This window comes from Diabrotica virgifera, chromosome 4, assembly GCF_917563875.1.
Source record: "Diabrotica virgifera virgifera chromosome 4, PGI_DIABVI_V3a".
Classification (NCBI taxonomy): domain Eukaryota; kingdom Metazoa; phylum Arthropoda; class Insecta; order Coleoptera; family Chrysomelidae; genus Diabrotica; species Diabrotica virgifera.
Genome location: NC_065446.1, coordinates 31,035,430 through 31,099,069, shown reverse-complemented (window position 1 = coordinate 31,099,069; position 63,640 = coordinate 31,035,430). Strand labels below are relative to the sequence as shown.

Below are 63,640 nucleotides of genomic sequence, written 5' to 3'. Positions count from 1 at the left end.
TGGTAGAAGTAGAAATCAAGGCTGCATTTTCTATGTCTGTACGTACGTAAGTTGCTATACCGTAGGCTCTGTCGTAGGTAGCACCCAGTAGATCATAGCCGGGGATTTTTCCTCTTGAACTCAATTGAAATTCGTTTTCTTTATGCGTTTCTTGTAATGCGACCAGATCAATATCGTTATCTTTTAATAGTTGGTGTAGAATTTGACATTTGGCTCTACTTATACCTTCTATATTTAATTGGCAAACTCTTACATTGGGTCCAATTTCTTTTGTAAATTCTTCTTTGGAAACTCCATTCAATAACTGTGTCATCTTTAATAATTATTCTAAAATAACCGTGATATCTGCCAGGAGATCTTTAGGAAAGATTGTCTGGATTCATATTTATTCATATACAGGGTGTCCAGAAACTCTACCGACAAACGAAGACAGGAGATTCTTTAGATAATTTTAAGATAATTTAACCCAATTCACCTAGTCCGAAAATCCTTCCTAAGGGAGCTAGAGCTCTTTGAAGATGGCGTCATGTTATTAGTTTTTCTTAAATAACTCCAGAACGCTTCTATTTAAAAAACAAAAATTGGCATGCTTATTTACTTTCCAGAAATGAATCGATTCCATCCATTGTGAATTTCTAGTACCGGTCATAGGCGTCCGTTTTGGGTAGGGCAACAGTTATTTTATCGCATAACTTTTTTGTATTTAACTTTTAAGCACTTCTGACACTGGATTATTAAATCGTGAGGTATTCTAGTACTAAAAGGTACTCTTGCTTTAAGTCGGTAGGACACACCGTTTTCTAAAAAAATCGATTTGAATGTTTTTCGTTTTGGGAATTTGAAAAAAACTGAAAAATATTTAAAAAAAAAAACGATGTATTTTACTAAATTAAAGCAAGAGTTTAGTACTCGATTACCTCATAATTTAATAATCTAGTGTCAAAAATGCTTAAAAATTAAGGACAAAAAAGTTACGCTATAAAATAATTGTTGACCTACCCATAACGGACGCCTATGACCGGTACTAGAAATTCGCAATTAATGAAATCGATTTATCTCTGGAATATAAATAAATGTACCAGTTTTCGTCTTTCTAAATAGGTTTTTTTTGAAATTTTTCTTTGACATTTAAAGAACGAAAAATTTTCAAATCGATTTTTCTAGAAAACGGTGCGTCCTACCGGCTTAAAACAAGAGTACCTTTTAGTACTAGAATACCTCACAATTTAATAATCCAGTGTCAGAAATGCTTAGAAGTTAAATACAAAAAAGTTATGCGATAAAATAACCGTTGCCCTACCCAAAACGGACGCCTATGACCGGTACTAGAAATTTACAATGGATGAAATCGATTCATTTCTGGAAAGTAAATAAGCATACCAATTTTCGTTTTTCTAAATAAAAGCGTTCTGGAGTTATTTAAGAAAAACTAATTACATGACGCCATCTTCAAAGAGCTCTAGCTCCCTTAGGAAGCATTTTCGGACTAGGTGAATTGGGTTAAATTATCTTAAACTTATCTAAAAAATCTCCTTTCTTCATTTGTCGGTAGAGTTTCTGGACACCCTGTATAAGAAAGATTCATACCGATAACGATATTCGATAACACTCGTAAAATACCGGTCCCGTCCGTTACTCGCTGAGATACGATCGGTAGAAAGTAATCAAGTGTACTGGTTGTAGATACAATAGTCGTTACTCGCTCTGATACGATTGGTACGAAGTAATCAGAGTAATCAAAGTAATCAAAGTAGATACAATAGTCATTACTCGCTCTGATACGATAGGGCTTTTCGTTCACAGTCATTTGTTTCGAGCTTCTGTCATATGTTGTATAATCCGTGTATATTAATATTAAACACAGATTATACAACATATGACAGAAGCTCGAAACAAATGACAATCGATGAAAAGCCCTATTGGTACGAAGTAATCAGAGTAATCAAAGTAACGATTTGCCTCTCTGTACAGTAATCGTTACTTTCGGTATTCGTAAGTAACGAGTAGTTTGTAACGAATAGATACTTTTTCAACATCTCTACCTGAGAGACCGAATCCTAAACGAAGAAATACGCCGTAAAACAAAAACAACAGGCGCTGTCGAAAAAATCGCGTCGCTAAAGTAGAATTGGGCAGGACACGTCGCCAGATTGTCAGACAACCGATGGACAAAACGTATTGTCGAGTGAAGGCCACGATAAGAAGCACTACGGAGCAGAGGACGCCCACCTACCAGATGGACCGATAATCTGAAGCATGTTATCGGTAACTGGATGCAAGCCGCACAAAACAGGACAGATGGAAAGAGCTGAGGGAGACCTATGTCCAGCAGTGGACGCGTACGGGTTGATGATGATGATTTTGTATTATATTGTTAGTTGTGATTTTCTGTCGAACATCCAGTACAGTTTATGTAGGTTGACTCCAAATTGTTTTCTTTTAGTAAAGATATGCTTTCGCCAAGTCAGTTTAATATCCAAATGTATACCTAGATATATGTTGTGGAGTCTGCTTGTGTCAGTTCACTACTAGTTGGTCTTTACAACAAAAACCGCCGTGGAGTTTTTCCTCTGCAAACATATCAGACGTTATATGAGTATCTCTAGTTGCTATAAAGCATATCCAGAGCCAACGCACTGTAATAGGGCTAACACGAAGCTTCATGACAAAAAACTGAAATAGGTACAGTAGGAAAAATGAAAGAATGCCCATAAACGATCACATCCAATCACTTATTTTGTATTTGCTGTCTTTTTCTATAACAAACTTTTGTAATTTATAGAAAAAGACAGCAAATACAAAATAAGTGATTGATGTGATCGTTCATAGTTATTCTTTCATTTTTCCGACTGTATTTACCATTTTCAACTACATAGAGTACAATCCGACAAGCGAGAGCTGGCGAGTGACCTCGTATTGTGTATTTATCGTTGTGTATTTTCGCGCAAGGTCACCCGCCAGCTCTCGCTTGTCGGATTGTACCTAACCCCTAATGGACAGCCTAAGTCTGATGTCACAAATGTCACAAAATTGGGAGGAGCTTATATTGACTCCATAGAATTTTGTTTGTAACTTTAAATGGTCATAAGGAATTTTTCATTTATGTGCTTTGTGTGGCAAAATAAGACTTCATTTAGGTATTTCGTTAAAGAAACGTGTTAATTAAGAGATTTTTATTCGTTTTTGCTCAGGTGGTTTTTATTCCTTAGTGGTTGAAACAGTACATCACTGGGTTAAAAATAAACATAACCTCAAAACTGTTTATGTTCTAATCATTGCATTAAATTAACTCACCTGGGCAAAAACGAATAAAAATCTCTTAATTGACACGTTTCTTTAACTAAATACCTAAATGAAAAGTTTTATTTTGTCACACAAACCACGTAAACAATAAATTAAAAATTCCTGATGAGTGTTTAACATTAAAAACAAAACTGTTTGGAGTCAAATATAAGCTCCTTCTAATTTTGTGACGTCAAGACTTAGGATGTCCATTGATAGTGTGTTTTTTCATCTTCTTCAGAAAAATTACGGCTCCTCAAAAAATGTTCCAGTAATTTTGTAGGGCACTACAATTAATAAAATTAATTTTTTTCCATTGTGAAATTCAACTGCCATAAAAATACTTAAACTTACCATATACTATCACCAATCAGCTGTGTATGCAACTACATTCTTAAGTTTTCTGATTTGATTACAATCGGTTCAATACAATTTCTAATGCACTTTTTGATTCAATAAATTATAAAGAATTATGCAAGAGAATTTAGCAAGTATTACTTCACTTCTTACCTATTTTTAAGTTACATTTTTCGTATTTTTACGAATTTGATTCGCTTCGTTTCAGTCATTATATTTACATTCGGTAAAAAAAACAAAGATCTTTAAACATTCACATTTTATTTCATGAGAGAAAAAACTGAAGCTCGGGAATATTTACTTGTTTTTTGCGTACGAGCCGCCCCTATAAATGAAATTATCTTTTGAAATATACTCAAATAATTACGAACATTTCATATATTTTTAAATTTTGATTAACCCGGGAGCAGGCGCGCTCACTTCTGTCACGTAAGCAGTCGCGCGTAGAGAAAAAATCTAACAATACGAATTTAAAACAAATTTTTATTTTATAATTTTACTTGTTATGTTAAAAATATGTATTTCTAACAATTTTAAAGCTAATTGGTTCTCGCTAAAGCCATAAATTCCACAAAAAAAAATTAAAAAATTCCCACGCATTACTACAATCTTCCTCGAGGCACTTACGAGTGGAAAGTTATGTTGCAAAGTTTTTCATCAAGTTATCACGGAAAAGGATAAAATGTTAAAAAACGATTATTTCTAACGGCGCGACTGATTCCGGGTTAAATAAGATTACAGAGCTATGTGACAGGATGCATTATTATTCAATATACAGAGTCGGTATTTTCTTATCGATGGTATGCGCCTTTAATAAGAGCAACAAAGAGACATGTATTTATTACACATTTAAAACGGGTTAGAAGATGTGGGACGGCCGAACGTGGCGGAACTAGGAATGGTTACCAAAAAATTTCGGGTTGTAGGTAATGGCTTTGTCAGACAGTGTTGCCAAAGTTGGAAATTATCAAAAGAAAATATTAAAATAGAAAAAATAATATATTTAACTTTTTGTAAACAGATATAATAAACAAATTATTTAAAAAAAAAAAACTTAAGTAAAAAAATATTGTTTTCGCCAATTTTAAAAAATGTGAAAACGTTGAATTATATTTCAACGTTTATTTTTTTATTAGTTTTTTCTTTTAAATAATTTGGTTAGTACCTACACTATTTGTTAACAAAAATTAATATAATATGTTTTCTACTTTAATTATGCAAGTTTTTCTGTCCCAGAGACTTTGTAAACACAACTTTTCCGTCATAAGATCAGACAGAAGGACAAATGAGGTGTAAGAGTGAAAGCTCTTAACCCAAGGATGTTATTAAAGTGAGAAACTTGATCGCACTTCCGGTTTGAGCGTTAAAATTGGAAGTACTATTTTAAAGTCGCCGAAATAGTACAAGCGACATATTATTCGACGCGCCGTAGCAAGATGCTTCCGGTATTATTCAAGTCGGTCCGGCCGACAAAAAAATAGAATGACAAATGATGTGTCGAATGAGAGCTTATAACCCAAAGATGGCATTAGAAGTAAGAAATTTGACCTCGGACTTCCGTTTATAGAGTTACAACCGGGAGTACGGTTTTAATGACGTCGAATTAATACAAGCAATGTATTATTTAACACGCTTTAGCAAGACGAAAACAAATGTATTGTACTATTTCGGTGATTTTAAAACAGTACTTCCGGTTGCAACTGATACCATCTTTGGGTTGTAAGATCTAATTTGATACCTTGTCTTCGTATTGCTAAAGCGCATCGAATAATATGTCGCTTGTACTATTTCGGCGGCTTTAAAACACTACTTCCAGTTTCAACTCTGCAACCGGAAGTCTGAAGTCCAATTTCTCAGCTTTAATAACATCCTTAATTCGACACCTCATACTTACTACGTGGCGTTACAACCTTTCGTGGGTTTTAGCCCACTCGACAGCATGCCTTCACTCTTCTCTGTCTTAGAAAATCTCTGTCCAGTTCTCCACGCCCGTAGCTTTCAGGTCTCCTGCTATATTATCTCGCTACCGGAGTTGAGTGTTTTAATAAAGTAGGAGTTATATTCGATAGACAGACTTGCACAAAGCCGGAAAAATATAATGGTTTTCGTCTTGCTAAAGCGCGTCCAATAATAAGTCGTTTATAATATTTATTGGGCGACTTTAAAATAGTACTTCAAGTTTCAACTCTAAAACTGGAAGTGCAAGGTCAAATTTCTCACCTTAATAAGATCGTTGGGTAATGAGCTTTCATTCGACAGCTCATTTGTCCTGTCTTATCTAATGACGGAAAAGTTGTGTTTACAAAGTCTCTGAGAGAAACAGACATGCGTAATTATCCAACAAAGTAGAAAAAAAAAATAATACAGTGATGAGCGCGCTAATAACCGGCAAAATAACGCAAAAGATGGAAAACTTAATACGTTGTGAAATAAAAAGAGATGAAACTAGTAGATGTGTAAAATTATCGATAGGAACCTATAAGTTTACATTACATCAGGTACCTACATAGTTTCCCTCCTTTAGACGTCTGTGACAGAAAACATTTAGAATTTTATAAAATTCTCCTGACACGGTTAGATTTGTTATACTCCTCAGATATGTCTAAAGGTGCGAAACTACGTAATGTTATGTAAATTTATAGGTTCCTATCGATAATTTTACATCTCTATTAGTTTCATCTCTTTTTATTTCACAACGTATTATGCTTTCCATCTTTTGCGTTATTTTGCCGGTTCTTGATAGCGCACTCATTACTGTACCTATATTATTTTTTGTGAACAAATAAGTACATCTACTAAACAAATTATTTAAAAGAAAAATATAAGTAAAAAAATAAACGTTGAATTATAATTCAACGTTTTCACATTTTTTTAAAATGGGTGAAAACAATATTTTGTTATTTTTAAATAATTTGTTTATTATATCTGTTTACAAAAAGTTAACTATATTATTTTTTCTACTTTAATATTTTCTTTTGATAATTTCCAAATTCGGTAACGCTGTCTGACAAAGCCATACCTACAACGCGAAATTTTTTGGTGACCCTTCCTACTTCGGCCGCTCAATATCTTCTAACCCGTTTTAAATGTATAATAAATGCATGTCTCTTTGTTGCTCTTATTAAATGCGCATACCATTGATAAGAAAATACCGACTCTGTATATTCGGAGCACCTTATGAACCTAGCACTAACTGATATAGACGAGGGATTACTTATAAAATGTAAAAGGGCTGAACAACATAAGATACGTTGATGACACTGTCATTTTTGCAGATTCGTGAATGAAAGAAGGAACTCGAAGGCGCAAGACGCTAGGGACCTTATAATATAGGGTGCGGCAAAAGTCAGTTCCCCGATTTGCACAATCGAAAAATATCGGAAAATGAAAATGCAAAACGTATAATTAGGTCGTAAATTTGGGTTACAAAGGTGCATATAAAAATCTAGCTTTATGTTCGAACTGGTGTCCATCTTCCTCGATACAACATTCACAACAGCTCGCAACGCTACGGCATGTTCGGTTGAGGATTGCCTTGTTCTGACGGATGTGTTCAAATTCTTCCTCAATAATTGTCTTCAACTGTGGGAGAGTTTGCGGTCGCCTAGCATACACACTATTCTTCAGTAGACCCCATAAAAAGAAATCGCAAAAGAAAAATGCGTTCTTATTTCGTGTACTTGCCGCCCGCCTGCATGTTTAACTCGTTACTAACAACGCACCGACACTCACAACGAACAGCAACACGCGAGAGGCAGATGAACGAGACTCAAGGTTAACCCTACAAACAGTAGGGAATACCTGTTATGCGAGGCCGATTGTTAGCATGTACTTACAGCGCTTATGCACGAAACTACATAGCGGGAACTGACTTTTGCCGCACCCTGTATATTATATAGCTTAATTCTGGAAACCACCTAAAACAATCTAAATCTGTTTTTGCCATAGTATTCCTTTTAATGAGATTCGTTGTAAGCCTTACTTTTACGGCTTCGCTATTTTAACTTGTATCTGCTACTGTATCAACGATCACAATTACATGAAGCTTGTTATGATCAAATATCTTCAAAATTGTTCGATATTTTATATACAGGGTGCTTTAATAATTTCTATAAACTTGCGTTTTTAAAAAGATGAAACAACTCACGCAAAAAACAATAAAATATCCTTCAAAGCCTTGTTAGCCTCAAAAATAATTATTTTTAATTCTTTTAATCGTCTTACGGCAGAGTAACAATTAAATGACTTACTCGAAAAATTGATACAAAACCGGAAAACGATTTTGGAATCTAGAGTCTGGTAGGATGAGCGTACGCTCTTAATGTTTTTAATATTCCGCGGATTACTCTATAAGAATCCACTCAGACCATCATCCACAAATTTAGTATTGCGAACGTGGTATCGTTTTATTTTTCACACAAAACACATGTTTTAAATCCTAAGCAGACATTACCATATAAATATCAAATATATTAATAAGAATTGGTTCTTCATATAAACTTACGTGCATAGAAATCGGCCCACTTAAAAATTTGGTCATTTTTGATGTCTCATATTTCTTAAACCTGTTGGCCGATTTAAGTGATTTTTTGAACATGCTATAGCCTGATTCTTTAACAATACCACTGTAATAATATTGTTGCTAAAGAGGTAAATTTTCATTGTATACCGGGTGTACCAATCAAACTGTGTTTTTTTTCTCAAAGTTCGCATCACCCTGTAGAATACTCTAGCATTTATAAAATACTGAAATTAAAACCCAACTATAGCCTCAGGTTTTCTTAACATTCTGTTTTTTGATTCATTCTTTTATGTTGGATAATAAAAAGTTAGATACTTTAACAACTAGCCATGTTCTTCATCAGTACAGGGTGTTTCTAAATAAGTGCGACAAACTTTAAGGGGTAATTATGCAAGAAAAAATAATGACCGTTTGCTTTATAAACATATGTCCGCAAATGCTTCGTTTCCGAGATACGGGATGTTGATTTTTTTCTTATAAACTGACGATTTATTTATTGCTTTAAAACCGGTTGATATATGTAAATGAAAATTGGTGGGTTCTAGGACGTAGTTATTGCACATTTTTTGACATACAATTAAGAATTTTATATTCACCATTACGTGCATACGGGTAATATGATCGGTCATATTACACGTATGCGCGCTAATGGTGAATATGAAATTCTTAATTGTATGTCAAAAAATGTGCAATAACTACGTCTTAAAACCCACCAAATTTCATTGGCATATCTCAACCGGTTTTAAAGCAATAAATAAATCGTCAGTTTATAAGAAAAAAATCAACATCCCGTATCTCGGAAACGAAGCATTTGCGGACATATGTTTATAAAGCAAACGGTCATTATTTTTTCTTGCATAATTACCCCTTAAAGTTTGTCGCACTTATTTAGAAACATCCTGTACTGATGAAGAACATGGCTAGTTGTTAAAGTATCTAACTTTTTTATTATCCAACATAAAAGAATGAATCAAAAAACAGAATGTTAAGAAAACCTGAGGCTATAGTTGGGTTTTGATTTCAGTATTTTATAAATGCTAGAATATTCCACAGGGTTAAATTCTATCGGTTTTGATTATTTGCATTGCTAAAAATTATTTTTTTTATTGTCAAACAAAGCAATAAACAAATAATGTTTCCCGTGCCCAACGCAAGCGTTTTATTGCATGCTACGTAGAAATTGCCTGTTGTAGATGCACCTACTCGTTCGATTTTAAATGAGAGATGCATTGAAAACATCACTCAAGCACTATGTGTTTATAGCTTTGTTTAATAATAAAAAAATTAATTTTTAGCAATGCAAATAATCAAAACCGATAGAATTTGACTTGAACTTTCAAATGCGGTAAGCAGAATTGCTATTTTATTTTTTAATCAAAAGTTATTCGGGTTCAAAAATTGCAATATTTCGATTTTTTGAAAGTTCAACCGCGTTTATCTAGAAAACTATGCATCCTACGAAAAAACTTGTAAGAACATTTTGTGCTTATAATGACCCAAAGAATACAAAAAAATGTTTTAAAAATATTATGTAATTTCTCAAGTTCTTTGTTTATAACAATTTTATCGACATCCGGATCAACTGTTACCCAAAAAATTCGTGTTCTACGGGTCAAAATACATAAAAAAACTTGGGTAAGTCCATCTGAAAAAAGAAGGCCGTTATACCCCCCTGGCGACAGGACTATATTGATTACACATAAAATTGGCGGCAGAAGAATTGATGATATACACTTCGCGTCAGAGAAAACGAGCGGCCCACAAAATTGGTTATTTTTGATGTCTCGAAATTCCTAAACCTGTTGTCCGATTTATGAAGTGATTTTTTAATATGTTATAGCCTAATTCTTTAAAATATCGCTGTCATAATATTGTTGCTAAACAAGTAAATTTTCATTGTATACCGGGTGGACCAATTTTTCAAAGTACGCAACACCCCGTGGAATATTCTAGCAATCATAAAATACTGAAATTAAAACCCAACTATAGCCTCAGGTTATCTTAACAGTATGTTTTTTGATACATTCGCTTATGTTGGATAATAAAAAAAGTTAGGTACTTTAACAACTAGCCATGTTCTTCATCAGTACAGGGTGTTTCTAAATAAGTGCGACAAACTTTAAGGGGTAATTCTGCAAGAAAAAATGACCGTTTGCTTTATAAACATATGTCCGCAAATGTTTCGGTTCCGAGATACGGGATGTTGAATTTTTTCTTACTAACTGACGATTTATGTATTGCTCTAAAACCGGTTGAGATATGCAAATGCAATTTGGTGGGTTTTAAGACGTAGTTATTGCGCATTTTTTGACATAGGTACAATTAAGAGTTTTATATTCACCATTGGCGTGCATACGGGCAATACGACCTATGATTAGCTTTGATTTACGGATTAATAATTAATCTGTCATAATTATTATGATTTGTGGTTTATTTTTCAATCCCAACAGGCAAATCATATATAAAGAACCAATCTATTAGTAATATTTTAAAGGTATGATCGGATTCTAATTAACACATATTTATTTAGAATATTTATAAAATATCACTGAAACGTGTCAACGCAGTTTTTATTTTCTAATCTACGATAAAGAGGAATGATTATAGTCTTATGTTCCAAAATAATAAAAAATGACATCGATTTTTTATCATCATTATCGAGATCTGAAGAAAATTTCAACATTTCAAATAATGGTCATAAATAATTTATATAAAAGATATCAGTAACACATATTTGTTCAGTCTAATTTAACGAAACTAAAGTTTATAAGTACAGAAATTCTTTTTTTACATAAATACCGTACTGAAAACGACGTTTTCTAAAATTTCAACGAAAATTGTTTTCGTTTATAAATTCTTAAAGTCCGTTCATTCGTGCGTTGCCGCCCCTGCAATACTTGGAACCGATCTACCGATAGATCCCCATGTAGTTTTGTCTCCTGAATCCAAATCTGAAAACGGCATTTCGATATCTCACACCATCTTCGAGATAACCGACCTCAAAGTCAACTTGCATCTCGGGACAGCAATTTAGGGTCTTTTAGCAATTTTAGATAGCGAGATAATTCTACAATGGAGACACTGCTAAAAACGCATTAAATCGACTGTGCGTAAAAAATGCAAATGAAAATAAGGCGCTCAGAGAAACAGTGGCCTAACCCACAAACCACAATTTTACGAAAACGCTTTTATTAAATTAAAGTTATGCCTTATTTAAGTATTTTCAGATGCAAAGTGGGTCAACTTTTGGTATATTTTGGTAGATGTACATTATAGATTGAATGATATTTATCTATACAATATTTTTCTGGAACTGTTTTTACTATAAAATTAAAATAAACTAATCATAATAATAAAGTTTTATGTTCATAATAGGTAAGTTATCAGACTGCCCTTTAGAAAAACCCTCTTCGGTTATTTAAAACAAATTGTCTTAACAAAAACACTCACAATATTATGAAATATATAGTTCACAGCAAATATCTAAAAGAGTTATACAACTGAGATACACCATAAAATGACTACAACCAGTAAACGAATATCAAACGTAATGAATTAATAGCGCGGAACATTTTTAACTTTATGACGTCACGATCAATGAGGGCGCGTTTTGGATAGGCTTCTATAATTTGAATTTTCTGTCGATTTTAATCGTTTTTAGGGGCCAAATGAAAGACAGAAATAACTTTTTTTCTTTGATATATAATTTAAATTGTGTTCTGTTGTGATTTATAGCATTTTTTTTTCGAATTTAAAATTGTATGCAACTTCCCTATTGTAAATACATAAGGTAATAGTAATATTTTAATAAAAAACTACAGTTTTTATATGTAAACTGATCAAATGTGTTAAGCTGCATGTAAACCATATCAAACAACTTTAGTTCCGTCAAAATATTTGATGTAGAAACCAATACCTTTTTCTATAAATATCGTTGACCATTCAAGTGAAAATATTATTGCTGGAAAATAAAAAATCGTCGATGCTGTAATAATAGTCACATTATTGTCATATCCAATGGCGTTTGGAGCTGCTGGTACAACAATAGAGGTAATAATTGCCCTTACATTACTGGAAGACCGTTCACTAAGTAATTTCGATGTAAATGGAGCTAATGCTTGGTTGCACCAACAGATCTTAAGCTTAAGACGTGCGTTAAGCTCAGCTTACGAAACATACGCGTTGCACCATCGAGTCTAATCAATTTTTAGCTTGCCACAATGGCAGCTAATCTGGAAAGCTCAACGTAGGTGGCGCTTGTGTAGTTGGAGGTCACGTCAACTTACGTCAACCGTTCAAATTAATTTATTTCTAAGTAAATAACCATATTTGTTTCGCTGTGTGAATTTAATTTGAGAAAATAAAATGTCTCAATGTTGTGCTGTGCCTTTTTGCTCATCGAGAACATCAGGCCACCGGTTTCCCCAAGATATTCTGATGAGAAAAAGTGGATTGTGGCAGTAAGAAGGGATAAATATGTACCGACAATAAGTGCGTTCGCGGATACCGTGGACACCTCCTCCTAACCTCACCTAATATAAATAATACCGTTAATAGATAAATTTACAAGGTATATTTACTTTTAATTAATATTAATAACTAATTATTAAATTATACTAGATAAATATACCTTGTATATTTATTTGTCAACGGTATTATTTATATTATTTTAAAGTGTGCATGCGTTGTCGTGGACAAATTGTCGCCGACAGGTATTTATCTGCGAACGCAACTAATAAATACACGTATTTGCAATAAAGATTTTGTTGAAACAGATTACATACTGCCCCTGGATTCCACTGTAAAAAATCTAATATTTCACTGTAAAACTCAGATCAACTTAAATATTTTTATTTTGGTCAGAGCTATACAAACAAAACATTAAGACAATGATTAATATAGTTTAACTTTCGACAAGGGCTTCCTTTTTTCCAGTAACTCTCGTATTCCTTCTCCTTAATTCGTTTTTCAACGCACAAGCAGACCAAGATCCGTATTTTTTGCCATAATTTATTATTTATAGGGCTTTTCATTCACAGTCATTTGTTTCGAGCTTCTGTCATATGTTGTATAATCCGTGTATATTAATATTATACACAGATTATACAACATATGACAGAAGCTCGAAACAAATGCCAATCGATGAAAATCCCTATTAAATCGTAAACAAAAACACCATATACAAATTTCACGAATTGTCAAAAGGTTGACCCCCAACTACACTAGCGCCGCCAAGCGGGAGCAAATGCGTACATAACTGCCATTGATTGCCACGTGGATTGCATCTTAAACTTCGTCTCAGTTAAGACGTGCTTAGATAAGAATCGAAAATTATGGTGCAACGTAAGTGACACTTAATGCGGCCCTATCTATAAGCTGAGCTGGGCTAAGCTGATTTGTTGGTGCAACCAGGCATAAATATCGTACGCCTTGTCAAGAAATGTAACTATTATATCAGAACACCAAAGACATTTAATCTTAGCACTTTGGAAAGTCATTGAATAACTATGAGAAACGACCGAAATTGTTGTTACTGTTAAACATCTTCAAATTAAATTTGTATTTGCATTTTCTGCTTTAAAGTTGTGTTCTGCTCAGCCCAAAAATTTCAGTTGTGAGCTGGTTGGTTGAATGACAAAAAAATGGTGTTCGATTGAAACGTGTAAGTATTTAAAGAAGACAATTTTGATGTCAAAATATGATGATTTATCTTAAACCACATTAAAAATGATTCTTGATTAACAATTTTTAATTATACCGTTATATTTATCTGTTATGCTGTTCTGTGCAAGGACCCTGATTTCAAATTGCATGGTAACATGCAAACAATACGTGGTTAATAGTTTGTATTAATCGAACACCTCCTTATTCACCAGATCTGGCCCCATAAGGCTATCACGTTTTTCCTCAATTAATAAAAAGTTTAAAAAGTCGTAAATTTTATTCTAACGAAGAGGTGATAGATGTGGAGACGTAGTGTACAGAGCAGTATTTTTTTAAAGGTAAAAAGGTGTTGCAGGTTTGTTGAAATAAATGTATCCAATTAAGAGGAAACAGTAGCGATCAACAGGTAGCGAAAACGCGTTCCAAGATTGCGGCTGTAATTTTGAATATTTTTTCGAGATATTTGGCACACGTATTCGTAATATAATAAAGAATGGCGGTACAGAGCCCAATTTGAAAAATATATTAATATGTGGAAATTACTCTGTAATTAAATACAATATTAAAAAAACGAGCCTGTACCGCCATTAAGAAGAACAAAAAAATACACTTTCTTCAAATAAACTTTTTTATCCGATGCCTAGATTTTGTGTCATTTTGTAACTACATACTAAAATTTTTTATTTCATTAATAGTTCCAAAATGACACAAAATCTAGGCATCGGATAAAAAAGTTTATTTGAAGAAAGTGTATTTTTTTGTTCTTCTTAATGGCGGTACAGGCTCGTTTTTTTAATATTGTATTTAATTACGGAGTAATTTCCACATATTAATATATTTTTTAAATTGGGCTCTGTGGACCGATTCTATAAGATCAACGCGAAACAATTACGTTCGTTATCCGACGGTTTGCTATTCTGTAAGCTCATTCGGGAAGAACCGGAGAAGCAGATCATGAAGCCGATTACAAAGCGAAAGCGATAACTTTTGGCTTGCGTTTCGTTTCGCTTTCGATAGTGATTGGTCGATCATTTTCACGTGGTACACAAGCGCAAGCGCTAAGCGGGTTGTTCGTTTTGATTCCATAAGAATTCTGTGTTTTTGTTGATAATGAATTCGTGATGCTCTTACACCATATCTTCCGTAAGTTCCTGTAGCTCATCAAAAAGGAATCGAACTAGTTCTTTACTTAAGCGAAAAATATCAATAAACCTTATATCTGTTAAACCAAATTGGTCACGTCTATCTCGAAGGAGCCCGCTTTCCTCTCGCGTTAACCGTAGATGGTTTCTTCGCGAGTTTTCCATAATATAGAACAAATTGCACCGGCAACATTTTTATTAAAATATAATAAAAATATAGTTATTCAAGGAAATAATTCAATCAAACTTGTGATTATAAGCCAATAAGGTTATATAAATACGTCATGTAACTGCTAGTTACTCTTCTTCTTTCTTTACTTCTTCTTTTTTTTACTCCCTGCACGTATATTTGCAATGTTGCCGTAATTATTTATTCATAAGTCGTTTAAACTCGTATATTATCGTATGCCGCTATGATAACGAAGCGAAAGCGAAAACTAACCTTATAGAATATTAACATAAATCAACTTCGCTATCGTTTAGCTTAGCTTTCGCGATAATAACGAAAATTATAGAATTCGTCTACTGTACCGCCATTCTTTATTATATTACGAATACGTGTGCCAAATATCTCGAAAAAATATTCAAAATTACAGCCGCAACCTTGGAACGCGTTTTGGCTACCTGTTGATCGCTACTGTATCACCTTAAGACAAGAGTATGTTGAATAATAAAATATTGTAATTTTTAAATTGTCTTGGCTTCTAGTTTTACCCGTGCTGTAGAGTATAGAAAGGGATAATTCTTACCGCGCCCTTGCAGTACGCCTCTGGTAATAGCAAGAGAATTATTTTTCACTATAATTTGTGTTTAAACGACTTAAACTCAGGGCGCATCTGTAAAAATATTAGTACATTTGGACGTTGAGAGGTGACTTTTTTGCAGAAATTGCTTGGAAATAACTCATGTAATAATAATTGAGTTATCCTCCCAGTCAAAAAGGTCCGAAACATTGTTTAAATAATCAAATTGTCAAAAAATGAAGGAAAAATTCGATTTTTTTCTTCGTTTATTGATTATAACTTTAAAAGTATTCATTTCCGAAAAAAGTTGCACTGGCATAAAAGTTGAGTAATTAAATTTCCTACAATATAGCATTGGTTAAAATTTTTTTAAATTATCACCTTTGTTGCAAAATAGCAATAATTGCGAAAAAAACACAAAAAAAACAAGTATTCGCATTTTACGTTTTTCAACCATTTATGCTACAATTAGGACCTTCATATTTCACCCAGAAAAACTTTATGATATAATAAAACAATACTGTAAATTTTATTAAGATTGGTTTAACAGATTTTACAATCCAGTTTTCGCAAAAAAATGCATTTTTTCAAAATGTTGCAGGACTGAAAATAGAGCAGACAGCAAGCTATTTTTTTTACATATAGAAGAATACTGTACCTTTCATTTGCATTTTGCAAAATTAAAATCGGTTAACTACCACGGCGTCAGAATTTTTTTTAAATAAACATTAATTTTTGGTGCTACGCGCAGGACAGCGGATACGTTTGCTCTGATTGGGCATTCCAATGACTTTTGATAATGATTGATGAATTTTAATTTTTAGTACATTTCGATATAAATAAATAAATTTGTTTATTGCAAAATAAAAACACATACTCTGTCCTTTGAAATAATACTTTTTTTAGCAAAAAGTTTCTTTGTTCATATATTTTAACTTAAGAGAATAAAAATTTATTATTTTTAAACATATGCATAAAATAAACATTATTATTTAAACAATATTTCACAAACAATTATCAAATTAGTTTGATTTTTGTGGAATTATAATATTAAAATACAACAAAATATAGAGTAAGAAAATAATATATTAGATAAACATTGGTAGCCGCAATATTCGATAATTTTTGACAGGTCATTGGAATGCCCAATCAGAGCAAACGTATCCGCTGTCCTGTGCGTAGCACACAATATTAGTGTTTATTTAAAAAAATTCCTGACGCCGTGGTAGTTAACCGATTTTAATTTTGCAAATTGCAAATGAAAGGTACGGTACTCTTCTATATGCAAAAAAAATCAATTTGCTACGTGCTTTATTTTCAGTCCTGCAACATTTTGAAAAAATGCATTTTTTTGCAAAAGCTGGATTGCAAAATTTATTTTGCAAAATCTATTGAACCGATGTTAACAAAATTTACAGTATTGTTTTAATATATCATAAAGTTTTTCTGGGTGAAATATGAAGGTCCTAACGGTAGCAGAAATGGTTGAAAAACGTAAAATGCGAATACTTGTTTTTTTTATGTTTTTTTTCGCAATTATTGCTATTTTGCAACAAGGGTGACAATTTTTAAAATTTTTAACCAATCCTATACTGCGGGAAATTTAATTGCGCAACTTTTATCTCAGTGCAACTTTTCTCGGAAATGAATACTTTTAAAGTTATAATCAAATAACGAAGAAAAAAATCGAATTTCTCCTTCATTTTTTGACATTTTGATTATTTAACCGGTTCCGGACCTTTTTGAGCGGGAGGATAACTCAATTATTATTATATGAGTTAATTCCAAGCAATTTCTGCAAAAAATATGAGTCACCTCTCAAAGTCCATCTCAAAACAGATGCGCCCCGGACTATACATATTACTTAGGAGATAGTGAAGTAGTGGTCAAAAGATATTTTTTAATCTTTTTCTTCGAGTGCCCTGTCCGCTGCGAACGTTGGCTATGACCATTCTTATTTTGCTTACGGAACTTCTGACACTTCGACTGATACGAACCCGAAATATTTCTATAGATTTTGGAGTCAAGAGTATCTCTTATTGCCCCTCCCTCGCCTACTGTCTATTTTTCCCTGGATAATCAATTAAAGTAGGCTGTAATAATCGTGTTTCAATATGTGGCATAGATATTCAACTTCTCTTCGTTTAATTGTGCTGACGATTTCTTTTTTTTTTTCAATTCTGTGTTGGTGACGTGTTTGGTCCAGAATATATGAAGAATACGTCAGTTCACCTATCTGTCAGCGCTCTCTTGGATATTCGCATCTCTTCAATAGTTTTAGTAATAGTCATAGTCATAAAGTACTAATAGTTTGTTTACGTAATTTTATAACAAATCATCATACCTTGATATAAAAATGTACAGTTAAAATAATTACACATATTAATGTAACATATAAATTTGTTTGTTTCAGGATATAATTTTTACCTATTTTCTTCTAGACAGGGGGTAGAAATAATGCGTCAAAGTATGACATATTCATTATTATCGAATAATTTTTAAATTGAACACCCTATATATTATTTTATAACTAGATGAACCTTATTTCGCTCATACAATACTCTCTCTATAACGAACAAGTGTTATTACGAGGTTTCGCTTATAACGAGGTACATTAGGTGTCCCCTGAAATTCTTATTGAACTATAACCATCTCTATAACGAGGGGAAATGAGATCGAAGAACATGTTTCTTTACCTGTTTTTCATGCGGTGCATATGTGCCTAGAATATGTGTGCTTATCGAGGCCAGTGATATAATAAACTCAACCGCCTTTCAAGTTCGTCCTATTTATCCACCGATTCTATTTCAAAAGCGCAATTGAAACAATATTTAGCATCTTATATTGCTCGGAATGGCTTTACTAAAGGAAGTTAGGCCCGGTTTCACCAACAGATCTTAAGCTTAAGTCGAGAATATCATAAGAATTAATATAATATAATTATAATATATTACAATAAGAATACCATAATATAATAATATATATAATTGATAATAAGGTAAGAATCTAAAATTATGGTGCAACGTAAGTGATACTCAAGGAGGCCCTATCTAGAAGTAGAGCTTAGCTAAGCTGGAGCTTAAGATCTGTTGGTGCAACCAGGCATTAATGTCTTAGAAAACTACATATTCATATGTATCTACGATATTATTGTTAGGGAGTATACTGTACTTCCAATGTAAGTACCCTATTTCAAAAGTTATGGAGAATTGAGAATTATATAGAAAATTATTTTCATTTCAAGGCCGTCAAAATATATACAGAAGAAGCTGACATGAATTTTTTGCAGGAACTGTTTTGATATTTATTCAGTTTTACGAAGAGGTGCTTTTTTATTATTCTTCTTCTTTTACGCCGTCTGCTTTCGAAGATTGGCGATCCAAATGGCAATTGTAGCTTTGGAAACTGCTGCACATAAAATTTCTGCGGATGAAAGGGTCAAACCTGGACTCAGGTCTTTCAGCCACGAATTCTGGCATCTTCCTACTGATCTTTTGCCCTGTACTTTACCTTCCAATATGATTTGAAGTAATTCATATCTTTCACCTCTCAACACACGACCTAGGTATTGTATTTTTTTTATTATTCTTAGTATAGAATTATCAGCATAATTATGTCGGTTTATCTTGATTCCACCTTGGACCTCGCCCAATGCTTCTCTGAATATAGACTCCGAATACAGATTAAATAATAGCAGTGATAAGACGCAACCCTGTCGCACTCCTCGTCGGATTTGTATATCATCGGATATTGTGTGCTCTATTTCAATTGTTGCCCTTTGGTGCCTGGTGCAGGGGTTTATTATTAAAACAATTTAATCATGTACAATAAAGCGAGTGTCAGAGCCATCTCCACTTCTCAAGATAATATGCTGTTGTACATTTTGCAATGATTGAAGTAGTATATATGTCTCTTTTTAAGGTAACACTAGCTGCTTTTGTACTTCTCTTTTCGATGTTTTTTGCTTATAACATTCATTTGTAGATGAACTGATGATGTTTACTGAGCAGTAAACGAAACGTCTTCAATAAACAAATAAAGTAGCCGAAGTCTTTGTCTTATTTTCTCCACCTATCTGACCGAAAGACCCTACACTCACGAGTGCTCCTTTTTTATATAATATACATATGTATAATATAACGTTGAACTGAGAATGACTTTCCTGTGCAATAAACCATAATTTTTTAATACCCCGGACAATGTTATAAAACCTTATATTGGACGTATGAGCGAAATGAGCCTAATCTCACTGTGAAACACTATACAGGGTGTAATCTTGAGGAACATATATTTGGTTCACTCTGGTAATATGTTGATAGCCTGTAGAGTTTATAATGTGAAGTGTAGAGTTGTCTATAATTTTTGTAAGTATCGTTTTGTGATATGTTTTATAAATAAACGAATATATCGCACTATTGCCACACTCTGTATTTGTCTTTGCAGCATACTCTCATAGTTATTGAATGATCACAACTCAAGATATTGAGCAACGACCCTGAACTCTCGGTAGAACACAAGTAGTTAAGTAGCATATTCTTTGATATGCTACCAGTTACAATGTATGTATTAGTTGATTATGTTCACCACTTACAGATTAGTAAACATCACTCACAAAACCCAAATATTATCATATTGATTAAAATATTATTTCGAGAAAAACTCCACAAACAAAACAGTAAAATATAAACAAAAAGCGAACGGCGACGACGTTAAACATAGTAATCGTCGCCGTCGTCCAAACCTCAAGACAATTGCACCTTTCGACAATTACACAGCCATTTTATGATTCGTGCGTTCCTTTCTACGATCGATGGGGGATCTCCTGATCTGTAAGCAGAAGGGCAATATTCTACGTTATCGATGGGCCTGCTTGAGTCAACGGTCGATACGTCCGAGAAGAAAACTGGACTATCAGTCGAATCACTGAAAAACAAAATGTTTTATGTATGTTACTTCGATTAAAATATTGCGTTAATATCAAAATGATCCTTCATATCCTTATAAAATCTTAATGCGACAAGTCACGCAGTATGTCGGTGCGGTTTCGATATGTAGACATTGAATGCCGTTTAATAAACGTCATTTTGTTATGTAATATCTTTTTTATAACAGCTCCAGAATAACTGAATCGAATTAGCCAATTTCGATTTTAAAACATTTGTAGAAGTGCAAGGACGGTTTAAAAGGTGAGAAAATGTGAAGAAATTGTAAAGAAAATATTAAAAACAACAATGTTATTGTCAAATACACATAGTTATATTATACTCCTTTAGATTTACGTCACTAACCCTTTGCACTCGTATACAGGGTGTTAGTAAATAAGTATGAAAAATTTTAAGGGCTAATTCTACATAAAAAATTAATACCAGTTTGCTCTATAAACATATGTCCGCAAATGCTTAGTTTCGGAGATACGGGGTGTTGAAATTTTTATTTCAAACTGCCAATTTATTTATTGCTCTAAGACCAGTTGAGCTATGAAAATGAAATTTGGTGAGTTTTAGGAGGTAGTTAATACACATTTTATGACATACAACTAAGAATTTTGTATTCATCATTGGCGCGCCTACGGGCAATAGTCTGAATTATTTTAAAGAAAATAATAGTACGCCACTGAGATATTTCGAATAAGAAATTATTTTTAAATTCCACGTCTAATTTATGATAAAAAACCTTTCTTGCATTTTTTCATATGATGCACCGTTTTTATGCAGAAAAATAAAACATCTTGGCGCATATTTTTCATTTCTTAATACATCATCAAGAACTATCCAATATAATAATACTAAACTAGAACAATTACAGAAAATATTACTAATACCATGTCAACTAGGTGCAAAGCTGCAAGAAATGTTTAAAATGATCTCCTTTACAGGTAACAGAAGAATTTTATATTCATCATTGGCGCGCGTACGGGTAATGGGCTGAATTTTTAGAAGAAAAAAATAGTACGCCACTGAGATATGTCAAACTAAAAATCATTTTTGAATTCCTCGTTCAATTGACGACAAAAAATCTTTCCTGCCTTTTTTTAATATGCGGCGCCGTTTTTATGCAAAAAAAATAAACATCTTAACGTTTACAAAGTATTTGAACTAAGTTTCTATGCATATGGAAACTACCTCAAATACTTGGTAAGCGTTAAGATGTTTTATTTTTTTTTGTATAAAGACGGCGCCTCGTATGAAAAAAAAAGGAAAGAAAGATTTTTTGTCGTAAATTGAACGAGGAATTCAAAAATGATTTTTACTTTGACATATCTCAGTGGCGTACTATTTTTTTTTTTTAAAATTCAGACCATTACCCGTACGCGCGCCAATGATGAATATAAAATTCTTCTTTTATCTGTAAAGGAGATCATTTTAAATATTTCTTGCAGCTTTGCACCTAGTTGAAATCTTATTAGTAATATTTTCTGTTATTGTTCTAGTTTAGTATTATTATATTGGATAGTTCTTGATGATGTATTAAGCAATGAAAAATACGCGCCAAAATGTTTTATTTTTCTGCATAAAAACGGTGCATCACATGAAAAAAAGGCAAGAAAGGTTTTTCGTCATAAATTAGACGTGGAATTTAAAAATAATTTTTAATTCGAAATATTTCAGTGGCGTACTATTTTTTTCTTTAAAAAAATTCAGACCATTGCCTGTAGGCGCGCCAATGATGAATACAAAATTCTAAATTGTATGTCAAAAAATTCGTAATAACTACCTCCTAAAACTCACCAAATTTCATTTTCATAGCTCAACTGGTCTTAGAGCAATAAATAAATTGGCAGTTTGAAATAAAAATTTCAACACCCCGTATCTCCGAAACTAAGCATTTGCGGACATATGTTTATAGAGTAAACTGGTATTAATTTTTCATGTAGAATTAGCCCTTAAAATTTTTCATACTTATTTACTAACACCCTGTATATTTTCTATTGTGATGACACTCTACTCGGATTATTATTTTTTTGCACGATTGATCATTTTTGACTGTTTACCGTGACAGATTGTACGTCAGTAGGTGACATTTACTAGCAACTCGACGGTAAGTAATTCACTTACCGTCGAGTTAAAAAATCTCTTAATTTTAATTTATTTTTTGAAAGAATAAAGAAAACTAACGAATTATTTATTAATATTGAAACTTATGGTACAATTTGTTCAATTATTTAATGAAATCCCACTTGTTTGGGCTGTGGTTTCACTTCTAACAGAAACTCCTGCAGAATCGCATACATCAGTAGTATTACTAGTATTAGAATAATTGCGGAACACCCTTCTTCCCAAGCCCGTTCAATTTCTTCAAATTCACTTTCGCTCATATTTTAATTTATAATAATCAAAATTGTACTTAAAATTATTGACAACTAAATAAAAACTCAATTCTCCATTGTTGTTATGCACCCTAGTTACTACCTAACAACCAAAGTATCTATCTTGATAAAATGAATGAAACTAGTCAATATGACGAAAATATTTAATTTTATAATTTATAATGGTATCAATCGTGCAAAAAACGTTATAAGCATGTCGAACGTTAAGGGTAACCGATCTCAGACAATAATTGGAGTCGTCGCTCCGCTCCTCCTCCAAACAATTGTCTTCGATCGGTATAAAACCCTTACCGTTCTCCATACTTAATATACTATATCTTCGTATCTGTCTACTCGGAATTTCTTTTTATAGGGGATTTTTTTTAAAATGCGTTAAAATTGCGAAGTAGATACACTTATAGTCCAAGAGCTAGGAGCGCATTTTGCTCGTGCTAAGTAATAGCTTTGTTCCAGCAGAATGTTGAACTGATTCAGAATCGTACTGAGCGTGCGCTTTACATAAAACGCGTTCCAGCAACGAGAAATTTACACGGTTTTATGTAAAGCGCACGCTCAGTACGATCATGAATCAGTTCAAAATTCTGCTGGAACAAAGCTAATATGGACAAACTATACGGGGATATGTTGAAGTTGTGTACATGACTTTCCCCTACGGGTGGAAACCAGAGTTGGGGACAAGGGTAGTTATAAGGGGTCAAATTCGCGGTTTTTATTATTTTTTCTGTGACGTTCGTGATCGAGATAGTGCACCAAAATTTGGTAATAAGTAGATCATGACGTAATAAGGCAAAATCTCCAGGGGCGGAAACCAGAGCAGGGGACAAGGTTAGTTATAAGGGGTCAAAATCGCGGTTTTTATTATTTTTTTGTGACGCTCATGATCGAGATAGTGCACAAAAATTTGGTAATAAGTAGATCATGACGAAACTAAGCAAAATCTCCAGGGGCTGAAGGCTGCATGGGGGTCAAAAGGGTGGTGGGTGAATATAACAATTATTATAAGGGTTTTTTTGTGATTTTCGTGATTAAGGTAGTGCACCAAAATTTGGGAATAAGTAGATCAGGACGTAACTAAGCAAAAGCTCCAGGGGCGAAAACCAGAGTGGGGGACGAGGGTAGTCATAAGGTGTCAAAGTCACGGTTTTTATAATTTTTTTTGTGACGTCCCTGATTGAGATAGTGTAATAAAACTTGGTAATAATAGATCATGATGTAACTAAGCAAAATCTCCAAGGGCGTAACGCTGCGTGGGAGACAAACGGGTATGGGGGGGGGGGGTAAATATAAAAATTCTAAGGTTTTTTTGTGACGTGCGTGATCGAGGTAATGCACCAAAATTTGGGAATAAGTAGATCATGACGTAACTATGTAAAATCTTCAGGGCTAAAGTCTGCGTGGGGTACAAAATGGGTGGTAGGCGGGGTAAATATAAAAATTCGTAACGTTTTTTGTTACGTTTGTAGAGTGTAATCACAATTTATGTTTGCATAAGTTACAGGAGTGCAAAGAGTTAGGGGATGATAGACAGACAAACCCGCTGTAAGTATCTATAAAACATGGTATGCCGCCTATACGGCGACATACGAGTGCAACGGTAAAACGCATCTTGCCACCGCTACGGCGACATACGAATGCAAAGGGCTAAATGTTTTTATGATATCTCATCGGTGATGTGACAATACCTCCTATCTGTTTTTCATGAGTTTTGTAAGTAAACTTTATTAACTTTATAAACTTTTTTTAGGGCCACCTCCTGTTTTCATATAATTTTTGACTTGTTTTGTATTAAATTCAACTATCTATTTACTACAAAACATGTCAATACTTAACATATGAAAACAGGAGATAACCCTAAAAATGGTTTTTTAGGGTCATCTAAAAAAACAGATAGGAGGTACAGCTGGTTCCTAAAAAAACTGATACGATTGATTACTTTGAGCAGTGTATTTGATTGGTCTGACATTATATTATATTTTTTATGACAGACAAATAATAAAATAAACAAACAAACAACAAACAACTGATTACATATATTAATTCATATATTAAAATAATATAAATATCAACATCATATTAAAAGGATTCTCTTCTAATCTCTCAAAAAGCGTGTACTTCATGAGCAGTAGATATTTTTGGTCTTCCAGAACCTTGCTTTCTTTCGAAAGTTTCTTGTTCTCTCCATCTTTTATTTATCTTAAAAACAGTTGTTCTGCTTACGTTAAAATGATTCGCTACGGTAGATAGTGACCAACCATCTTCTAATTTCGTTACAATTCTTGCTTTTAGTTCTTTGCTAGCATGTGGAGCCATTTTTTGAGGTTGAACAAAATAAGTTAACTGACAAATTTTAAGATTTGGCAGTGACAGTATGTAAATAATAAGTATTTGTCATTCAAAATACACTGCTCAATTTTTTACAAAATACGCTTTAAGAGTCGTATCAGCTTTTTTTTGAACCAGCTGTACAACACCGACGATATGGCTGTTATCACGACATACGGAAATTGATTAAAAGTAGCATTTTTGAATGAACTGATTCGACTTCAGCAGCTCTGGACGAATGTAAACGCCTTATTCAATTACTTAATTTGCCTCAAAATCTGGCATACATAAGTTTGAATTTTAAATGTCTTGTTGATGATGTAAAAAAAACAAAAGTTGACGTAATGTCAATAGATAGCCATTCAAAAATAAGGACAGAGTCAAAAGAGGACTTGGAGCATTGAGGGAAATCAGTGTACCAAATAAATTAAGAAAAATAAACACCTAATACTCTAGCAGTAATAAATTAAACAACGAAAATGTTTTTACTGTACCTGCGGTTCAACATTTCTTCGTAGGTATCTCCAGAAAGTCCCAGATGTTCGAAGAAGTGCTGAAGTTGTGGGGGTTCGGAAGATCTTCGGTAGCGATCGCTGATATCCGATTTCGACCTTAAGATAGGCCGATCTCGTTTGTAACGCAAACATTTTTGACGTTTGAAAGTAGCTGGTGGTTGGGGTAGTCCGGGGGACAATTGGGAAGGATATGCATGTCGTGCCGCTCTACATTCTGCTTCTTGGCAACAATAGTACGAGCTACCGCCGCTGTGCTGCGTGCTTGAACCGGAATCACGTCGGACTTCCTATGAGGAATGTTTTAATTAGAAAAACTAGCATAATAACAATCACACAAAGTAAGGTGTGTGAATTCTACGATATTTTGTATTATCTACTATATTTATTAGGAACGAACTACAATTTTCATTGAAAGTATCCTTATATTTGACGTTAATATACACACAGCGGCAAAATTAACGGAACGCCTTAAAAATGGGACATGTTAGATGTAAAAATTCCTCAAGAAAAAAGTTTTCCTGTAGTTGGCTGTATACCATGTAATACAAAAAACAGTAAATCCTTTATAAAAGGTATATTTAAAATCCCTAAAAAGGGCTACATCACAATCAGAACTAGTTTTCGACTGGTTTACCAGTCATCATCAGTGCTTACCTAAAATGAATATAACCTGATAAAATAATGCAAAAATTGAAATTTTGACTAGGGTTAAAAAGCTATCGGTTATACTCACGTGAAGTTTACATGCATGGTGGTTAGCATGTAAACTTCACGTGAGTATAACCGACAGCTTTTTAACCCTAGTCAAAATTTCAATATTTGCATTATTTTATCAGGTTATATTCATTTTAGGTAAGCACTGATGATGACTGGTAAACCAGTCGAAAACTAGTTCTGATTGTGATGTAGCCTTTTTAAGGGATTTTAAATAATATACCTTTTATAAAGGATTAAATGTTAGATGTCTCGACTTTACTAAACCTATTGTCCGATTTGAGTGATTTTTTTAGTAGGTTATAACCTTATTATTTAAGAAAATCGATGTAATGATATTGTTGCTATATATAGTGAAACCTCGATAAGTCGACCCCCGATAACCCGGAAGCCCGGCTAACCCGGACCGATTTTCATCAGACAAACATTTCAACAATAAAAGTGTATGTATTATGTTAAAACATTTTATCTGTAGTCTAGCCTCTTCTGGAATGTCTTAAAAATGACCATAATATATTTGAGAGATAATGGGTATTTGTGTAATTTGAACTATACGATAGTAAAAATGACTCATGGCACACGGCGGCGACGGCAGAGCGATGTTTATTACCTCGGGCTATCGCAAACAACAGGCACTTGTTATTCCTTTATTTATTTCCAACTGTCTTTTAAAAAATTATTTTTTAAACAATGGTCTTTTAAACAATGAAAGAGCCGCTGTTCTAAAATAACATAACATTGTTCCGATGGCAGACGAAATTGACACAACCGAAACTGAATGAATTTTTTTACCTAGAAATGAACAATACTCTATACTGTCTATATTATACTCTATACAACTATAGGTAAGTTAGATGTGTACTGTGCATTGTTTGCATATACAGGGTCTAACAAAAATACAGGTCATAAATTAAATCACCTATTCTAGGACTAAAAATAGTTCGAATGAACCTAACTTACCTTAGTAAAAATATGCACATAAAAAAAGTTACAGCCCTTTGAAGTTACAAGATGAAAATCGATTTTTTCGAATATATCGAAAACTATTAGATATTTTTTATTGAAAATGGACATGTGGCATTGTTATGGCAGAAATATCTTAAAGAAAAATTATAGTGAAATTTGTGCACCCCATAAAAATTTTATGGGGGTTTTGTTCCCTTAAACCTCCCAAACTTTTGTGTACGTTCCAATTAAATTATTATTGTGATGCCATTAGTTAAATTCAATATTTTTAAAACTTTTTTGGCTCTTAGTATTTTTTCTACAAGGCAGTTTTTATCGAGTTGCGGCTTCTTTTCTAATATGTTTACATAAATATTTTATGGGGGTTTTATTCCTTTAAACCCCCCAAATGGTTGTGTACGTTCCAATTAAACTATTACTCCGATACCATTAGTTAAACACAGTGTTTTTAAAACTTTTTTGGTTCTTTGTATTTTTTCGATAAGGCACCTTTTATCGAGATGTGGCTTCTTTTTTAATATGGTTCAAAATATACCTAAAAATGTAAATCATAAATTTTTCCTATTACTATAAAGTCTCCATAATCTTTTAGCCATATACAAATATGTGGTGGATTTGACAAATATGCAAAATATCTCGATAAAAACTGACTTTTCGAAAAAGTACTAGGAGGCAAAATTTTTTTAAAACATTGTGTTTAATTAATGGTACTACAATAATCATTAAATTGGAACGTACACAAAAGTTGGGGGGGGGGGGGGGTTTAAAGGAACAAAACCCCCAAAAAATTTTTTATGGGGTGTCTAAATTTCACTATAATTTCTTCTTAAGATACTACTACCATAAGAATGCCACATGTTCATCTTCAATAAAAAATCTCCAATAGTTTTCGAAATATTGGAAAAAATCGATTTTCATTTTGTAACTTCAAAGGGCTGTAACTTTTTTTATGTGCACATTTGTACTAAGGTAAGTTAGGTTCAATCGAACTATTTTTGGTCCCAGAATATGTGATTAAATTTATGACCTGTATTTTTGTTACACCCTGTATATTTCATGTTATTTTAATTATAACGGACTTTATCTATGAGTATACCGTATTTTATTAATTTTTACCATGCTCTCCGGCTAACCCGGATCGGCCGCAGTCCCGATTAATCCGAGTTATCGAGGTTCCACTGTAGATAAATGTCATTTTGTACCGGGTGTAACAATCATACTGTGTTTTTTTCTTAAAGTTCGGAACAGCCTGTGGAATATTCTAGCATATATAAAATATTGAAATTAAAACTCAATTGTAGCCTTAGGCTTTCTTAACATTTTGTTTTTTAATTAATTCGCTTATGTTCGATAATAAAAGAGACATGTACTTTTATATTACAAACGAGGTATGCTATTTGGTCTTGATCAATATCATTCCAAATCTCGAGAGCTACTGTTTCTACCTTTTGTAAGATTCTAGGAGGTGGCAAACGCTGTCGTATTCTTCTGCGAATTATTTCACAGAAATATTCGATCGTTTAAGATCTGGACTATGCGAAGTCTTAAGTCCGAAGATTTACCTTGTTGTAAACCTTGAAGTTGTAAACATTCGATAACAGTGTGTGAACGTGAGTTCTTGCGTTATCGTGCATTAGCAAAAAAATGTTACCAATATAAGAAGCCGATAGCATGGTAGCTAAGTCCTTCGCTATGTAAGATTACTGCTTGAACACACTCATCGTGGGTTTAATTCCTTGTAGCGCGTTCCATTTCCACCAAACAAGAAAATACGGACTTAATTGAAACTTTAAATAATAAATCCACTAATTTTCACAACAAACCAGACACTTTTTGACTGTCAACAATTTGACATCTACCAAATTGTTAATTTCTCATAGCCTACTTTAGGCTTGTCTATTAAACTAAGCAGAAAATCAGGATTTATTGATGAAAAACATGGCTAGTTGTTAACGTACCTAACTTTTTTATTATCCAACATAAGCAAATGAATCAAAAAAGAAAATGTTAATAAAGCCTAGGACATTGAGTTATAAATTCAATACTTTAGGTATATGTATGTGCTAGAATATTCCACAGGGTGTTCCGAACTTTAATTTTGAATTAAATTAATTGACACAAAAAGAAGAATATATGCAATTTATTTAACTCAAAATACATTCTACTACTGACAGAAAACAGAAAAATATGTTTATTTGATAAATAGACATTGTTTGTTGCTTAAATTCAATATTCAACCTACCAAGAGGCAGATGGGTGGCAACTTGAACAGTGGAATTAAGCGAAAAGCAATGTTTATTTATCAAAAAACATTTTTTTTTTCTGTTTTGTGACAGCAGTAGAATGTATTTTGAATTAAATAAATTACATACATTCTTCTTTTTGTCTCAATTAATTTAAATAATAGTACATTATATACCGCGGGACTGAAGTAGTACATTTAATCCTGAAGGTAAAGTTTATGGCCCGACCGCAGGGAGGGCCATAATTTACCTGAAGGATTAAATGTACTTCAGTCGCAAGGTATATACGATACTTTTCGTACTTCCGGTATGATTTTATTAATTATTTCAATAATTTCAATCAGTTTTTTCTCTCTTCAACTCATTTAATAAACTGTCTTTAAAATAAGTTACCATAGTAACATTGCGTTGTGACAGTTATAATTTAGAAACATTGTCATTACTAGTGTCATTGTAAAGAAACATTGTTATTGATAATTATTGGTATCATGAGTGAAGAAGGTGTATCTGATATTGATAAAAGAGCAGCCGAAGTAGGTGAAGAATTGTTACCACCGAAATCTAGAAAACTATACGAGCAGCAGTACGATGCTTTTAAAAAGTGGTGCCGCTTAAAAAATGTGAGACAACCTACTGAAAATGCGCTGTTAGTCTACTTCGATGATAAATCAAAAGCGGTTTGTGCCTCAACTCTCTGGGCACATTACTCAATGCTGAAATCGGTTATTAACATTAGAGAAGATATTGATATAAGTAAATTTCCAAAATTATTAGCTTTTTTGAAGAGAAGAAATGAGGGATTTAAGCCAAAGAAGTCAAGAATTCTCACGTCTGAGCAGGTAGATCAGTTCTTACGGGAGGCTCCGGATGATAAATATTTAATGCTTAAGGTAAATTTGGAAATTTGTTTATATTCAGAAATTTTAAGAAATCAATTTTTTTGTAGGTTGCACTTATTTTGGGCGTTGCGGGAGCTTGTCGTGGAAAAGAGTTGGTTGATTTAGAAATCGACGATGTGAGAGATTTGGGCGATTCCTTCCTAATTGCGATTAGAAACACCAAAAATAAAATTGACCGAAATTTTGTGATCAAAAATTCAGAAAACAGTGCCATCAGTTTTGTGGCGATATTTCGGAAATATGTGGCATTGCGAAAGACAGGGACAACTCATTCAAAATTTTTTGTTCAATACATCAACAAAGAATGTACTACGCGAGTAGTAGGAAAAAACATGTTTGGTACAATTCCACGGCAAATAGCAGCTTTCTTGAAATTAGAAAATGCGACGTCTTATACGGGACATTGTTTTAGACGCACATCTGCGTCTTTGTTAGCTGATTCGGGAGCAACAATAGACGTGCTGAAGAGACATGGAGGATGGAAATCCTCCAACGTGGCCGAGGGATATATTGAATCGTCTATTAAAAATAAACAAAAAATTTCAGATAAAATATTTGGTCAAGTCGCCGATTCGTCCACTATAGTTATGCCACAGTCCTCATTCTCGCTTCCTGTTTCCGCAGGATCTTCGAAACAAACACCAGTTCAATATGAAAAGGACCTATCTGTTACTCGTCAGTTACCTGCTGCATTAACCCAGGAAAGACTGGTCAATATGACGAACTGTCACAATATTAATTTGAATATTAACGTTAATTACCATTCTAATTAATTATATTTTTCAATAAAATATCCCTTAAATTCGTTTGTTTGTGATTTAATCGTTCCGGGAGTTTCGTCAATATTTAATCCCGGAGGGATTAAATGTGACACTTTAGTACCTGTCACAAGGGAGTGAAGTTGTCACTTTAGGCCCGGAAGTACGAAAAATATTTTTTTCTTGGACACCTTGTACCACAGAATAACTAACCACACAGAAGCGAATCTTACTGTCGTTTCCATTGATCTTGTGGGGACCGAAATATTTGACCTTGTGCACCAGTTACAGAATAGAACTTGATGTTCTAAGGAATAGACCATTCCAAATGATGTGATATTTTTGACAAGTAGTTATTAATTAAATATGAAATATGAAAGTTAACTATAAAATATAAAATAAATCATAATAAGTATAAAATTTAACTAAAAACAACTGTCACTGTCAGTCGCAAAAGTGAGGTTGCACCAGTTACGTGACGCATGAGCATGAAATTTATGTTACCGTTTTCGGCCTGAGTTTCGCTTCTGTATGGTTAGTTATTCTGTGCTTGTACAAATAATTATGTTAATGTTTATATTACTAAATAGAGAATTGAATAACCTTTCAAATGACCTAGCACACCACCCCTATCCCCTATTTAAAAATAAGGGGTAGGGGAAGTGAAAGGAAGGGGGTTGACAAATGACAGATGTATGTACCGTAAAAATGTGTCCCCTTCGATCAACAATCGACCGTTTTCGTCATTTCCTTAAAATCTAATAAATACTGCCAAATATCGAGGTGCACTTCCTTTGGCCCACACTCTATATATCAAATTATTTTAGTTAAATCGAATTAAGCCTAGCTGAGGTAAAAAGAACAATCAAAACTCTAAAGAACAAAAAACCAGAAGACCCCGGCGGAATACCAAATGAATTGATAAAAACGGATCGGAAAAGCTATTCCGCATGGTATACAAAATATTTGAGAGAGATGTACAATAAATATATTATACACGGCTCACTAAAATAATTAGTTACGCCCCTGTACTACTGATTACTTAAAATTCAAGTAGTATTTATGTAACCTTTCTGGAAACTCCAGGTTATTGTTGAGACTCGCATTTGAACCCCTCGCCGGGGCAGATCGTCAAAAGCTTCCTAACGAGAATCATCTCTAATCTATCGACGCTCCCGCTATTCGTAAAAAGGCCGCATTTTACCGGCTTTTTTGCTATCGTTTTATACCGCTCAGATAACTCAATTTGCTCAGTATTATCGACGATGATTTATTTAGCGTATTAGTGAGTGCCTTACAAATGAACCAAATGGATTATGGAATTCAATCAGAGCTCTGATGTGACACGTCATCAAGGAATAAAACTGTGAGTACTCTACATATATGTGAACATAACTTATTAGTCGTGATACTGTATGCATTTTGAACCATATACCTCTCGTAGCAAATATTCTTTGTGCCATTTATGCAGATAATACTTTAAATCACATTTGAAAAATCGTTATCTACTCTTAACCAGCTTACCTATGGAAATATACTCTATAACCGTACAATAAGTACAGGTTATCATTGTTGAGAATACTTTACGTATTGCCTTAACAAGAGACTTACCAGCAGAATGGACTCAAGCATATATGACATCATTATACAGTATGTCCCTGTAAGTTGTATCCATATGGAAAACTTTTTTATTATTAATTTTTCGAAAAAAAGTTATTCTTTATAAAAAGCTCTGCATGGTCCAAAACCTAAGATTCAACCATCAGATATCAAATTTTATGAATATTATACGAGGTATGTCAAAAAGTTTGAATTTCACTCAAGAGTAAAGTAGCTTTATTTTTCACAATATTGAAAATTGCTATTAGGTGTTTTCGTGGAGCACATCCTGAATGTATTCTGAACTTAACCCGGATACAAATATATGCGCAAGCGTGTCTCCGAATATATTCTGAATTTGTTTCTGCACGAACAATTTCCGGATGTTTTTTGGGTTGCCTATGCCAATTGCCTAACCTTATTCTTTTATCTTTATCTACGCTAGGACAAACAACACTCCAAAACAGGAAAAGTAATTTTACATAATATTGTGGAAATGAGATCTTTCATACTTATTTGCCAAATCTACAGCTAAGTCTCTACTTAATCTAAAATTCTGTATAAATTGTTGGTTATTAAATTGTTGCACAGTTTCCTCAAAAAAATTTGCATTTTTTGGAACATTTAAAAGTCCTACAATCTCTTCCAAATCTTCATCACTTGAACTGAGGTTCATCATCTAAAAAGTTTTTAAAAATAAGAAACTGAAATACATAATACAATTTAAAAAACCTTACCTTTTACAACATTTGTATGATAACACAACAATTCAAAATTTTAAACTTGTTAGGTTAGAAATACAATCTCGAATCTCTTAACAAAATAAATAAATTCGTCAAATCAACTTCTGCACATGTGCGGACAATAAATCCTCTCTTTAATCCCAGAACTTGTTGAACGCATTCCGAATACGTTCAGGACAAGTTGTTGCGCTCCGCGAACAGAGAACTTTTTATTCAGAGGAGGATTTTTCAACACCGCGAACAGCCAAAATTCTAATGCGCAAGCGTTCTTCCTCTGAACACGTTCAGGACGTGCTCCACGAAAACACCTATTATGAAAAGTTGTTTGGAATTAAAAACTATATTCTAATATGCAATTACATCGTTCTAATTGAAAAAAATTTTTTTTTTGAAAAATAATGGATAACTAACATTATTTTCAGTTATTTCAATTCTGATAACTGTTTTATTATTAACTTTACGAAAAAAAAAGTGATTCCTAATAAAAAGTTCTGCATGGTCTAAAACTTAAGGCTATGGGTACATAATTCGCAAATATTTTACGTGTATCCCTACTTTTTCTGTCTTTACACGGCAAATTACGTGTAGTAAAATTCACACTGGTGTGGATATGTAAACACTACTAGAATGTCATTCTCACAAACCATACATACTCATAGACGTTTCACGTAAATTGTCAAGGTCAAGACAGCAAATTAGTTACCATTCCAATCAAGAGATGTCGCTGTCAGTCAATTCTCTTGTCATATTTAACAACTGACAGTTGACAATTAAATTAATTTTTATTTACTTTTTATTTTACAGTTTGTGGCTTAATTATTTTATTATAGTGGTGTTACGTTTTTAATTAGATTTAATCACAATTTTAATCAAGTGTATTAACCTCCTCTCCATTTTTATGAGTAGAATTTTTAGTTTACATTGATCATCCCGTGTTGTGTTTCTCCACATTAAAAAAAAACAATATAATAGATCCTGAAACAGTTTATTCCAATAGGCAAGTGTGTCATCAACATTTCGGACCTATATATTTTTGGAAGTTTGTAAAAGATTATAAGGTATTTATCTAACTAAACAATCATCATACAAGATTCTTTCAAAAATTTTCATTTAAGTCGATACACATCAGTGCTTTCACGTGACACATAGCAGTAGTGTTTAGCATTTTAAAAACAAATTGGAATATTTGAAGTTTTCAGTAAAATATGGAATAAAACATTGAACTGTCTTTCTGTTGTTTTAATTTCCTGCGAAATTTCATCACAAATCCCGCAAAATTTATAATTTGAAATGCTCACGTAACTAAAATTTGTCATTTTAGTTCCCATTCCAATCAAGAGATGGCGTTAATTCGATCCGAAAGATTAACATGGTCGTGAAACGTCTATAAGTATGTATGGTTTGTGGTCATTCTACTTGAAAATGTCATAATTAATTTAAAGAGATGGCTTTTGAATGTTCTTGGATAACTGTTATTTTTATAATTGCAAATTATTAATTCAGTTAATAAATGTGATAATTTTTTCACTAACTATGTTTTCAGTGATTGTAATAATTTATTTGTACAACAAAAACTAATAATCAATCGAGAAAAGAGGAAAAGTGTTAAAGTGATTTTTTAATAATATGTTGTTATTTTGGAACGCTTACAATTTTGAACATCTCTAACAACAAAATACTTGGATCACAGGATATATCTGATGTATTCTCTGCTTGGATCTTCCACAAATAATACACAATAAATAACTTTTTATTAGGTTCACGTCTTAAATCAATTATTTATCAAATACACTATATATCAATAATATTTAATCAATTTCTCAAAATATTCCCGATGCAATGTCAAATATTTAAAATTGTCACTGATTGTCAGTGTCTGACTGACAATATATGCTGACAATATTATATTCGGTTGAGTGCGTTGTAAGACAAAGACAGATTTGGAAAATATTACCACGGCATTGTGTTCATTTTTTTCAAATCCTGAAAAAACCAATAAATATTTTTGAAAAATTTAAACGCAGAATGAAAGACTAAATTATTACCGAGGGCCGAAAGTCCCTTAGAATAAATAAAAAGTTTATTTTGAATGAGATATTTGAAATTAAAAATCACACTAAATTTTCTCTTAGTTTTTTCACCCCTGTAACTTATTAAAATAAACATTATAGAAGTTCTCAGGGACTTTCGGCCCTCGCTAATAACGTAATCTTTCATTCTGCGTTTAAATTTTTCAAAAATACTTATTAGTTTTCTCAGGATTTGAAAAAAATGAATCCCCATTTGAATAGCATTGCAGCCGAAAATACGTACCGATCCTCTTAAAATACAACCATCTTATATCAAATTTTATACGAGGTATGTCAAAAAAGATAAATTTAGATCAAACGTAAAGTACCTTTATAGTTCAGAATAATTCAATCAGAAGGATGTAATTACATTCTAAAACAGTTTTTAATTCCAAACAACTTTTCATAATAGCAATTTTCAATATTGTGAAAAATAAAGCTACTTTACTCTTGAGTGAAATTCAAACTTTTTGACATACCTCGTATAATATTCATAAAATTTGATATTTGATGATTGAACCTTAGGTTTTGGAACATGCAGAGCTTTTTATAAAGAATAACTTTTTTTCGTAAAATTAATAATAAAAAAGTTTCCATATGGATACAACTTACAGGGACATACTGTATAAGAAAGAAAAAATAGAAAAAACTGCGAAAACTATCGAGAAATCAGCATTATATCTACTATAGGCAGACTGTATGGAAAGACCATAAAGGAAAAATTAGAAATATATACACAAGATAAAATCGGAGAAGACCAGGCAGGATTCACAGCGGGGAAAGCATGCTTGGATCACATTTATACGATCGAACAACTAATAGAAAAAAGAATGGCCAAAAATAGATCCGTCCATCTGGATTTTGTAGATCGTAAGAAGGCGTATGACTCGATACCTAGAACCAAGCTATGGGAGGCAATGACAGACATCGAAGTCCCACGAAGATTAATAACAGCAGTAAAAGCACTCTACAAGAATAACAGAGCTATCTAAATGGAATATGCAGTCCATTTAAGAGGTTTCACCCCTATTCAGCGGTCCCCATAAGCACGGTCTCAATAGAGCGGTCCCCGTTTCAGCGGTACCCCGATTCAGCGGTGCCCGATTCAGCGGTCCCCAATAGAGCGGTCTCAATAAGAAAATAATAATATGACAATGATAAGTAATTAGTTTTATTGTAGGATATTATTTTAACCTATTCTTGTTTGAAAATATACAGGTAATATCTAAGTATATGGTATATACCCCAGTTAATAGGGAAAAAAATTCATCGATTTCAGGTAAAAATGTTCTACAGGGTTTTCAAAGTTTTAAACGTTAGATGAGGGATAACTGATGATAATTCCGTGAAGACGTACAGCTGTTTTTGCTTTTTTTTAAACAATTGCAAAGAATGAAAAAAGCAGTTTTTTGACTATAAAACGTTTCTTGTACATTTTAGAGAAAAATGTTTCAAATAAATGTAGATCTTAAAAAGTTCTTTAATTTGGTGGTAAGCATATTGTAATATATAAACAATTGACCGAGATAATTGCAAAAAACCCTCATTTTTGCAGTAAATTATAAATATTAATAACTTTATTTTTTGCACAATGACGTTAAATTTAATGACTTTAAATTATGTCAATTAATGAGTTATTTAAGTGTGCTAAATTTCAACCAGATCGACCAAATAATTTATAAGTTATTCAATTTGTTTATCCCAGAGAGCAATTGTTTGTACAACTGTTCTTGCCCTACAGTGACTCTGTGAGATATTTAGCAGATCGCAGTCGATTATTTGAGACTTTAATTTTAAGACGTATTAAAAAAATTTTAACATTTTATTGAAATTGTTATTAAAAAAACTGTTTGAAAAAGACCTGACTTTTTAGCTCATAAACAATTAGAATAACTTAGATATTTTTTACGTTCCGTGCTTGTATGTAGGCTCAATGAAAAGCTGATGAAAAAATGCGTATAAAAAAAGAAAAAATAATTTTATATGTTCATTTTTTATTGTTAAAACTACTGTCCCCAAGAGGGTCCTGTTTTTACTCATTTTCCTGAACGATGCCTCTCAAACGGCATGCTGCAGAACCAAACGCCGCTGAAACGGGTCGGTGGAATCGAGAACCGCCGAAACGGGGACTGCTGAAATGGGTACCGCTGAACCGGGGACTGCTGAAAAGGGTCGGTGGAATCGAGAACCGCTGAAACGGGGACTGTTAAAATGGGGTCTTACCATTTAAGACGACAAAGGGACTACAACAGGTCTGCTCCGCATCCCCTACCCTGTTCAAAATATTCCTGGAAAAAACCCTGTAACCATGGAAAACAAAGTGCGAAGGAATGGGTATACCAGTAAGGAACAAATATCTATATAGCCTAAGTTTTGCTGACTACCAAATTGTGATCGCACAAGACGAAAATGACCTCAGTTTTAATATGAGGAAACATGTAACAGAAATATACAAAGACTGTGATGGAAATAAACCTAATGAAAAATCAGAGGAACAGATAAGTACGAGGGTTGTTTTCTTTTCAACCTCCGTTTGTCCATAAAAAATTCCCGTGAAGCGTTTCGCCATTGCGGTGCGCAGTGGGCGACAGCGCATCTCCCCCGCTACACTCTACATTAATCCCGACTTCCAGGTATCAGTCTGTACTGTGCTACACACGAAACAACATGGCCGCGACAATTAGTTTTCCCGCCAAGTGTGAATTACGCGTTGTCATTCGCTTTTTGCAGGCAGAAGGCAATAGTGCAGCTGCAATTCATCGAAGGATGTGTGAAGTGTACGGAGAAGGGTTTATGAGTGATGGAGTTGTGCGTGAATGGTGCCGAAAATTCAAAGAAGGACGAAATGATGTGCATGACGAAGGGGGTCAAGGTCGCAATTCTGTCGTTACAGATGAGCTTGTTCAACGGGTTGATGAAGCGGTGAGAAACAACCGTCGCTTCACTTTAACATCGTTGGCAATGGAATTTCCACAAGTTTCATTTGACACACACACTTGACACATCCTTGATGTGTCAACTGAAAGCGAATGACAGCGCGTAATTCACACTTGGCGGGAGAACTAATTGTCGCGGCAATGTTGTTTCGTGTGTAGCACAGTACAGACTGATGCCTGGAAGTCGGGATTAATGTAGAGTGTAGCGGGGGAGATGCGCTGTCGCCCACTGCGCACCACAATGGCGAAACGCTTCACGGGAATTTTTTATGGACAAACGGAGGTTGAAAAAAATGACCCTCGTATAAGTGTTTAGGTTTTATAATATCAAACAAAGGAACAACTGAGGAAGATATAAAAAATAGACTAGGACAAACAAGAGACTGCATACGAAAATTGAACCCGATACAGTGGGATAAGAACATCAGCATAAAACCAAGGAAGGGGATATCTACAGAAAGGGGACTGGCAAGACATAAAGACTTGGAGAGAACGGTTGAGTGAAGGAATACAGTGAAAACTGTGGAAATCCTTAGTATATTATTTTAGTATATTGAAATTATTCACAAGAATTAATACACAACCTGTCGAGGTGGCGGTGGTGGTTCACTTCTTTGAGTATAATGTCCACTCGATCCTCCGCTATCCCTATTCGATAGACTTTTGTTGCTACTTTTATTCGAGCTGGGTTCGCGGCAGTGCAAATCGGGAAGGCTTTTGTGACATCGCTGTGCGTACTCTGCAGGGGGACTAAGAGGCGCCATCTGGTCAACTCGCAATTCTTCAGCACTGTCACACACAAGTAATTGACGTAACCGATTTTGTAATAAATCGGTATTCGCTGTTGAATGTAAAGAACGGCGATGCGTTAGTGGAGGAAGAGATCTTGATGGAGAAACAGCCATATCTAAAACAGATTAAATATTAAGAAACAAATATATTTCAATATACACTTCTCCAAGAAATTAACGAACCACCTTAAAAATGGGTCATTTTTGATGTCTCGAATTTCCTAAACAGTTGTCCGATTTAAGTGATTTTTTAATATGTTATAGCCTTATTCTTTAACAATATCGCCGTAATAATATTGTTGCTAGACAGGTAAATCGTCATTGTATACTGGGTGTACCAATCAAACTGTGATTTTCAAAGTTCGTGTGACCCTGTGGAATAGTCTAGGATTTATGAAATACTTAAGTTAAAACTCAACTGTAGTCTCATGTTTTCTTAACATTCTGTTTTTTTATTCAATCGCTGATGTTGGATTTAAGTTATACTAAATTTACAATCAAGATGCAGTAGAAATAAACAAACCAAGACACGTTAAATGCTACTAGGAGCACTCCCGAATCATAATTTACAATGTATAAACTTTGGAAATCATGATTTGGGATTTACAATGTATCATCATCATCATTCTCTTTGCCTTATCCCTATGCGGGGTCGGCTTCCCTAATTGCATTTCTCCACACAATTCTATCTTGGATCATATCAAAGTTAATCCCCTTTACCAACATGTCCTGCCTTATCGTCTCCCCCAGGTCTTCTTTGGTCTTCCTCTCCTACTCCTTCCAGGAATCTGCACTTCAGCTATTCTTCGTATTGGGTGATTAACGTCTCGACGTTGAACATGACCAAAATATACTTCCCCTAATATACTCATTTCTAATTATATCCTTATTTGTCACTCCACTCACCCATCTAAGCATTCTCATTTCCGCCACATGCATTCGTTGTTCCTCTTTCTTTTTCACTGCCCAGCATTCAGTTCCGGACATCATAGCCGGTCTTAGGGCTGTTTTATAGAATTTTCCCTTCAGCTTCATTGGAATTTTTCTGTTACACAACACACCACTCGCTCCTTTCTACTTCATTCATCCAGTCCTAACTCTACTGCATGCATCTCCATCTATTTCTCCATTACTCTGTAATACCGATCCTAGGTACTTAAAACTATTGCTTTTCACAATCATTTCACCATCCAAAGATACCATTTTATTTGTAGTAACTCCATCTTTAAATGAACATTCCAAATATTCTGTTTTTGTCTTACTAAGTTTAAAATCTTTTTCCTCCAGAGCTTGTCTCCACTGTTCCAGTTTTTGTTCTAAGTCACTTTCACTATTTCCTATTAACACTACATCATCAGCATACATTAGGCACCATGGAATGCTACCCTGTAGTTTCGCTGTTATCTGGTCCAAAACTAATGAGAATAAATAAGCACTAAGCACCGAGCCTTGGTGCAATCCTACTTTCACCTGAAATTTATCAGTCTCTCCCACACCTGTCCTAACACAAGCCGTTACTCCCTCATACATATCTCTCACAATCTTTACATATTCGCCAGGGACTCCTTTCTAATTGAGTGCCCACCACATAATCTCTCGAGGAACTCTATCATATGCTTTTTCAAGATCAATGAATACCATATGAGCGTTGGTCTCTTTATTCCTGTATTTTTCCACCAGTTGCCTTACAATGAAAATTGCATCTGTTGTTGATCTGCCCTGCATAAAGCCAAATTGATTATTGGATATTTCGGTTTCTTCACGTATCCGTCTGTCAATTACTCTCTCCCATATTTTCATGGTGTGGCTAAGTAGTTTTATAGCCCTGTAGTTTGTACATTGTTGTATGTCTCTCTTGTTTTTGTAGACACGTACTAATATACTGCTTCTCCATTCGTCTGGCATTTGTCCAACTTCCATAATTCTAAAATGAATAACCATTTTCAATTTCGTTGCATCACGAAACTACAGCCGCATCATTATTCCAGTTCAATCAGAGAGTGCAGCAAGCACCTCTACCGGTTTCGAAACTTATTAGTCTCTCATCAAAAGGCACATATGCTGCTCTCTCTGACCCAACTAGGACAAACCCCGGCGTGCAGTCACGGATTGCAACGAAACGAAATGGCAGGGATGCCCTAGCGGCAACTGCTATCAAAAAACTAAGTTTTCAATCTAATAGTACATAAAACAACATCAAAAAATGTCATTCTACATCCTACCAGACTGAAAACAATGGGAACCTTCTCTGGTAACACCTCCGAGGCTTCTTCAATTTGCAAGCCATAACGGATGCTGAGACTAAGGAAGATGAGGGAATTTTACAATTTATAATTCACGTCCCGTTACGGAATTATCACGGAATTATTATTCACGTTATTATCACGGAATAATGATGCGGCTGTAGTTTCGTGATGCAACGAAATTGAAAATGGTTATTCATTTTTGATTTATGTTTACTCCCATTGGAGTACGAAGGGAACCATTCTCGTTGGAACTTTACCGCGCTGAGCAGATGGGACGTGAATTATAAATTGTAAAATTCCCTCATCTTCCTTAGTCTCAGCATCCGTTATGGCTTGCAAATTGTAGAAGCCTCGGAGGTGTTACCAGAGAAGGTTCCCATTGCTTTCAGTCTAGCAGGATGTAGAATGACATTTTTTGATGTTGTTTTATGTGCTATTAGATTGAAAACTTAGTTTTTTTTTCCATAATTCTATTAAATAGACCTGCTAGCCAACTTATTCCTGTCTCTCCCAATGCTCTCCATACTTCCCCAGAAATATCATCTGGTCCGACTGCTTTTCCTTTCTTTATTTTTTTGAAGCGCTTGAGCCACTTGGTCGTTTGTTATTCTGATAACCATTGCTGTTACTGTCTCTGTTACAATGTATAAATTTTGAAAATTATGATTTAGGATTTAGATTGGTTTGTTTATTTCTACTGCATCTTGATTGTAAATTTGGTATAGGTAGGTCCTATAACAACTAGCCTTGTTTTTCGTCAGTACAGGATGTTTTTAAATAAGTATGGCAAACTTTAAGGGGTAATTCTGTATGAAAATATAATGACAGCTTTGCTTTATAAACGTATGTCCGCAAATACTTCGTTTCCGAGATAAGGGGTGTTGAAATTTTTCTTACAAACTGACGATTTATTTATTGCTCTAAAGGCGGTTAGGGAGCGTTCAAGTATTACGTAACGCAGTTTGGGGGGGAGGGGGGTCTTGTAAAACGTTACGGCGCGTTACATGGGGGGAGGGGGGTTCGAACAGCGCGTTACGTAACATTCTTTTTTAAAAAATTAGTAAATCCTTTATAAAAGGTATATATTTTAAGGTAAATAGATACCTTTTATAAAGGATTTACTATTTTTTGTATTACATGGTATACAGCCAACTACAGGAAAACTTTTTCCTTGTGGATTCTTTTTTAACTTAAATGAAAAAAAAACTACGGAATTTTATTTATGTTTTACATAGACCCCTGAATTGTTTTATGTTGCACTCTCACGCTCCGTTCATGTTCCGACAAGAGGACAATACATAATAGTACGTTTTCAAGTGAAAAAATCTTAAAATTTGTAACACAGATGAAGCACAGTAACATTTGTTTCCAATAATTGGATGGACCTGTCTCCACAACAAAAGATTAAAAGATACAGATGTTATTTAAGAGGTTGCAGAAGGGAACTACATGTTCATAAATCTTGTATGTTTTCTGAAATCGTTTTCTGCAGTAGGTATTCATTAATGTTTTAAATACGCAAATTTTCAAATTATTTAAAAATGTCTTTAAATAAAAAGCATTAAATACAAAACCCACTATATTGATGCTTAGTTTAGAAAATTGATAGATATTTAAAAAATAGTACCCTTATTTAAAGTGTGATTTCAAAATTTCAAAAATTTCAAGTGAATTTCAAAATTTCACCTTGCATTATTCATAATAGACCCTACATAATACACATTTTTGAGATGAGGTTGTTAAGCAGCTTCTAAAAACAAAAATATACAGGGTGTTTAATTAAAATTAAAGATAATGGACTATGCTAGACTTGAGTGAATCAACCTGTATATTCAAATTTATGTTTAAATAGTCCATAGTTGAATTTAAAAGTTGACGTATCCTAGCGTTTTTATAATTTTCTAAAATAATGACACATGACAAAAACAATTTTATTCCATAAGTGGTTTCCATACATTATAATTTTAAATGATCACCCTGTATTATTCATAAAGACCATAAATTCAGATTGTTAAGCAGCTTTTAAACATATAAAAATATACAGGGTGTTAAAAAATAAAGCTTATGGACTACGGTAGTCTTGCATAAATCACCCTGTACATTTAAATTTATGTTTAAAAAGCACACATTTTTATATATTAAAATCTACGGGTCTCAGCGTTTTTTAAAATTGATTAAAACATGGACAGAAATAATTTTATTCCATAAGTGCCTTCTTACATATACAGAGTGTTTCAGAAAAAGGTAACACGATCTCTAAGATAGGCGAAAAACTGAAAAATAATTGGGGTTTGCTTAGTATAAAATTTTTGTAACGGCATGCGTTTTCACGATATAGGGCGTTGAAGAACAAAAAGTTTTACACATTTTTTTCACTATTTTTCTGAAACTACTGGCAACATCGTATATTATTTGTTATACAAAAATTTTTACTAAGCAAAATAAAATATTGAAATAATAAATATGTTATTTTATTTTAAGTTTTTATTAAAGAAGATCAAATAGAAGAATGCATGAGAAGAACAATAAAGGATGAAGCCAAAAATGTATGTAAGGATGGGGCCAAGCAGGGAAAATGTAAATGTAAATGTAAAATTAGTAATAAAAGATTATTATTCTAAGTTTTGGACATATTTCATGTCATGGGACATGAAATTACGATTGGCAGGGATAACCAGACACATGAACTAAAAGGAAGAATCGTTCTTGGGTGGGCAGCATTTGGAAAACTGAGAGAAACTTTTAAGAGTGAGTTGCTCATATGCCTAAAGAGAAAGGTATTTGATCAGTGCGTCCTCCCAGTCTTGACGTACGGATCAGAAACACTTACCTTACCTAAAGCCTCGGCTACCAAACTAATAGTAACGCAGAGAAGAATGGAGCGGTCAATGTTAGGAATAACTCTACGAGACAAAATCAGAAACGAAGAAATCAGGAGAAGAACAAAGGTGACTGACGTCATCAAAAGGATAGCTAACTTGAAGTGGAGATGGGCAGGACACATAGCGAGAATGACACATGGGCGATGGACAAAAAGGTTATTGGAATGGAGGCCAAGAGAAGACAAGAGAAGCGCCGGTTGACCGCCTACAAGATGGACAGACGACTGAGACGACGTAAGAAAGCTAAATAAAAACTGGATGAGAGCGGCGCAGGATAGACGTGGTTGGAAATGAGGGGAGGAGGCCTATGTTCAGCAGTGGACTTTTGAGGCTGGATGATGATTGTAAGTTTACCGGAATAATTCCGGTACTTTTCGCAACCTAGTTTTCCATTTAGGTTCAAATGGTGACTTGGGTGTTACGTAACGTTTAGGTAGGGGGAGGGGGGGTACATAAAAACGTTACGGTGCGTTACCTGGGGGGGAGGGGGGTCAAAAATCTTCAAAAATTGCATTACGTAATACTTGAACGCTCCCTTAACATATGCAAATAAAATTTGGTGGGTTTTAAGAGGTAGTTATTGCGCATTTTTTGATATACAATTAGGAATTTATTATTCACCATTGGCGCGCATAAGAGTAATACGATCCTTATGTGCGCCAATGGTGAACATAAAATTCTAAATTGTATGTCAAAAAATGTACAATAACTACCTCTTAAGACCCATCAAATTTCATTTACATCTCTCAACCGGTTTTAGAGCACTACATGAATCGTCAGTTTGTAAGAAAAATTTCAACACATATCTCGGAAACGAAGCATTTGTGGACATACGTTTATAAAGCAAACTGTCATTATTTTTTCATGCAGAATTACCCCTTAAAGTTTGCCATACTTATTTAAAAACACCCTGTATTGGTAAAAAATAAGGCTAGTTGTTAAAGTACCTAACTTTTTTATTATCCAACAGAAGTGAATAAATCAAAAAACAGAATGTTAAGAAAACGTATAGTTGGGTTTTAATTTCAGTATTTTATAAATGCTAGAATATTCCACAGGGTCTGGTGAACTTTGAGAAAAAAACACAGTTTGATTGGTACACCCGGTAGTCAATGAAAATTTACCTGTCTAGCAACAATATTATTACAGCGATATTGTTAAAGAATAAGGCTATAATATGTTAAAAAAATCACTTAAATCGGACAGCAGGTTTAGGAAATTCGAGACATTAAAAATGACCAATTTTTATGGTGCTGCTTTCATTTCTTGGAGAAGTATATTTACCAACCAATCAATGCGTTTTGATTCAGTTCAGTCTTCTTACAAGCCTCTCTGATGACGGGTGGACCTAGAAACATGTATTAGAGGATTGTAAGAAATTCGAATTGAATTAAAACGCAACCGTCTTTGTTTATTTTGTTTCACACTCTTACTCGGTGCAGAGTACAAAATGATAGCGGTTTATATGGGTAACCTGATCGCCCGATGGCTTGATGAAACCTGGGTTTACAGTTTACCCTAATTGTTACCGACACTCACTTCATCTTTGTACCTAAAGGCATGCGTTGGTATAATATTTCAAAATATTTACCAACCAGTTGGTGCGTTTTTATTCAATTCAATCTCATCACGAATCTCTCTGATGATGGGTAGGCCCAGAAACACGCATTAGAGGTTGATAAGAGATTTGAATTGAATCAAAACGGAACCGTTTATATTTATTTTACGTTAAATAGTCTTAAACACTTATATATATAATTATATGACTAGATTACGTATTACATTACATTAAAAACAAATAAAAAATTTATAACTATAACTTACAGGGCGGAAGAGTTGTAGGTCTATAGTTTGAGCCATGGCCAGCCACGTTAACGGATTTACTGCGGGTGTATGTACCGTAAGTACTTGTATTAGAATTAGGCCTTAAAGGAAGAACCTGTGTGGTATCCCTTACAACTTCAGATTTCACATAAAATGGCTTACTCTCCGCTAAAAGCTCTACAGCAGATTTTCGTTTGGTTCTCATACTCTGAGATTTTGTTAGACTTGGATACATCATTGTCGCCATTTTGATAAAACAACTTTTCCAAGTAGCACCACCTAAAATGTCATAATCTAAAATAATCTATAAGGTACCTACTTACTATAGTTTGCTTTTAAACCAGGAGGAGTAAAATAAAAACACAGATTCACATCCAAGAAAGTTACTAGAAAAATCACCAAATACATCTTTTTTGGTTGATCATATCAGCCTTCAACGGTAATCCATAAATATTATTGGCGAGGAACCGCAAAGTGGGCGACGCCTGGTGGCGAATTTCAAAAGCATCAACTCAAGGAAAACATTCACCTTGTCATTAATTTGTGTACATAATAATAATATACGTTTATTCAAATCAATAGTTATTACAATAATTTACAATTTCAGTTTACTTACAATAAAATAAATGTAAAAAAAGTCTTAAAGCATAAACATGCTTATTGACTTAATCTGTCTAATATTGTCAGGTTTGTGTTTATTGTTTTTTTTTTACAAATCATTATTTTATTTTTACAATTTCTAATCTAATTTCTATGTTTTTTTATCAAGTATAATTTAAATTTATTAATTTTTTTTTACCCAAACAGTAACTAATTTTTTATACGAATAAAAATTTTTGATATTTTTAAAATTTATGGGCAATTGATTGTATATTCTTGGAGCAAAATATTTAATTGGCCGTTGCGTGATTGATTTTAAAGTGTGAAGACATTCGACATTCAATTTTCTTCTTGTTTCATAATTTGACACTTTCACTTTAAGAGGAATTTTATCTTTATGAATATTTTTAAGTAGCTCTAAGCAGTACAATTGCCGAACATCAAGAACCTGAGTTCCATGAAAAAGTTGGTCTGATGGATATGTTTTTCGTTTTCCATATATTAGTTTAAGAAACCATTTCTAAGTATTTTGAAGGGTCACCAGATGGCAATCAGCTACTCCACCCCATCCTAAAATCCCATATACAAGATGAGATTGTACTAGAGACAGGTAAAGTTTTAAGCTGTTCAACATCCATAAACTCTTTTAAATAGCGGAATTTTGGTAGCAGTCCTCGTATTTTTCTTATAATATTTTTTATTTGTAAGTCCCATTTAAGGTGCCAGTCAATTAAAACTCCTAAATATTTTATGTACTCTGCTTTAAATATTTGTTTTTTATTTATTTTTAACGAATTAAAAGTTGGCAGAAAATTTTTATACATTGCAAAAGGTATATATTTAGTTTTTTTTTTTATAATTTAATGTGAGTTTCTTTATTTGCAACTTGCAACCATGTTTTTATAATTTTGAAATCTTGTTCTGCTATAATTTTAAGATCTTCCCAATTATCGGCCTTATAAAAAATTGCGGTGTCATCAGCAAAACTAATTATTTTTCCAACAGTTTTTAGTTTGAGCATGTCATTAACATAGAGTGTAAAAAAGTAGAGGGCCTAAAACGGTTCCTTGCGGTACGCCATAATTAATTACTTCAGGATCACTTTTGGCACCATCAATTTCTACAAATTGATTTCTGTCAATTAAGTAACTTTTTAGTAACGTCAAATATTTGACATATTTGCAGTCAGTTTATATTGTAATTAACAATGATTTCGACTTAAAAAAAACCATTGCAGTGTTCCTCAGTATAGTACGTTCTTTTAAAGGTAAAATATTGCAAAACCTCTAATTTTGAGTTATTTGCGAGTGAATATGTTAATTTTTCTACAAAATAACCACGTTTTCAGACGGTTCTTCGCAAATAACTCAAAAAGTAAGTATTTGGTCGAAAAATAAATTCTTATCAAAAATATAGCACGTGAAAAAGTGAAAAACATACATTAGGTCACTTTACCTAGTAGAAGCAGAGTTATAGCTAATGTAATATAGGTTCATATTCGTCAAATTCCAAATCGAATATATTAATGTGCCATAACCAAAAAGCAAAGCACTTTTTTGGGGAAAACTCATAATAGATATTTATGAAACAGTTCGTGAAGTATGCTTTTTGCGAACGTACGCGATGTTTAGAGCACGAGCGACAACGGAGCGAGTGCTATACATCGCGTAAGTTCGCAAAAAGTACTTCACGCACAGTTTCATACAATATTTTATCTATGATGAACAAATAAAAAAACTGTAACTCTTCGTCACTGGAATTTATTTCTATTCTACAATTTTTAGAATTTTGACATTTAAAAATTCTTTCAAACTTCTTTCAAACCACAAAACTATCAAAACTTTTGTCGTAATTTATTGCTCATTATGTCATCACAATGACAACGCGAAAGTTAAGGATATTTGATTATATGAAAGTGTGTCAAAAACAGTGCGAAAAAGTAAGTCCCATTTAAAATACATTGTTACTTCACGCACACTTTAAACACTTCACTCACTGCTATCTATGACAGTTTTCACAAACTAAAAACTTATACATAATATGACATAGAGTAGATAAATAACTATTTTTATATAAAAACAGACCAACAAATCTAAAAATTTAAAGGAATAATGCAGAAAACACAAAAAAATCGATGATATAACTTGATTTACCTATGAAATGCCAATAATTCAAAATTTTATAAATGTTATCAGTGTCAAAATTTCATAACAGTGGAGTAAACTTGCCTGCGGTTGGACCAATTACAAATTGGTTCAACCAAATTTTTGAATTACTTTTCCTGGTTTAAAAACAGACTATAGTACACTTTAGAATTTACAAATTTTGCATTTTTCAATTCTTTATATCTTCAAAAATAAGTTCCTAAAATATTTTGCTAAAATTCGAAATTTAAAATTGTCTTAAGTATATTTAGTATGGTATAACTAGACCCAAACCCAGACATCCAAAGTGAAAGTTATCCTCCAACACCAAACTGTTATATATGGTCCACATAATGTTCAGAAAAAAGTCACACCATTTTGAGCGTCGGTTTTGGGGGGAGAGGGGGGAGAAATAGGTAAATTCGTAGTATTTTACGTTTTTCGTCAATATTTCTAAAACTATGCGGTTTAGCATGAATAACCTTCTATACAAAAATGTTCTACATTAAATTTGAAATAAAAAAGGTCCTATGCATAATCCTTCTAAAATGAACGGTTCAAAAGTTACGGAGGTAGTATAGTATAATTGGTCCAAAAAAGGCCTAACCTAGACATCCAAAGTAAAAGTTTTCCTTCAACGCCAAATTGTTCTATATGATCCACATATTGCTCAGTAAAAAGTTACACCATTTTGAGCGTCCGGTTTGGGGGGGAGATGGGGAAAAGTCGGTAAATTAGTAGTTTTTTTACGTTTTTCGTCAACATTTCTAAAGCTATGCTTTAGCAAAAGCAATGTTCTATACAAAAATATTCTACGTGAAATTTACAACAAAAAAGGTCCTATACATAATTGTTATAAAATCAACGGTTCCAGAGTTACGGAGGGTAAAAAGTGGAGGTTTTCGATACTTTTTATATTCTTTGGGCAATTTATAGAAATTTTCTTTAACAAGATTGTGTTTTGTAAATAAAATTTGCTATTTCAGTGGCCGATGATATGTTAGTGATAAGCCCTTGAAGAAACGTCAACCTCACCACCCAAAATCATCATCAATTGCCCAGATAATATAAAAAGTATCGAAAACCTCCACTTTTCACCCTCCGTAACTCGTTGATTTTATAACAATTATGTAAACGACCTCTTTTATTTTAAATTTTATGTAGAACATTTTTGTATAGACCATTGTTTACGCTAAAGCATAGTTTTAGAAATATTGCCGAAAAACGTAAAAAAACTACTAATTTACGGACTTCTCCGTCTCCCCCATCTCCCCTCCAAACCGGACGCTCAAAATGGTGTAACTTTTTATTGAACAATATGTGGACGATATAGAACAATTTGGTGTTGGAGGAAAACTTTTACTTTAGATGTCTGGGTTAGGCCTTTTTTGGACCAATTATACTATACTACCTCCGTAACTTTGGAACCGATCATTTTAGAAGGATTATGCATAGGGCCTTTTTTATTGTAAATTTAATGTAGAACATTTTTGTATAGAAGAGGTGGTTCATGCTAAACCGCATAGTTTTAGAACAATTGACGAAAAACCTAAAAAACTACGAATTTACCGATTTCTCCCCCCTCTCCCCCCAAACCCGACGCTCAAAATGGTGTGACTTTTTTCTGAACATTATGTGGACCATATAGAACAATTTGGTGTTGGAGTATAACTTTCACTTTGGATGTCTGGGTTATGCCATTATTTATATCATACTAATTGGCCTTAAGTGCATGCGCGTTTTCGGCTCTATTTCGCTCTCCCGAGTAGAACATCAACAGGAGCACAGGAAACATACGCATAGTTAAAAACGCAGACAAAGCGGCTAGGTCTGAAAATTAACACAGAAAAAACAAAAATAATGACACAGACGAGAAGAAATATATTCCCACAAAACATTATACATGAAGATGACATTGAAACGGTTGGAAAGTTTACATACCTGGGAGTAGAAATATATGCCGACGGATCAGAAGATGGAAAAATACGGAAGAGAATAACGCAGGCAAACAGAGCTTATTTTGCCCTCTCCAATATATTTCGGTCTAAAAGTGTCTACCGAAATACAAAGATGAGAATCTATAAAACCCTAATTCAACCAATAGCATGCTATGGTAGTGAAGCGTGGATCTTGAAAGAAACATCCAAAAACAAACTTGACACATTCGAAAGGACAGTACTGAGGAGAATACTAGGACCTGTGAGGGAAAACGGAATCTTCAGAAGTCGATACAAAAACGAGCTTTATCAACTTTATAAGGAATCACTCCTGTCAGACTTCATTAGAATACAAAGATTGTAATGGGCGGGACATGTGATAAGAATTGGAGAAGATAGGCTACCAAAAAGAGCACTGATTGCTAGAATGCATGGAAAGAGACCGGTTGGAAAGCCAAGAAAACTAGTGCCGCAAAAGAAGAAGAAGAGGTGCTCGCGTAACCGCCGGAGAGCGGTAAGCGGTATTACAGTAGAATATTTTCGAGTTGATCACGTGTTTTCAGTCACAAATCACCTACCTCTAGATGCTTCACGGCAACAGTTAATTGTTTTATTTCTTTAATATCCGTAAAACCCCTTTGTATATATTTTTTTACACATCATTAAGTTCTGAAGTACAAGAGCAAGTAAAACCTGTCTTCGATAAATTAATCAATAAAGATTTAGTTTCAGTATGTTTGGGGAACAATATAAAAACTAATAATGAATGTTATAATAAAATTCTTTGGTTCTCAAACATAATTTCGTTGGTAAAAATATTGTTGAATTGGCAGTCAAATATTGTTGGCTATCTTTAATGAAGGTCATGTGACACTTCTAAAGATTATGGGAATTTACAGTTGTACCATTGGCTTTGCTGCTTATAATTGCCTGCGGGGAAGGACGGAAAAAGAATTTCTATTGCCAATAAAACAAGCAAAGAGGCAACGAGAGGAGGCTGTTTGGATAAAAGAAACAGAAAAAAGTCAAAGAAGATGAATTATTTGATAGTGGTGTAGGTACTTTTATGTTTCCCAGGCATTGCGGATTAATTGATGGTAAGAGTCAGGATTCAATTGTTCACCAATTTTTAACAAATAAGACTTTAAACACGTTTTTCTTCAACAGGCGGACAGATATTTTTTAAACCTAAATAAATGTATAAAACAGTTTATTAAAACGAAACAACGCTGATTGGTTTAGTTAGAGCACTACATGCAGAGTGGTTTAAAAATTTAGTGATATTGTAGGCCGAATTGTAGCATAAAAAACACTTGCATTTATCTAACACCAGATTAATATTTTCATTTAAGTACCATATTTGTTTCTGATTTACCAAAGATTCAAACAATAGTCCCCTAAAACTCACCAAGTATACCTTAATTTGGTAAATATTACTCCAAATGTGCACTAACCAATTATGCTGCCAAGTTTTTAACAAACACAGACTTTAGTAGTCTTTGTCTCTGAATTTAAAACATTAGTGTAATATAATAAGTGAGGGTAGTATATACAATTAGTGTAATATAACTAAGTGAGGGTAGCCAGACATGGTGATAGGTTGGACAGTGGCAGCTGGCTGTTACAAAACTGACCATGCGGCGAGAATGATAGCCACAGAAACGGCACATATACAGCGGTGCAGAAGGCAAAGGGAAACCACTGCACTATTTTCCCAAGAGAATTTCTTCCCATAACGATGACAATTTCGGTAAGTGAAGATGGAATGTGTACCGACCCGACTCACGCTCGGCGCCATCTCGGTTCCGGGTCGGGTGGTGTGAAATTTGCTACCGGCTGCCAAGGTGTGAGGGACCAGGCACCTGGCAGAAATTGTGCGACTGAATCCAAATTTTCATTTAATTTAAGAAAATGTCAGCGAATTGGTACATGGAACGTCCAGGGACTGATCCAAAACCCTGGAAAGTTACACATAATTGAAAAAGAAATGGCAGACCACAACCTTTCGGTACTGGGACTCTCAGAAACTCACTGGAGAGGAAAAGGGCATTTTAAAACAACTGCTGGCAACGTCGTCTATTTTTCAGGCCCAGATAACAAAAGTACAAATGGAGTCGCAATAATTGTACCCTCTAAACTTAACGACTGCGTAATTGGATATAATACTATTGATGACAGGATAATATCCCTTAAAATGAGAATATCCACCAATACCCTACACCTTGTCCAGGTATACGCTCCTACAACAGCTGCACAAGAAGAAGACATCAACAGGTTCTATGGTCGTCTAGAAGAAACTGTTCGCGCTATTCCGAATCGTGAACTCGTCATAATTTTAGGAGATTTTAACGCCAAAGTGGGGTCACCTAATGAAAATATTGAAGGAGTGCTGGGCAAAAATGGACTGGGACAGAGAAATGAGAATGGCGACAGTCTAGTGGAGTTCTGTGTACAACAGATGGACGAACAAGGAATCAAATAGACTACATCCTAATAAGATCAAGATGGAAGTCGTCGTCCATCAACTGTAAAACATATCCTGGCGCAGACTGTGGAAGCGATCATCAACTCCTGGTATTGAACGTTCGACTTCGTTAAGTCCCCAAAAGAAGACCCCAGAGAAAAGTCATGTTTCTAAGTCCATCAAAAATCAATGACTTCCAACAAAACCTAGAAGATGCTCTATCTTTAGACCAAGTAGATAGAGACCCTGAGAGCACTTGGATCTATCTCAAAGATAAGATAATCGGGGCTGCAAAAGACTGTGAGGCAGCGGTTTCCACTGGCCGTAAGCCATGGATATCCGATAATATGTGGACTGTGATTCAACGCAGAAAAGAACATAAAACTAGATACGGAACAAACGATGAATACAGAGCGTTATCGAGAGAAATCAGAAAACAGTGCCGCAAAGATAAAGCTGATTACATCTCTCAAATATGCAGAGAGATAGAGGAACATGGCTGTCGAAATGAACCGAGGGACTTATTCCAGAAGATCAAACTCCTTACCAGAGAATTTAAACCTCAAACGTGGTCTGCAATAGATAAGGAAGGTAATTTAAAGACCGATACTGATGAAATATTGGAAACATGGCGAAACTACTGTGGCGAGCTATATAAAAATAACGAGGTATCAGCAGAAAATCACTGGCCTTCTGACTACCCTAGAGAACCTACTGTCTTACTCGCTGAAGTCAAAGATGCAATTAAATCACTAAAGAGAAATAAATCCCCAGGCATTGATTCAATACCATGTGAAATACTACAGTTACTAGGTGACAAAGGATTACATATCATCCATTCTATCTGTCTCGCTGTTTGGAATTCAGGAAAATGGCCATCTGATTGGTGTACCTCAATTTATATTCCACTACGCAAAAAAGGAATTACTACCAGATGTGAAAACTACCGCACACTGTCACTAATAACACATGCTAGTAAAATCTTGTTGCATATCATCAAAAACAGATTAAAAACCTATCTACATTACCAAATACCTCAGGAACAAGCGGGGTTTGTAAAGGGTAAAGGTACAAGGGAACAAATCCTGAACCTGAGACAACTCATTGAAAAGTCTAGAGAATTTCAAGCACCTATGATTATATGCTTCGTTGACTACCAAAAGGCATTTGATTGTGTAAGCTGGATAAATCTGTGGTCAATTTTAATAGAAATGGGCGCACCAATGCACCTGGTAACACTTATTAAAAATCTGTACCAGTCTAATATAGCGACAGTACGACTAGATCAGAAGTTCTCAAACCAATTCAAGACCGAGAGAGGTGTTAGACAAGAATGCGTGTTGTCACCTGACTTATTTAACATTTATGGTGAACATGTCATGAGGATGGTTTTAGAAGGATGGGCCGGTGGAGTAACAGTAGCTGGTAGGAAAATCTCCAATTTAAGATTTGCTGATGACACTACACTTATAGCAGCAAATGAGCAAGAAATGTTTGATCTTCTGCGAAGAGTTGAGTACGAAAGCAATAGAGTTGGTCTGAAAATCAATAAAGCTAAGACAAAAATAATGGTGGTCGACAGATTTGACACTATTCAACTGACTAACATATTACAGGAATACCAGATAGTAAACACCTTTGTCTATCTCGGGTCTAGTATAACTAACGATGGTAACTGTGAAGCAGAAGTTCGGAGACGTATTGGTATGGCAAAAAATGCGATGAGTCGCCTAACTAAAGTTTGGAAAGACAGATCTATCTCTCAAAATATCAAGATGAGACTGGTGAATGCCCTTGTATTCTCAATATTTCTATACGGAGCAGAGACTTGGACTCTTCGCGCATGCGAGCGCCAAAAAATTGATGCCTTTGAGATGTGGTGCTGGAGAAGAATGCTGCGCACACCTTGGACAGCTCATAGGACAAACGTTTCCATTCTAAACCAACTCAATATTAAAAAACAGGCTGTCCACAATATGTCTGCAACGAATTCTGCAATTCTTTGGTCACGTGGTTCGCAGAGATGACGACAGTTTGGAGAGATTAATTGTTTCTGGAAACGTTCCGGGGAGAAGATCAAGAGGACGATCACCAACTAGATGGTCTGACCAAATAAAGCATTCAGCTGGAAACTCATTCTGCGAAGCTCTTAGAGCAGCTGAAGATAGAGACCAATGGAGAAACATTGTTAGGAATATTGGAAGAAATCACGATCCTCAGTAATGGGGAAACAACAGGAGAGAGAGACAGAAATGTACAGGACAAAAAAAATACTTTTTAACATAAATGGAATCATGCAGTCTCATAGACTAAATTGGAACTAAATAATGTGTAGTGTGCAGCAGAATAATTATGAAAATCAGGTAATAAGTAGGTATTTAATATCTTAAGGAATAGATAGTCACATCTAAATGAGCATATGTTGTTAATATAGGTACTGAGAAATATTAAATCCAATCAGTCTCACAAACTATACATAACCAGTTAAGGATTAATATCAAACAAGATACACTATTTGATGTAATCTGTAAGCTCTGTAGTACTCTAATATAAACTGTTATTCTCAAGCAACATCAATCAAGTAACAAAACAGGGGATGAAAGTACTGGGATTTATCCAATGCACATCTGTAGACCTGTCTTTGTAAGACTTTATTGTGGTCTCGTTGGGTCCATTCTAGAGTATGGATCAGTTGTATGGCCCCCATCATACTGCTGTTATATTGAACAGATTGAAAGAAAAATAAATTACTGAGGATAGTAGCAGCTTTTAAGAGTGGACACTGGAGAGAGGAATAGGACTATCAGTGGGTAAGGGACAGTCTTGATTTACCAACACTTGAGCCAAGGAGGGCATTGTTAGATTTATGTTTCTTGCACAAAGTCATTAATGCTATTATAGATTGTCCTCAATTGTTATCACTTGCTAGTCTTAAAGTACCTAGCTAGTAGAAACAACAGAAAAAGCAGAAATCTTTTTCAGTGCCATTTCACCATACTAATTATGGTGTTAATGAACTGACTACAGGATTGGTCAGTCTGGAGTGGTAATAGCCTGCCAAGACAAATAAATATTTCTGACTTCAAAATTAATTTAAGTTTTAAAGTTTATTATTCTGAGACTTTTGATATTTTAAACATTTATTGTTTCACCGGATGGACCGCAGACGTTCAGATACAATTAGCGTCTCTTTGCAAAGACAATGACGTCGACTTTGCAAAGTAACAACAAGACACTTACTCAACACACACACTACACACGACACTAGATACCTCATGTTGTGACTGGCTGAATGACATAAAGTCCATGCCATTAAAAAAAATTTATTGTTGTTAAGGTGTAGCTTTGTTAAAACTGTTGTAAATGTTAATAAAGAAATAACTAGGGCTCAAGGCAAACGGTCAGGCTTACGACACAGTAAACAGACAGCAGATGTACGAACTGGTGAAAGAATTGGGGATACCAAGTAAAATTGTCAGGATGGTAAAGATGACATGGACAACACAACAAACAAAATAGCATGAAAAGGGCATACATCCAAAAAGTTTGAAACAAAGGAAGAATTATGACAAGGAGACCCACTGTCAACAACTGCATTCAACCTGGCATTGAAAGGAATACTTAATCAGGAAAAGCAGAATAAACATGCAAGAAACAATACTTAAAAAATGGCCACCAATGCTGTTAGCTGACAATCTGTGACTATTAGCAACAAGCCGGAAAGAACTACAAAAGTTAATGAAAAACTTAATAACAGAAGCCAAAAAATAAATAAAGAAAAGGCGTATATGATAATGAGAGAGATCCAAAAAGAAAATATCATATTACAAATAGATGGGGAAATAAAAAAATATGAAAAAAATATTTTTAAGAAACGCTTTTCTACGAGTGACTAAAATTAAACATATTATAAAAAAATCAACTAAAAAGCAAAAAATAAAAAAAATTGAAAAAATCTAACACATTCGTTAAAGAAAAGGGTGGGGCGCGTCTTCATCGAATAAACGGTTTTCGCCCCAAGCTTTTCTTTAACGAATGTGTTAGATTTTTTCAATTTTTACTATTTTTTGCTTTTTGGTTTATTGTTTTATAATATGTTTAATTTTAGTCACTCGTAACTAAAGAAAAGCGTTTCTTAAAAACATTTTTTCATATTTTTTATTTTTTACTTTTTAGTCTTACACTTTTCAAACATTAAATTATATCGTCATGTTTATTAAAATATGTAAAAAACATATGATGTACAAACATAAAAAGTAGTCGGAATCGGCAAAAAATTTGAAACTTTATTGTTTATTTATGAAGCATAACGTAAACAATTAACGTAAAAAGTGAAATTATGTATAGTTCATATAATTAGCTACAATCTGTAAAAGTTTCAAGTTTCTTCATTGTAAAAACAAGAGAATTTAAGCATTTTCCGTTAAAATCGTTTTTTATTTAAACAATTAATAAACAAAAAATTTTTTATTGACTATTTGTGTATTGTTCCCGCGAATGCATATTTGTGCAAATTTTTAGTCATTTGCATTGAAGAAAAAGCAGTCAAATTAATGTCCAAAGATTTGACCCAAACGATTGAACTAAAGAAAAGCGTTTAATTAATTAATACAACAAAACGAATTCTAATGTTAATTGTAGCACAAAACGTCTCTACTGGTGGTTTTTTAAGACTACGATAAAAACACGAATTTTTTGAATTCGAGTTTTGGTTGAAGTTGTCTTTTGTATCGTATTGGAAATTGATACGAATAAATGGCGATTTATATATAAACAAATATATGAGTGTTCAAAATTTGAAACTTTATTGTTTATTTATGAAGCATAACGTAAACAATTAACGTAAAATGTGAAATTATGTATAGTTCATATCATTAGCTACAATCCGTAAAAGTTTCAAGGTTCCACATTGTGAAAAACAAGAGAATTTAAGCATTTTCCATTAAAATCGTTTTTATTTATTTAAACAATTAATAAACATAAAAAAAATTTTATAGACTATTCGTGTATTGTTCCCGCGAATGCATATGTCTGCAAAATTTTCATTCATTTGCATTGAAGAAAAGTCAGTCAAATTAACGTCTAAAGATTTGATGCAAACTATTGAAGTAAAGAAAAGCGTTTAAAAACATACTTATTCAAAAAAGTCAAAGAAATTAATTACCTGGGAGCCAAAATAGATGACAATGGTCATGAGGAAGGGGAAATAAAGGCAGGAATAGCTACAGGAAATAAAAAGTATGGAGCATTATGAACATTAATGAAATCCAAATACGTATCAAGTATGTATCATAATTTAAAGGACTGTTATCAGACTTACAGCAGTGGCGGCCCGTGAGGTAGTGCCATAGAGCCATGGCACTACCTTGCTAACTATCCATAAACATATTTTTTATCTTCAAAACTTTTTAATTTCTATTAATTTTTTTGTGTGTATTTCTTTTGATCTTCATAAATTATATAAAATATGGCAACTATGGGCGCAATACAAACCCTGCCGACAGCGGAGAGTATTCGACAGGAGAATCTCCTTCGCGCCGAAGTCAGTACTGGCACGAGTAAAGAGAGAAAGATTTTACGAGCATTATATGTAAGTGACGCAGAAAGAGCTATATTGGACTATTAGTATACCTTAACATTAGAATCTCTGTGCCAGGCACGAGGGTATGAAGCCAGGTCTATTTATTTTGAGTTTCTTTACGTGCTGGTTTGTCGCTTTTATTATGTATATTTTCTGTTAAAAAGTTTTTGTATTTATAATTAAACTTTTAGTGCATCATGATCGTGGGTATTTTGATAATATTTTGATTATTTATTAAGTTTAATTTATTAATTGACAATAAAGATTAGTATTTTAAAAATTTTTTGGTGGTTTTTCGCTAGAAAAAAAAACTACAAATGTTATAAGGTGTTGTGGAGCTTTCGAGTTAGCTTTAAGAGGTCACGACGAAAAAGAAAATTCAGAAAATAGAGGCATATTTAAGGAGCTGGTAAATTTAGCGCCGAATTAGACAACGACTTAAAGGGTCATATTATTCAAAGTACCAGATCTTTCAAAGGTCTACCTTCTCCGGACATTTAGTTGCTTCTAATTTATTTATGTCGGAGAAGTTTTCTGCTTATAAGCATCAGTTCTCCGAATCATTTCTTAATGAACCATGGAGACAATTTTAATTTTTAAGCAAAACACGGTTTAAAACTGAATTAGATGTAGGTACTGTATTAGCGAGACGAATTAAGTACTACCTCTGGGGCTGTTTCGCTATCGGTTTTATTGTAGAGGGAAGGTTCAAAAAGCACATTTGAAGAAACTATTAAACTTTTAAGTATTTTAGTTACCATTCCTATATCAACATCTGAAGCAGAACGCTGTTTTTCGATGTTTACATCGAAACCTAGTGCTTTAGGTATGCTATCTGCAGAAAAGCATTTTGTAAATTGTATTGATAATTTTAATTATAAAGTCATTGAAAACTTTGCAACCAAAAAATAGAAGAATGAACTTCATATATCGTAAACTTTAAAAGTGACATTACAAAAATGTGTGCATGTGTGTGAATAATGAAATAGTATTATTTTTATAAATTGGTAAATAGAGACTAAATCGTAATAACAATTTTCAAGCACTATCAGCAGTAAATGCTGGTGGTAGGTTAAGAGGTTTTTATTATTAATTAATTTACGGAACTGTTTTGATCAATGTTGGACAATTGCTTGGCACCTCAGATCAATAAACTTAAGATATGTACATAAGATAAAAGTATCCGCGCATATTTTTTTTTAGTTTTTGTTGTCAGTATACCTTTTTTTGACAATATCGTGAATCCGTCACTAAAAATTTTGGCGGCTGCCCGAGTTGTGGCACTACCTTCTTAAAGTGGTACGAGCCGCCACTGGCTTACAGTAACATACGCATGCGAAATATGGGTGCTGAAAAAGCCAGAAACTGACCTTTTAGGAAGATGGGAGAGAAAAATGCAAAGAGCAATATATGGAAGTGTGAAATTATAAGGTAAGTGGAGAAGAAGAAGCAATAAAGAATTGCAAGAACTGTAGAGCCAACAATAACGAAGAGAATCAAAGCACACAAAATACGATATTTGGGGCACATGGAAAGAATGGGAAGTAAAAGAATGCCAAAAATGGTACTCTCACGAAGACCAATACAAAAGAGAAGGGAAGACAGGGGAAGAAAAAGATGGAAGGACAGTGGTGTGTACGAAGACCTGAAGAAAATTAACATTGAGAGATGGAAAGAACTAGCAAGATGGACAGAAGGAGATGGAGGGAGGTGGTGAAGGAGTGTATAAAAAGATTGAAGTGTAATTAAATAAAATTTATAAGATTAAAATAAAACGTACAAAACAAAGCAAACACTAATAAATAAAAACAAAACAAGGCAAACAGTATTCCTATGTTTAAGTCCAAGATACATCACTACAGTTTCTTGTGCAAAAATATTATTAATTTATAATTTAAACCCATTCTATCAATTGAAAAATCTGCTTCATTGGCATTGGAGTTATGAAATTTTATAGGTCAAAAATTTTTATATAGGTATTATGGTTTGTTAGTCACAACTCAACATATTATGCAATAATAATATTATGTTTTTCGTAATGCACAAGACAGTACTATATAAGAAGGCCAATCACAGCTACTGCTACTGTTTACATTTATAATTGGTTTTACTTACCAAACACTAGCAATTATATTAAAATTATGAATAATATCTTTGATTTTCACAATTAATTGTACTTTTTAGATGGTATCGTATATGTTTGGTTGTTTTATATTTCCCTCTGTAGTTTCATAATTTGCAGAAGCCATTTTAACACTTTCTTCCAGTTGACCAACAATACAAAATACTGACTGTCACTGTCATTTTAGATCAGCTGATATTTTTCTTCTTTTTAGTTGTTACAATTCTGTAGCTGTAGACACAGTTTTGTGTTTGTAGGAGTATTCGTGAATCTATTTTTTTAATGGAGTTTTTGGTGGGTGATCCAAATTTTATGCAGGCAGGGCTCGATTATTTTATCCACTTTAATCTAAAATTGTAGTTCTTGTTGCGAACAATTTATATAGGTATAAATCTGCTATCCATTTTTTCATCGGTCTGCCTTTTCGGATCCTATGAATTTATTTTAGTGGATAGTACTTGTTGTACTCACAGTGGGGGTCTGCTGTGGTTGTACTTGTTTGATAAAGAAAGTATCTGTCAGCCCTGTCAGCTGGTGCGACTCCGGGACTTAATAGACAAGAAAAAATTTATTCGAAGTCGTATTATTGATGCGCCATGGCCTGTCTTTTACGTTGACAGTGTTTTGATGTTCCGTGTTATATTTGGTTCTTGGTTTTGTGCATAGAGGTATATATTAACATAGAGGGAGCCTACCTTCCGCGCTTCCTGACGACAAGATCTCATGGACTGGTTTGTTGCATCTCTTTCTAACACATTGTACCGAAAATCTATGATGACATTCAGTGTGAATATAGGCACGGAAGAGGAGGACAACTGTAGCAGCTTTACTTTGCGTAAGAGTGAAACAGCACTGATCCAAATAAAAAAGATGGTGTCGTCACTTCGCTCTGAATGATACTCTCTCTATGCTAATATTTTACTCTATGGTTTTGTGGTGGTTTTGTCATGTTCTGTGATTCAACTGTCAACACTTAATTCTAAATCCTGACCCATTACTTTGTGCCGTGTAATTTGGGTTGCCTGTATGAACTTAAATCGGCGAAATGGGCATATAAATACATACTTTATAACAAAGTAAGTATTTCAATTTTGAAATACTGCCCATCAGCTTTGATACCAAGTTAAAAATATGAAATGTGCAAAAAGAGTGGATGATTAAGAAAAAATTAGGTACCCAAAAACTTTCCCAAATTTAATAAAATTTGTGATTTCTTTAGGCGCGTTGGGAGTAAATTTATATGTGCGCGAATTCATCAAAAGTATTGGTCCTGAGCGCAGCTGAAACGTCAAACGTGCTCTGATTGGGTAATTACAATGAACTGTCAATAAAATTGTTCAATATGTCGGTTATGAGTAAACAAATGTTGTGTATATTAGTTTTTATTGTTGTGAGGGCAGAGAAAAAAGCAAGATTAAAATTGTAGTGACTGTTTAAATGGTTTTTAAAAGCAACAGGTACGTAATTCTAAATGTTTCAGTATCGTAATAAAAAATTACATAGGTACCTACCTATTTGGAACATGTAAAATACACCTAAGTATAAAGTGTGATTTACATAATTTGATTACCATCAAAATTTCTACCAATATTCATCTAATATTGTTCTCTTACTCTATGTTTTGTCGTATTTTAATATTTAAATTCCACAAAAAACAAACTAATTTGGTTAAATTCAGAACTGTCAAAAGTTTAAAACGTTCAGTTAGTCTATCTTCCAACATAATGCAAATGTCTCCGTAGCCAAAATCTGAAGATACTTGAATTTCAAAACTAACCGCGCCCATGGTCCGTGGGTTCAATCCCCAATACAAACTTTTATTTTTTTTATTTTTTTTTTATACATTTTATGACTGTAAGTATATTATTATATATTTTTGAAGTTATACTTCTTTACGGGCGTAATGACGGTGAAATTTTATATGGGAAAACCTAGCGACCAGGCGCATGCGCATTATAACTTTGTTCTGATTGGATGTTCAAATGACATGACAAAAATTATCCAATATGCCAGCTGTGGCACAGCTGTGGGACTGTGCATGGTTTGGTTATAATGTATGCTTGTTGCGTTTTAAAATTTGTAGGAAGAGAAACAACAAACAAAAAGTTAGTTAATGGTTATACTGCCTTTTTAAATAGTTTTCATATTATATTTTTGGACTTATTTACATAGAAGAGATGATTGTTGCATGCCAATGTGAAAGCTCATCAAACTGTGCCTAATATGAGTGCCGCAGATCTCGCTTATT

The 63,640-nt window shown here is 33.7% G+C and overlaps 1 protein-coding gene and 1 long non-coding RNA gene across 2 annotated transcripts; both read right to left on the bottom strand.

Moving 5' to 3' along the window:
• Positions 1-20,117: 20,117 nt before the first annotated feature.
• Positions 20,118-61,927, bottom strand: LOC126882977 (uncharacterized). The gene is made up of 5 exons (XM_050648115.1): positions 61,386-61,927; positions 46,545-46,823; positions 39,386-39,708; positions 25,854-26,161; positions 20,118-20,633 (listed from the first exon to the last, which is right to left on the bottom strand). The coding sequence occupies exons 2-5, from the start codon at positions 46,789-46,791 to the stop codon at positions 20,453-20,455; spliced, it is 1,059 nt and encodes a 352-aa protein (XP_050504072.1). The 5' UTR covers positions 46,792-46,823; positions 61,386-61,927; the 3' UTR covers positions 20,118-20,452.
• On the bottom strand, positions 33,516-34,113 carry LOC126882979 (uncharacterized). The gene is made up of 2 exons (XR_007697444.1): positions 33,791-34,113; positions 33,516-33,732 (listed from the first exon to the last, which is right to left on the bottom strand). It is a non-coding gene; the product is annotated as an uncharacterized LOC126882979 (long non-coding RNA).
• Positions 61,928-63,640: the final 1,713 nt, after the last annotated feature.

Excerpts from the sequence above, each read along its gene's own strand:
- LOC126882977 (XM_050648115.1), bottom strand. The coding sequence starts at position 46,791 with ATGGCGACAATGATGTATCCAAGTCTAACAAAATCTCAGAGTATGAGA. Across the intron at positions 39,709-46,544 it reads ACCTACAACTCTTCCGCCCT|ATATGGCTGTTTCTCCATCA; the intron begins GTAAGTTATAGT and ends AATCTGTTTTAG. Across the intron at positions 26,162-39,385 it reads CACCACCGCCACCTCGACAG|GAAGTCCGACGTGATTCCGG; the intron begins GTTGTGTATTAA and ends CATTCCTCATAG.